The 72,089-nt window shown below is 42.8% G+C and overlaps 2 protein-coding genes and 2 long non-coding RNA genes across 4 annotated transcripts; all 4 read right to left on the bottom strand.

Annotated features, from left to right (window-relative positions):
• Positions 1-640: 640 nt before the first annotated feature.
• LOC136485350 (uncharacterized) lies at positions 641-4,470 on the bottom strand. The gene is made up of 3 exons (XR_010766425.1): positions 4,237-4,470; positions 1,969-4,115; positions 641-1,422 (listed from the first exon to the last, which is right to left on the bottom strand). It is a non-coding gene; the product is annotated as an uncharacterized lncRNA (long non-coding RNA).
• A 1,935-nt stretch (positions 4,471-6,405) lies between these two features.
• LOC136485349 (uncharacterized) lies at positions 6,406-10,306 on the bottom strand. The gene is made up of 3 exons (XR_010766424.1): positions 10,028-10,306; positions 7,711-9,876; positions 6,406-6,963 (listed from the first exon to the last, which is right to left on the bottom strand). It is a non-coding gene; the product is annotated as an uncharacterized lncRNA (long non-coding RNA).
• A 37,887-nt stretch (positions 10,307-48,193) lies between these two features.
• Positions 48,194-59,288, bottom strand: LOC136489311 (uncharacterized). The gene is made up of 2 exons (XM_066485993.1): positions 58,798-59,288; positions 48,194-49,097 (listed from the first exon to the last, which is right to left on the bottom strand). Exons 1-2 carry the CDS (start codon positions 59,286-59,288, stop codon positions 48,194-48,196), a joined length of 1,395 nt encoding a protein of 464 aa, XP_066342090.1.
• Positions 59,289-60,939: 1,651 nt separating this feature from the next.
• Positions 60,940-65,270, bottom strand: LOC136485348 (HVA22-like protein a). Its single transcript, XM_066482263.1, has 6 exons — positions 64,945-65,270; positions 63,281-63,307; positions 63,072-63,194; positions 62,327-62,570; positions 61,438-61,928; positions 60,940-61,356 (listed from the first exon to the last, which is right to left on the bottom strand). The coding sequence occupies exons 1-6, from the start codon at positions 64,998-65,000 to the stop codon at positions 61,353-61,355; spliced, it is 945 nt and encodes a 314-aa protein (XP_066338360.1). The 5' UTR covers positions 65,001-65,270; the 3' UTR covers positions 60,940-61,352.
• Between the last annotated feature and the right edge of the window lie 6,819 nt (positions 65,271-72,089).

Here is a 72,089-nt window from a genome sequence, read left to right as displayed (position 1 = left end):
GTTGATCTGTACTTTTGATGGTGAACAAGGAAATAGATGCAGCGTATATTTGGGAATGTGTTTGTTTGTTGTTTTGCTCGATTCAGGCCTACCTATTCCCATCTCTTCTTAAGAACTCCCTACACAGGAAACACTCCGCGATGGAGGAAGAGGATCACCTTCCCAAGATATTCGATCATCTGTCTTTAAGCCGCAGCATCACCCCTTCTCCATGAAACATGCCTCCTCGAGTGAAACAAGAACACACTTTCAGCATCGATGATGATACAGCATATGTCACAGAGATAGAAATTAAGAATATCCAAACCTAGAACTGTCTCATGTAAGATATATATGTACTATTTCGACACCTCGCATCCCAGTTTAGAAATTCAGCTTTGTGTTTCATGTAATATACATGTAGTATTTGAACAACTTGCATCCAGTTTAGAAATCCGGTTTTCTGTTCGGCGCGCATGGGCGCACGCAAATCACTAGTAAGATTTAACACACTGTTACTATCTCAATTCTCCTAACTAACAAGGATCAATGAAAGCAAGCGTGGGCATGGCACCAATCATGAGGCCGTGAAAAACAGGAGGCAACACAGATGATGGGAGCAGTAATTTGTGTAATGCTCTTGTTAAGATGATACCAAAGTGGCAGACATGAATGCATCACTGGTGTCTGAACCTGAAGTCAACCTGCCAATATTTATCACCATTTTTAACACGACATACTAGCATACTAGACTTGAACTGTACTAAAAAATATATATACAGCATAGTGGAACTACATTCCAACTTCCAAGGAAACTCCAGAGATACCAAAACTTGAGCTAGCGTACACAGCGTGAAATGAACAAAGCCGCCACCTGAATGACGGCCTGCTAAAACTCTGAAACCAAACACAGGCTGTAGATCTGGGCTGGGCTACACCTGCCATTGAACTCTTTAACATCTGAAGACGAGTCGACGGCTATACATTGTTAAACAGAAGTCGCACTTTTTATCTTCTCATTAGTCATTCCTTTCTTCCTCACCACCAGCACAGCCACCGCCCAACTTGCCGATTCTGGTTCTTTCACCCTAACAAGGGGACCGCCACTGAATGTGCTTGCCAATGACAGGTCCATGTGCATCTCAGACTCAGGCCTCACCAAAAGCAAGAGGATGTTGATACTTTTGCCTGCCAATCCAGCACAGTGATCCAAAAGCTACTATTGATGTTCAGAAAAGATACTGACTTGACAATGTAAATGATTAAAGGGCCACCAAGAGTAACATCATTTATGCATTATGGTATCGGTGGGTAAATCTTCCAAACACACATTATTGGAGCTTAGCATCACAAAACAATGTTGCATCAATAAGCTTTCAGGAGACCATCATGAGACATAGTAGGTGTCTTCATCATCTGCCCACTTGACTGCTCCAGTCCAACCTAACAAAATACTAGAATTTATAATCAGCCAGTACAGAGTGTACATACCAGTATATTTAAATAAGGTGATCCTATACCCCTAAACCCTAAACCAAAGAAACTTGCATACATGACATATGACGAGGCTAGAAAGGAAAAGGTCCAAGGAAGAGGCATGTGATGATGCTTGTAGCATAGTTGTCTATGATGTAGACTGATAGATTCACAGTTCAACACTCATCAAATGGAGACAATATATGAACTAGAATGGATACCAAGTATAAGAAAATGGCTGACTGAAAAGCATATGCACACATATACAATGGCCAGCCTAGAAGGGTCAATATGCAGTGCCAAAGTAACCAATATTGTGCAGCTACTACAAAAACAAATCAGAAATGAACAGTTGATTACGATGCTACTGATCAAGATACGGAGCAACATTGCAAAGAATCAAGAGAGAACATGAAGTCTCTGTACAAGAAAAACACCAAGAGAAACACAAATGTGGCTAAGGTGTCGATCATAACAAAAACTTCAGAGTATGATGGATAGAGTTTGGCATACCTGCCTTGAATACAAGAGTCTGAAGATACCTTGACAGGTAGTTCTCTGGAGTAAGAGCAATGGTCACGTCCAGCTTGCTCTGCTCCTCAGCAAGGAGCCCATAGTAGCTCATGCAGCAAAGCAGCACTTCATACTTAATGTGGCAAGGGTTCCTCTCATCAAGAGTAAAGTCAGGTCACTTGCTTTGTACTAAAACCCATAACAGCTCCCTCTTGCACCTCAGTCCATAATGAATTACTCACCATTAGCTTCAGCTCTACATCCAACGCTCCTTGTGACTTTATGCTCCTACTATGGCTTGGAAGCAAGATGCCAATTCCTCATCCTTAACTTGCATGAAAACCTCCCTCTCAATGAATGGAACCAGGCAATCATTCAATAATTGGTCCCCCACTTTATTTGTTAGCTTATTATTAACAAGATCCATTGCAAAAAATACCCTTCCAACGCTAGCAGTTGCTATAGGAAGAACCAGCACCAATTTAAGAAGCTTGTAAACAATAGGATGTTTGAGGCTCTTCTTGGTTTTAACAAGCATAACAGAAAGCTCAACAAAACTTTCCACTTTTCTAAACCTTTCATCCTCACGCATATCAGCAATAAACCGTGTAAGCTGGCTTGGAAGATGCAACAAATCTGTGCTTGAGAAGTCCTCTGGATAAGAGCTAGCAAGTTCAAGTAACCTGTCTTTGTTATATGGGTAAAATGAACAAGCTGGATCAAGTGATGCCACGCCAAGAAGAAAATCTATTTTCATCTCATCAAACCTGTTATTCAACTCTTGAAGTGCTCTATCAACGATGCTTGTGAAAATTTCAACATGGTAATGTTGGAGATTCTTGACTTTTCTCAAGAACCCCTTTGGTTTTAAAACTGGCTCATAAATATCATCCATGCTTGGGACTTTGATGTCATGCTTCGCACAAAAAGTAGTGACATCTTTAAGAAATTTTTCCCATTTATCATCCCCCAGCATTTTTTCTAACTGATGCTTTGTAATATCAATGAGCTTAATGCCATTGATCATAAATCTGTCTCTCATTTGCAAAGATCTATTTAAGGTATATGTGTATCCCAATACATCCATCAACATGTGTGTCATGAAAACAAACTCAAATGACTCAAAATATATCAGTATTTTTCGAGAATTGACAGCCTCTGCACCGTGAGTATGGTCTCCTCCAATCATGATGAGAACACTTCGGATGGTGTGATACAGTATGGAAATTTGTACGCACGTTTTATAATGAAATCCAAGGCCGGGATCATCCCTTTTACTAGAGAACTTCGCTTGATTCAAACCTTCTAGAACCTGTTGAGCTTCAGGTACTTGAAGCATTTGAGCTTTTCTGCAGGATATTTCAAGAAAGCTCACCAAAAAACAAAGTTGCTGAAAGAAATCAGCACAAGCACCATTCTCCTTAAGAGCAGGAACAAGTGCCAAGTGCAGTTCCTGCGCAAAGCAATGGACATAGTGAGCGGAAGGAGATTTATCCATGATTATTTTCTTTAAACCCTTCACGTGAGCCCTCATGTTGCCTGCTCCATCATACCCCTGTCCTCAGACCCTAGACCAACTCAAAGAGTGTTCCCTGAGCAAGGATTCAATTGCAGACTTAATTGTTGCGGCCTTCGGGTTCTCAACATGCACAACCCCAAGGAACCTCTCAACTACCCTCCCTCCCTTGTCAACATACCGCAAGCAAACAACCAGCTGTTCATTATGGCAAGCATCGGTAAATAGACAGGCAAGTATTGCAAAATTTTCCTCCCCAAGGTCTTGCTTGATAAGCCTAGTAGTTTCTCTGGCACAAGCGTTAACCAGAGCTTCGATCATTTTCGGACTGGTCATCTCAGGATCGTTCAGAACATTCTGCAGAACCGCCTTGTTCGCTCCATCCAAATTATCTGCCAGCCATTTCAAGAGCTCAAGAAAATTCCCTTGGTTCAGCGAGTCTTTGATTTCGTCATGCCCCCGAAAAGCCAACCCTTGGAGCAAAATAAACCTCAAGCTCCGAAGCAAAATCGGCGGAGGTTTCGGCACCGAGGTGGAAGCGGTCTTCTGCGCCTTTCCAGACCTTTCCCACAAAGACTTCAAATCCATTGTCTTCTGTTTCTTCGTCATGTCCTAAGTCTTCAACTAATTTCTGCATTTCAACAACCAAAGAAAAAGATGCGTCACTGGTTCCATTCACTGTGGGATCGGTTCCTTGAGCTGAATCAAACGCGCATTTTCTAAGCCTAGTGAGGAATGATTCGGGTACTGACCCTGCTCGGTGTGCTCACCGCCGTCGCCTCGGCCGTATGCCAGCTGCGGAGGGTCGCCACTCCACCGCGTCCCGTCGAGACCGCGGGAGGCGGATGAGTTGGGGGAGGGGAGTGTGAGGTTAGGGTTCCCAGCCTCACAGGCGAGGTGGCCTCACTCCTGCGGCTCGACGACGACGAGGCCGCCGCCCTGGGAGCTCGAGAGCCACCCACGCGGAGATGCCGTTCTGGGCCGGAGATAAGAGGCTTCGGCCCATCACAATATACGGCCCAGTACTCTTGTGCCTAAAAGAAACTATTACACGATTTACCTCTCTCAATTAGAAAATCAGATGTTTCTCAAAAAAAAAAAAAATCAGATTCCCCTAAAAAATAGATAATCGGATTTAGACTCCTCCCGGCTTAATTTGGAAACTCCAATTCCTCCGGCATCCCGGACTTTTCCCTGGGTGGGTAATCCATGGGGATATCATTTTAATTATCATTCTAGTTCTCAGTGGGGGGTTTCCATCCCTGGGTTTTGCTCCCCTTTGCTTCCAAAGGAGCCCTCAATGAAACCATCCGGTTTACCTTCATAAGCGATTTTAAGAGTGGTTTTGGCTGGCGTGGCGTGACATCAGCCGTCCTATGTGACACCAAATCAGCCACGAGGGAGCTATAATTCAGGGTGGCCAATTATACTTTATAAAAAGTTTGTAGAAATATTTTTTCAAGAAAAATATCCAAATATTTGTGCAAATAAGTTTTCAAAAAAATATGAAACATGATTCATATTTTTCCTAAAATCATGCTCCTAAAAATTTGTATAAACAAGTTTTCAAAAAAATATCCAAAATGCCGCTTTGCTAAATCATGCGCTATCCGTGAATGTCCAAACCTACAACGGCGACAACAGAAAAAAAAGGAAGTGGTCATGTCCATTCAGATGTTATCGGCCAAGTCACAGAAGTTGGTTTGGGAGACTAAGAAGTCGCATGTCAACTGCTGCTAATGGTCCAATGAGCCTATACAAGGCATTGTCGTGTGTCCCTTGAAGAAGACAACGTTGCTACAAAGTTAAACCACATGATACATGTTGCTAATATGCAATCAGAGTTTGAATTATATGTTTTGTTTGGATTTCTTGTACATGTGACATTTTGCCGCCAAGAAACTTTTAGTAGTTTACGTGGTGGGTTGCACGGCGCTCCACACTATTTATTTTGGTTTGTATCCTCTGTTTCGTGTTTAGCCTATTCAAATTTTAGGAGACCGTATAAGATTCAAATGATTTTAAGAAAGGAACGAAAAGATATAGCATGATTTTAGAAAGCAACTTCCTGAGTTAAATAAATTTTATAGTATTAAATCAGATTTTAGTATTTGTAAATGTATATTTATTATAGAAAAATATTCAGATAATTTTAAAAAAAATATTTGTATAACTTCTTTTACAAAGTCTAATTGATTTCTAAACTATCATGAAACTCTGATTTATCTCCATCGTGGCTGACTTTGCGCCATATAAGATGGCTGACGCAACGCCACGACAGCTAAAACCACTCTCAAAACAGCTCCGAAAGGTAAACCGGACAATTTTAATAGTTGGATGGGTAAAAAAAAATGATTTTCTAACTAACGGTGGTAAATTGAACTTATACAATAGTTGAGGGAGGCCAAATAACCTTTTTCCTACTCTTGTCTTTTCTTTCTAAAAAAAAAAGTTGGCCTTCCGCGCGTTGCATACGCACTTTGGTTTGGAGGATTTCATTTCCTATAGATTTGGTTGAGAGTGCATATCGTTTTCCTAGAATCTTACAAGAACTATGTCTCATAAATTCGTTAAAACTATTTTCAACAAGATTTCAGGTTCAGATATGGCATTGGTAACGGCAAGTTCGCACGATTTTACGCATCTTTTCAGCACTGTCAGACTTTTATGGCACATTGTAGATACTGGAAAATGCAGCAAGGAGCAGCAAGCAACACATCCAGACACCAAGATTTAACACAATGCTACTATCTCAATTCTCCTAACTAACAAGATAAAATTTAACACAATGCCTATCTCAATTCTCCTAATTAACAAGGATGAATGAAGCTAAGCGTGGGCATGGTACCAATCATGAGGCCGTGAAAAACAGCAGGCAACCAGATGATGGGAACAATAATTTGTGTAATGCTTTTGTTAAGATGATATCAAAGTGGCAGCATGGATGCATCACTGGTGTGTGAACCTCAAGTCAACCTGCCAATATTTATCACCACTTTTAACACGATATAGCATACTAGACTAGAGCTGTACCCCAAAAAAAAATTATACAGCATAGTGCAACTACATTCCAACTTCCAAAGAACAGCTCCAGAGATACCAAAACTTGAGCTAGCGTCGTAGCCTACACAGCGTGAAACAAACAAAGCATCCATCTGAATGAGGGCCTGCTGACACTTCCCAACACACAGGCTGCAGATCTTGGGCTAGGCTACACCTGCCACTCAAATCTTTAACATCTGAAGACGAGTAGACGGCTACACACAGCGTTAAACATCTAGTAGTCACGCTCTTTATCTTATCATTAGTCCTTCCTCATCTTCTTCCTCACCACCGGCACAGCTACCGCCCAATTTGCCCACTTCGGCTTGTTTCACCCTAACAGGGGGACCGCCACTGAATGGGCTGGCCAATGACAGGTCAATGTGCTTCTCAGATGTGACCATCACCATAAACAAGAGGATGTCGACAATTTTAGCCTGCCAAATCAGCACCATGATCCAAAAGCTACTATCAACGTTCAGAAAAGATAGTGACTTGACAATGCGAATGATTAAAGAACCACCAAGAGTAGCATCATTTCTGCATTATGGTATCAGTGGGTAAATCTTCCAAACAGGAATTATTGGAGCTTAGCATCAGAAAACAATTTTGCATCAATAAGCTTTCAGGAGACCATCATGAGACATCATAGATGTTTTCATCATCTGCCCACTTGACTACTCCAGTCCAACCTAATAAAATACTATAATTTATAATCAGACAGCACGGAGTGTACAGACCAGTATGTGTTAAAGTTTAAATACGGTGATCCTATAGCCCTAAACGAAAGAAACTTGCATACATGGCAAGGCTAGAAAGGAAACACTGTTCAACACTCATCAAATGGAGATAATATAAACTAGAATTGATACCAAGTATAACAAAATGGCTGACTGAGAAGCATATGCACATATATACAACGGCCAGCCTAGAAGGGCCAATATGCACTGCCAAACTAACCAACAACTGCTAGAGATCATTTATTGTGCAGCTACTACAATAATAGATCAGAAATAAGCAGTTGACTACGATTCTACTGATCAAGACACGGAGCAACATTGCAAAGAATTAAGAGAGAAATGTGCAGTCTCTGTACCAGAAAAACACCAAGATTATACACAAATGTGACTAAGGTGTCGATCATAACAAAAACTTCAGAGTATGGTGGATAGAGTTTGGCATACCTGCTTTCGATACAAGAGTCTGAAGATACCTTGACAGGTAGTTCTCTGGAGTAAGAGCAATGGGCACATCCAGCTTGCTCTGATCCTCGGCAAGGAGCCCATAGTAATTCATGCAGCAAAACAGCATGTCATGCATAATGCGGCAAGGGTTCCTCTCATCAAGAGTAGGCAGAGTCAGGTCACATGTTTTGTTACGGACTTGGCTTCAAGCATACTAAAACCCATAACAGCTCCCTCTTGCACCTCAGTCCATAATGAATTACTCACCATTAGCTTCAGCTCTACAGCCAGCGCTCCTTGTGGCTTTATGCTCCTACTATGGTTTGGAAGCAAGATGCCAAGGCCTCATCCTTAACTTGCATGAAAACCTCCCTCTCAATGAATGTAACCAGGCAATCATTCAATAATTGTTCCCCCACTCTATTTGTCAGCTTATTCTTAACAAGATCCATTGCAGAAAATACCCTTTCAACGCTAGCAGTTGCTATGGGAAGAGGCAGCACCAATTTAAGAAGCTTGTAAACAAGAGGATGTTTGAGGCTCTTCTTGGTTTTGACAAGCATAACAGAAAGCTCAACAAAACTTTTCACTTTTCTAAACCTTTCATCCTCACGCATATCAGCAATAAACCGTGTAAGATGGCTTGGAAGATGCAACAAATCTGTGCTTGAGAAGGCCTCTGGATAAGACCTAGCAAGTTTAAGTAACTTGTCCTTGTTATACGGGTAAAATGATTTTGCTGGATCTAGTGATGCCACACTAAGAAGAAAATCTGTGTTCATCTCATCAAACCTGTCATTTAACTCTTGGAGTGCTCTATCAAGGATGCTTGTCAAAATTTCGACAACGTAATGTTGGAGATTCTTGACTTTTCTCAAGAACCCCTTTGGTTTTAAAACTGGCTCATAAATATCATCCATGCTAGGGACTTTGATGTCATGCTTCGCACAAAAAGTAGTGTTAAGAAATTTTACCCATTCATCATCCCCTCACATTACTTCTAACTGATGCATTGTATTATCAATGAGTCTAATGCCATTGACCATGAAACTGCCTCTCATTTGCAAACTTCTATTTAAGGTATATGTGCAGCCAATACATTCATCAACATGTGTCATGAAAACAAACTCAAATGACTCAAAATATATCAACATTTTTCAAGCATTGACAGCCTCTGCACCGTGAGTATGGTCTCCTCCAATCATGATGAGAACACTTCGAATGATGGGATACAGTATGTAAATTTGTAAGCAAGTTTTATAATGAAATCCCCAACCAGGATCATACCATTTACTAAAGCACTTCTCATGATTCAAACCTTCAAGAACCTGTTGAGCTTCAGGTACTTGAAGCATTTGAGCTTTTCTGCAGGATATTTCAAGCAAGCTCACCAAAAATCCAAGTTGCTCAATGAAATCAGCACAAGCACCATTCTCCTTAAGAGCAGGAACAAATGCCAAGTGCAGTTCCTGCGCAAAGCAATGGACATAGTGAGCGGAAGGAAACTCATCCATGATTATTTTCTTTAGACCCTTCACGGGAGCCCTAATGTTGCCTGCTCCATCATACCCCTGTCCTCAGACCCTAGACCAGCTCAAAGAGTGATCCCTGAGCAAGGATTCAATTGCAGCTTTAATTGTTGCGGCCTCCGGGTTCTCAACATGCACAACCCCAAGAAACCTCTCAACTACCCTCCCTTTCTTGTCAGACATACCGCAAGCAAACAACCAGCTGTTCATTATGGCAAGCATCGGTAAATAGACAAGCAAGTACTGCAAATTTTTCCTCCCCAAGGTCTTGCCTGATAAGCCTAGTAGTTTCTCTGGCACAAGCGTTAACGAGACCTTCCATCATTTTCAGACCGGTCATCTCCGGATCGTTCAGAGCATTCAGCAGAACCGCCTTGTTCGCTCCATCCAAAAATTGTCTGCCAGCCATTTCAAGAGCTCATGAAAATTCCCTTGGTTCAGCGAGTCTTTGATTTCGTCATGCCCACGAAAAGCCAAACCTTGGCGCAAAATAAACCTCAAGCTCTGAATCAAAATCAACGGAGGTTTCGGCACCGATGTGGAAGCGGTCTTATGCGCCTTCCCAGACCTTTCCCACAAAGACTTCAAATCCATTGTCTTCTGTTTCTTCGTCATGTCCTAAGTCTTCAACTAATTGCTGCATTTCAACAACCAAAAAAAAAAAAAAAAAGATGCGTCACTGGTTCCATTCACTGTCGGATCGGACATCAACATTTTGGACCCTTGAGTTGAATGAAACGCGCTTTTTCCAAGCATAATGAGGAAAGATTCAGGGGCTGAGTACTGACCTGCTGCCCAGCTCGGTGCTTGCTCTGCTCGCCGCTGCCGCCGCTCTGACTCCTTGCCTCCGCCGTATGCCGGCTGCGGCGGGTCGCCACTCCACCGCGTCCCGTCGAGACCGCGGGAAACGGATGAGATGGGGAGGGGAGTGGATTGGGGAATGGGAGGTTAGGGTTCCCAGGCGAGGTGGCCTCACTCCGCACTGCTGCTCGACGACGACGAGGCCGCCGCCCTGGGACTGGGAGCTCGAGAGCCACCCGCGCGGAGATGCCGTTCTGGACCGGAGAAAAGAGCCTTCGGCCCATCATCCTATATGGCCTGCAATGCCCCGTCTCGGTTTATAGCCCAATACGCACTTCGGTCATCATATCTTTTTTTTTCTTCCTCTCCTTTTTTTTTCGAATTGGTCAACATATCCTTTTGATTGCAGGATTTTTTAACTTGTGTTTTTTTTCTGTAAAATTAATCTGATTCATGTGAATTTCTATAGGAATCCTATTGTCACACCCGATTTTAAGGATAAAATGAGATGCATAATATTATGTGTATCCAGAGATCAGTCACACACATAAGCCAATAAATTATAGATAATATCATCACAAATGTTTATTACATCACGTATAATAAGGCAGAGTCTTCATATAAATATAGCGGAAGTATAAAGAAAAATCTCTCGCGGAAGCTCCATATCACAGGGATATCAACTGGTTGACCACAAGTCTAGTAATCCTCAGGAAAGCCGTCATTACCATAGACATCTGTTACCCATCCGGGATTTTTATCCAAATAACGAAAAATAAACAAGCGTAAGTACGTGTCGTACTCAACAAGGGTAACATGGAGTTCATGGGGTTCAAAAGGCTTGACACAGGTTTAACAACATTCACCTTTTAATTATCACAATTTTGGCATAAGAGTAGCAACAAGTTGTTTTAATCCCATAGTAAACACATGATTAATGTAACATGAATAATGAATAGCATAAACGAATAATTAATAGTGATCATCTATTCCATAAGGGTTTTAAGGCCACTCGTGACCGTGAGCATGGCTGATATACCAATTTTACACTCTGCAGATGTTGTACACTTTCACTGTGAGTCGTGATACCCATATGTCCGGGTTAATTACTCCCAAAACACTTCTAAGGTGAGCAGGCAGGGTTCACTATGAAGCCTTTCAAAGGTTCGTCTAACAAGTTAGGGCCATTAGATCCACTCGGCAAACAGATATAGGAATCCCCTGTCGAATGGCACAATTCCATCATGGCTATACACATAAGAGTAGAGGTTGTCATATACCCGATTCGGCAAGCTATTCTTACGCCATAAATGTAACCTCTAACAAGCTAGAAAATGTTCACATACTGAGCTAAAGCTAGAGCCATATGGCCCTCACAGCTGTACTGTAAGTCCCTGATGATCACTTACAGATAAATCCTTAGGGAGATGAATCTGAAGCATTTAGAAAGTAGCTAAACACTCCAGCCCCCTGTTTTCAAGTTGCTAAAAAGTCATGTTTTAATGTTTATTGCATATACCATTAGTCAAGTTACAAGATCATGGTTTAATTGAGCACTAGCAAAGCTACCCAATGCATATCCTATAGGAGACAAGGTATAAGTTCAATTTTAGGGAATCCCTATCAAGGTGACACATGTAATATGAATTAAATGTATTAAAATTGATAGGAAACAAGAATGATCCCATCCTATACTTGCCTTGAACAAAGTGTTCCTACTGATCCTACTCGTCAAAGTAGTACTCTTGATCACCCATGAATTGCTCACCGTCTATACTCGATAATCACAATATACAAGCATCTAGAAGCAAACATGCATAACAAACAATGACTATAGATTAGAACAGTACACCAACAGCATAAAATCAAGATAAAAAGTTTGTAAAATGAATCTACGTCTCGCTATGAACAAACAGACGCGAAGATCACAAAAATCGTAGCTAAAACGAAAAAGTTATGAATTAAATAAGATTTTCTTTATTAAAATAATAGATTAAATCTAACCTCAAATTTTAAAAGTTGAAAACATGTCTAACAGTAGGATGAACATGTAGATTACTCAATTATAAATCTAATGCAACTTGAACGGATCAAATCAGAGTTAAAACGAAGATTTTATGGCTAAAACAAGATTAGTGACAAAGCTGTAAATAGATAAAAATGAATTTTACATCTAACTGACAAAACTACGTTATCAAATGAAGAAAACGTATTTTAGGAATACGCTTTGGACCATGGGTTAACACATAGAAAACTTTATGTGTTCTTTTGCAAATAGGTCGGGCGAATCGGTATGGCGAGATAACGGTCGCCGGATCAAGATCGGACAGCCCAAAATAGATCGGGAGGGGATGACCGCCGGCGGCGAGCAAAGCAGTGGCGACGCCATGACCGATCATGAAAAACTCAGCGACGATCTTGAAGAAGGGCCCACGGGCCACAAAATAGCAAACCAAGGGCACTGGGAGATAGAGGAAGAAACGGCGAGCCCGATGAGGTAGCTTACCGAGGCACAGACCGACGGAGGGCGGTGCACGGCGCGGCGGTGAATCGGGCGGTGATGGCGGCTAGAGTTTGGCGGATGTGGCGACTCGACGAAGACAGCTGCGACTCTGAAGATTGGGATAGGGCGGCATGAGCGTAGGCAGCTGGTATTTAAGGCCTAGGGAGCCTTAGCCTACACGGCAAGGATCAAGGCATAGGCGGAGCGGACTCTAGGACGGCGGCGGTCATGTCCGAGGCAGAGACACGTAGGGAAGAAGAATAGTGTTGCTGATGCATGGGGCCGGCTGGCATCGGCGCAAGGCGCGGGAGAGGGGAACGGCGCGGGCGTGACTATGCTAGGCCACTATGGACTGCTGGACCGCTGCGGAGACAAGGGCCGAAGCGGCCTACGACGTGGAAAAAACTAGGCCAGCGGGGAAAACGGCCATGCAGGAAGCCAAGCTGAGCTAGGTTGCTGAAAGCTCTAGTTTGGTTTTGGTGAATTGATGAAACTCTAAGTGCTAACCTAGTTTATCAAGTGATCATGACATAGGTAGCACACTCCAAGTGGCGAAGCAAATGAAGATCATGACATGATGATGGCGATGCCATGGTGATGATCAAGCGCTTGGACTTGAAAAGAAGAAAGAGAAAAACAAAAGGCTCAAGGCAAAGGTATAAATGGTAGGAGCCATTTTATTTTGGTAATCGAGACACTTAGTGAGTGTGATCACATTTAGGATCGATAGCCGTACTATTAAGAGGGGTGAAACTCGTATCGAAATACGGTTATCAAAGTGCCACTAGATGCTCTAACTCATTGCATATGCATTTAGGATCTAGTGGAGTGCTAACACCCTTGAAAATATTTGTGAAAATATGCTAACACATGTGCACAAGGTGATACACTTGGTGGTTGGCACATTTGAGCAAGGGTTAGGAACTTCACCAGCGGAATGTCCGACGGTGCCACCGATGCCCTATATAGAAAATACGGAGGTCACTGGAAGTGACCGGACATTGGCCTCGGTTGGACCGGCGCATCCGATCAGTGGAAGCCACGAAGATGCTAGCGTCGGTCTCTGATCAGACGCTAGGTCACTTAGTGATCAGACGCTAGAAGGTTGTGTTCGGTCCTACTGATGTGGCAGCGCACTGGGGAGTCGTCGTGTGACCGGACGTTGGGTGTGTCCGGTCGTGAAAAGTCATCTCTGGATGCTTACTAGAAACGATCGGATGCTGGGGTTCAGCGTCCGATCACTTTGAGCTGCTGTGTTCGGTCATCACTTGACCATTGAGATCGAGCGATCAACATTTGAAGAGAGGGGACACATGGCACGCATCGCGTGATTGAACACTGAGGTCCAGTGTCCGGTCGATATGACCGGAGCGTCGGTCACCCCGTGTTGTGTCTAGTGAAGGGGTACAACGGCTCTATTTTGTGGGTGCTTCTATTTAAGCCCCATGGCCAGCTCAAGGTCACCCACTTGGTCATTTGCATTGACATAGCTACCTTGTGAGTTTAGCCAAATCCCTCCCACTCGTCTCCATCATTAATTCACCATCTTTGTGAAATTAGGAGAGAATCCAAGTGCATTGCTTGAGTGATTGCATTTAGAGGCACTTGGTGTTCGTGTTTCACTGTGGGATTCGCTTGTTACTCTTGGTGGTTGCCGCCACCTAGACGGCTTGGAGCAGTGAGGATCGTCGAGCGGAGGTTGGTGATAGTCTCCAGCTCCGATTGTGGTGATTGTGAGGGTTTCTTGATCTTTCCCTGGTGGAGAGCCAAAATGTACTTTAGTAAATTGCTCGTAGCCTGTGTGATCCTTATCTTTGTGTTGGTTGTGCGGCACCCTATTGAGGGTTTGGCGTGTGATGCCAATTAGCACGTGAACCTCCAAGTGAGTGAATCGCCACAACGAGGACTAGCTTACCGGTAAGCAAGTGAACCTTGGTAAAAAATCATTGTGTCATCATTTGATTCTGAGGTGATTGGTCTTCATTGGTATTCATTCTTGTGATTGATTGGCTCCTTCCTCGACACAGCGGTATAAACAAATTGTTCACTCTCTTTATATTACCGTAAACTAGTTGTCAAGCTCTTTAGTGTAGCTAATTGTGAGAGCTTGTTAGTTTGGTTAGTGTGGCTCTTTAGTTAGCCTTTGAGAGCACACTAACTTAGTGTAGTGACATAGCTATTGTGTGGATAGAAACTATACAAACTAGAATTGTGGTAAGTGGCTTGCTATTTTAGTAGGCTAGCGCAACACTTGCTTCGCCTCATATTTGTCTAACTGGTTTGTTAAGTGTTGTTGTAGAATTTTTAATAGGCTATTCACCCCCCTCTAGTCATTAGAACCTTTCAAGTGGTATCAGAGCAGAGGTCACCATGATTTGAGGCTTAACAACCTTCAGTGTAAAAATAGCTCAAATCAACAACACCAAGAAGCCACCCCAATTTGATGGCACAAATTATCCATATTGGAAATAAAAAAATGACCACACATATCAAGTCAATCAATAGAAAAGTATGGAAGGTGCTAGAAACCAAAATTGAGATTGGTGATCCAGAGAATCCCACCGCGGCCGAAGAAGTGCTTCTCCAAAACAATGACATTGCTCTAAGTGCCATTCATGATGCAATTGATGAGAGAACATTTGAGCAAATCAAGAATATTGATATGACTCATGAGGCTTGGAAGAAGTTGAAAGAATCATTTGAAGGCACTCAAGCCGTGAAGGGTGCAAAGGCATATATTCTTAAAGAGAAGTTTGTAAGCTTCAAGATGAAGGAGGATGAGAGTGTGCCGGAGATGTTCCATAGGTTTCAAGTGCTTGTCAATGATCTCAAAGCACTTGGAGAAGAGGTAAAGGACAAGGACTTCTCCCACAAGTTCTTGAGATATTTGCATTCAAGATTTGGCACATTGGTCACTATTCTAGTGAGGAGTGGTTTGGACACCATGACACCAAACCAAGTGTTGGAAGATATAATGACAAATGATATATATAGAGATGATGATGAGAAGGAAGAAAAGAAGGAAAAGAAAGATGAGAAGAAGGATGAGAAAAAGAAGAGCGTGGCATTCAAGGCCACATCATCCCATGACACCAAACCAAGTGTTGGAAGATATAATGACAAATGATATATATAGAGATGATGATGAGAAGGAAGAAAAGAAGGAAAAGAAAGATGAGAAGAAGGATGAGAAAAAGAAGAGCGTGGCATTCAAGGCCACATCATCCAAGGGCAAGGCAAAGCAAGATACATCAAGTGAAGATGATGGCTCATGGGATGATGATGATGATGATGAGAAGATGTCTCTCTTTGTCAAGAAATTTGGTAAGTTCATGATGAAGAAAGGGTACCGTGCTAGAAGAAAGAAATCTTCATCCAAGAACAAGAAAGAGTCAAGAAGGTGCTTCAAATGTGGAAACAAAGATCATCTTGTTGCTCAATGTCCATACAATAGCGACAATGATGATGACAACAAGAAGAACAAGAAGAAGGACAAGAAGGAAAAGAAAGAGAAGAAGGACAAGATGACCTTCAAGAAGAAGGGTGGTTCATATGTGGTCACTTGGGATAGTGATGCTTCCTCAAGTGATGATGATGATAGTGATAATGACAAGACCACCAAGAAGAAGGCACTTGCAAGCATTGCTATCAATGAGAAGCCTTCTCTCTTCGACACTCCATCATGCTTCATGGCTAAGGCCACTAAGGTACAAATTTGTGATGATGGAAGTGATGATGAACATGATAATGAAAATGATAGTGATAGTGATGATGATGAACCTACTAAAGATAAATTATATGACATGCTAGAAGATGCTAAAGAACACTTTGACATTAAGAGAAGGGAATGCAAGAGCTTGAATAAGGAGGTAAAAGCCCTTAAGCAAGCCCTTAATGAGCTCAAAGCAACTCATGAGAGGCTAGAGGAAGCCCATGAGAAGCTTGGCAAGGCTCACAAAAGCTAGAAAAGGCTCATTCCTCTTTGCTTGATGAGCAAAATGAAAAGAAGCATGTTGAAACTTGCAATGTAGGCTTAACTTATGATATATTTGATGAATCATTATCTATGCCTATCATTGTTCCTCTCGCTAACCCTTCTTGTAGTACTTCTACTTCCATCTCATCTAGTAGTGATGGTTTCACTTGTGATATCTCACTAATGGTTGAGAATAAGAACCTAAAAAAGGAGGTCAATAAGCTCACTAACACCTTGGCTAAGGCCTATGGTGGTGAGGACCGCTTGCTTATGTGCTTTGATAGCCAAAGAGCTTCTCTCTACAAAGGGGGATTGGGCTATACCCCCAAGAAAGGCAAGGCGGCTTTTGCCCCTCACAAGACTAGTTTTATGAAGAACAATGGTCGATTTTGCACTAGTTACAAGTAAGTTGGTCATAAGAGCATGAGTGTAAGAACAAGAGTAAAAATGCTAATGTATCCTCAATTAAGATTAATTCTTTCTATGTGCTTACTAAGGGTACAAATGGTGTGAAGGCTAAGTTCATTGGTAAACCATGGATGGGCTCAAAGAAGAAAGTCATTTGGGTACCAAAGAGCTTAGTGACTAACCTTCAAGGACCCAAGCAAGTTTGGGTACCTAAAAAGAATGGATCTTCTTTTGTAGGTCAATTACAAAGCCAGAGGAAGGCATTAGGTTCTTGATAGTGGCTGCACTCAACACATGATCGGTGATGCAAGAATGTTCAACTCAATCAACACCAATGGCAAAGATGGTTATGATAGTATCACATTTGGTGATAATGGTAAAGGCAAGATCAAAGGGCTTGGTAAGATTGCAATATCCAATGACATGAGCATGTCCAATGTGTTGCTAGTAGAGAGCTTGAACTTCAATTTGCTATCCGTGGCTCAATTGTGTGATCTTGGATTCAAATGCATATTTAGGGTAGATGATGTAGAGATCATAAGTATAGATGGCTCTAACTTGATCTTGAAAGGCTTTAGATATGAGAATCTATACTTAGTTGATTTCAATGCTAGTGAAGCTAAATTATCTACATGCTTATTCACTAAGTCTATCATGGGTTGGTTATGACATAGAAGGCTTGGTCATGTTGGAATGAAACAATTGAATAGATTGATTAAGCATGACTTGGTTAGAGGCTTGAAAGATGTGTTTGAAAAGGATAAGCTTTGTAGCTCTTGTCAAGCCAAAAAACAAGTTGGAAACATCTATCCTAAGAAAAGCATGATGAGCACTAGTAAAGCATTTGAGTTATTGCACATGGACTTGTTTGGGCCAACTCAATACACTAGCATTGGTGGTAATAAATATGGCTTTATGATAATGGATGATTATACTAGATACACTTGGGTATTCTTTCTAGTGGACAAAAGTGAAGTGTTTGCAACATTTAAATCATTTGTCAAGGGCATTCACAATGAGTTTGAAACAACCCTCAAGAGAGTTAGAAGTGACAATGGTAGTGAGTTTAAGAGCACTAGAATTGATGAGTTGTGTGATGAATTTAGAATTAGACATCAATTCTCGGCCAAATACACTCCTCAATCAAATGACCTTGTTGAGAGGAAGAATAGAACACTCATTGTTATGGCAAGATCTATGCTTAGTGAGTACAATGTGAGTCAATTTTTTTGGGCCGAAGTTATCAACATGGCTTGCTATTGTAGCAACCGCCTCTATTGTCACCCATTGAAAGAGAAGACACCATATGAGCTCTTGAATGGTAGAAAGCCCAATATTGCATATTTTTGGGTCTTGCAAATGTTATATCTTAAAGAAAGGCACTAGATTGGGTAAGTTTGACAAGAAATGTAATGAAGGATTCCTACTTGGATACTCAACCACTAGCAAAGCATATAGAGTTTGAAATTTAGAAAGTGGTACTCTTGAGGAAGTTCATGATGTTGAATTTGATAAAACCAAGGGTTCACAAGTAGAGAATAAGAAATTGGAAGATGTTAGAGGCATTCAACTTTCAAATGCCATGAAGAATATGGATGTTGGTGAATTAAGGCCTAGGCAAGTGAATGATGAAGAAGATGATCAAGTGCAAGTGCTCTCTAACTCAAATGTGCAAGATGATACAAATTAAGCTAGTACAAGTGGCTCTCATGATAATGAATAAGATCAAGTGGCTAGTACATCATCTCAACCCAATGATCAAGCAAGTGCAAGCAATCAAGTTTCAATCCTCTAACCAACTAATATTGTAAGGGATCATCCATTGAACACTATCATTGGTGATATGTCTAGAGGTGTACAAACAAGATCAAGATTGGCTTCATTTTGTGAGTATTTCTCATTTGTGTCATCCATTGAACCAAAGAAGATAGATAACGCATTGAAGGATGTTGATTGGGTGAATGCTATGCATGAAGAATTGAATAACTTCACAAGAAATCAAGTATGGGAATTAACAGAGAGACCAAAAGGACACAATATGATTGGAACTAAATGGGTCTTTAGAAACAAGCAAGATCAAGATGGGATAGTAGTAAGGAACAAAGCAAGATTAGTAGCACAAGGCTATACACAAGTTGATGGTCTTGACTTTGGAGAAACATATGCCCCGGTTGCTAGATTGGAAGCAATTAGAATCTTGCTAGCCTATGCTTGTGCCCACAACATTAAGCTCTATCAAATGGATGTCAAGAGTGCATTTCTCAATGGTTACATAAATGAAGAAGTATATGTTGAGCAACCTCTTGGTTTTGAAGATGACAAGAAGCCCGATCATGTGTACAAGTTGAAGAAGGAATTGTATGATTTGAAGCAAGCACCTAGAGCATGGTATGAGAGATTAAGGGACTTCCTACTCTCTAAAGGGTTCATGATGGGCAAGGTTGACACCACTCTTTTCATCAAGAAGATTGGAAAAGATTTATTTGTATTGCAAATCTATGTTGATGACATCATATTTGGATCAACCAATCAAGACTTTTGTGATGAGTTTGGAAAGATGATAGCTAGTGAGTTTGAGATATCCATGATTGGAGAGTTAAGTTACTTCCTTGGTCTTCAAATCAAGCAATTGAAGAATGATACATTTTGTGAGTCAAGGCAAGTATATCAAGGACATAATCAAGAAGTTTGGCATGAGTGATAGTAAAGTCATTAGCACACCAATGGGAACAAATGGCAACTTGGATAGTGATGCAAGTGGCAATATGGTGGATAAAAAATAGTATCGATCTATGATTGGTAGCCTACTCTATGTGACCGCATCAAGGCTAGATGTCATGTTTAGTGTATGCATGTGTGCAAGATTTCAAGCCTCACCAAGAGAAAGTCATTTGAAGGCTACAAAGAGAATATTGAGGTACTTGAAGCATACACCAAATGTTGGTTTGTGGTATCCCATAGGAGTAAAGTTTGAGCTAGTTGGTTACTCCGACTCAGATTATACGGGATGCAAGGTTGAAAGGAAGAGCACCTCAGGCACATGTCAATTATTGGGAAGATCACTTGTTTCATGGTCATCAAAGAAGCAAAATAGTGTTGCATTATTAACCGCCGAAGCCGAATACATATCCGCTGGTAGTTGTTGTGCACAAATACTTTGGATGAAGGCCACTTTGAATGATTTTGGAATCAAGTTCAAGAAAGTGTCATTGCTATGTGACAATGAGAGTGCAATCATGTTGACCAACAATCTGGTTCAACATGCAAGAACAAAGCATATTGATGTCCGTCACCATTTCATAAGAGATCACCAACAAAAAGGGACATTTGCATTGAGAGTGTAGGCACTGAAGATCAACTTACCGATATATTCACCAAGCCATTGGATGAGAATAGATTTTGCAAGCTAAGGAATGAGTTGAACATATTGGATTTCTCAAATATGTGTTGATGCACCCTCCACTTATATGACATGCCTCTCCTTCGAACAATTTAAGGTAAAAGTTGATTGGCATGGCATACATCCTTACTAAGGACATATTTAGTGCATCTAGACATCTTTCACATTTAATAGGCCCATTCATGAAAATCAAAAAAATTTGATGATTATATGGTACCACTATTTCTTCTATGCTTATTTTGATCTAGTGGTAGCATATGACGTGTTTGTGGGCTTGTAAACCTAGTGTTTGATCTAGTAAATGAGCTCTAAGTGTTTAATTCAACATGGTACAAGATAACCCTTATTTGGAGGTATAATGGTGCACTTCAATTGGTATCACGCTTCAAAGGTCCATCTCTTATACCTTAGCATCATTTGGTAGACATTGTCCCCTATATTTCCTATCTAAGCATATGTGCAAGCTATAATCCAAACTCTTAGCACATATGTAGAGGGAGCAATTGCTACCATTTGGAGTTCATGAAACTTGTCCATATCCTTTACACATGGTAAATATGTTTAGGCAAGCAACATGGATTCGATTGAATTTCAATTCATATCTTTGTGAAAGGGTTGTCATCAATTACCAAAAAGAGGGAGATTGAAAGCTCTAGTTTGGTTTTGGTGAATTGATGAAACCCTAAGTGCTAACCTAGTTTATCAAGTGATCATGACATAGGTAGCACACTCCAAGTGGCGAAGCAAATGAAGATCATGACATGATGATGGCGATGCCTTGGTGATGATCAAGCGCTTGGACTTGAAAAGAAGAAAGAGAAAAACAAAAGGCTCAAGGCAAAGGTATAAATGGTAGGAGCTATTTTGTTTTGGTGATCGAGACACTTAGTGAGTGTGATCACATTTAGGATCGATAGCCATACTATTAAGAGGGGTGAAACTCGTATCGAAATGCGGTTATCAAAGTGCCACTAGATGCTCTAACTCATTGCATATGCATTTAGGATCTAGTGGAGTGCTAACACCCTTGAAAAGATGGAGGTCGCTGGATCCGACTCATTGATATGCATTTAGGATCCGACGGTGCCACCAGCGCCCTATACAGAAAAGATGGAGGTCACTGGAAGTGACCGGACGTTGGCCTCGGATGGACCGGCGCGTCCGATCAGTGGAAGCCACGAAGACGCTGGCGTCGGTCTCTGACCGGATGCTGGGTCACTTAGTGATCGGATGCTGGAAGGTTGCGTCCGATCCTGCTGACGTGGCAGCGCACTAGGGAGTCATCGTGTGACCGGACTCTGGGTGTGTCCGGTCGAGCATGAAAAGTTGTCTCTAGATGCTTACTAGAAACGACCGGACGCTGGGGTTCAGCATCCGGTCACTTTGAGCTGCTGTGTCCGGTCATCACTTGACCGTTGAGATCGAGCGATCAACATTTGAAGAGAGGGGACATGTGGCATGCATCGCGTGACCGGACGCTGAGGTCCAGCGTCCGGTCGATATGACCGGAGCGTCCGGTCACCCTGTGTTGTGTCCAGTGAAGGGGTACAACGGCTCTATTTCGTGGGGGCTTCTATTTAAGCCCTATGGCTGGCTCAAGGTCACCCACTTGGCCATTTGCATTGACATAGCTACCTTGTGAGCTTAGCGAAAGCCCTCCCACTCATCTCCATCATTAATTCATCATCTTTGTGAGATTGGGAGAGAATCCAAGTGCATTGCTTGAGTGATTGCATCTAGAGGCATTTGGTGTTCGTGTTTCGCTACGGGATTTGCTTGTTACTCTTGGTGGTTGCTGCCACCTAGATGGCTTGGAGCAGCGAGGATCATCGAGCGGAGGTTGGTGATAGTCTCCAGCTCCGATCGTGGTGATTGTGAGGGTTTCTTGATCTTTCCCCAGCGAAGAGCCAAAATGTACTCTAGTAAATTACTCATAGCTTGTGTGATCCTCATCTTTGTGTTGGTTGTGTGGCACCCGATTGAGGGTTTGGCGTGTGATGCCAATTAGCACATGAACCTCCAAGTGAGTGAATCTCCATAACGAGGACTAGCCTGCCGACAAGCAAGTGAACCTTGGTAAAAAATCATTGTGTCATCATTTGATTCTGAGGTGATTGGTCTTCATTGGTATTCATTCTTGTGATTGATTGGCTCCTTCCTCGACACGGTGGTATAAACAAATTGCTCACTCTCTTTACATTACCACAAACTAGTTGTCAAGCTCTTTAGTGTAGCTAGTTGTGAGAGCTTGTTAGTTTGGTTAGTGTGGCTCTTTAGTTAGCCTTTGAGAGCACACTAACTTAGTGTAGTGACATAGCTATTGTGTGGATAGAAACTATACAAACTAGAATTGTGGAAGGTGGCTTGCTATTTTAGTAGGCTAACGCAACACTTGCTTCGCCCCATATTTGTCTAACCGGTTTGTTAAGTGTTGTTGTAGAATTTTTAATAGGCTATTCACCCCCCTCTAGCCATTAGAACCTTTCAAGTGGTATCGGAGTAGAGATCACCGTGATTTAATTTTAATTTTAACAAAGTTATTATTTTTCTAAATTTAATGCTCACAAAATGCATAATTAAATCAAAATCACCTATTTTAAAATGATGAAATTTTTGGGGTGTTACAATTCTACCCCCCTTAAAATGAATCTCGGCCTTGAGATTCGAACGATGCTTACTTAAAAAGCTGCGGGTTTGTTTTTCTCAGATCCTCTTCTTTTTCCCAAGTAGCCTCATCTTCTGTATACCGATTCCACTGAACCTTACACATCTTTATAATTCGGCTCCTTGTAACCCTTTCTGATGTCTCCAAAATCTTTACCGAAAATTCCTCGTAGGTGAGATCTTCCTTAACTGTAAGCTCCTCTAACGGTATCTACTCCTCAGGTACATGCGAACACTTCTTTAATTGAGACACATGGAACACGTCATGTACACCTGACAAACTCTCAGATAATTCCAACCGATAAGCTACTTCACCACATCTCTCTAAAATCTTGAAAGGCCCAATATACCTTGGTGCTAACTTTCCTTTCATGTTAAACCTTCTCACACTTCTCATTGGTGATACTTTGAGGTAAACATAATCCCCTATTTCGAAAACCAATTCTCTTCTCTGAGTGTCATCATAACTCTTCTGTCGAGATTATGCTACTATCAAGTTATCTCTAATCATCCTTACTTGCTCTTCTGTGTCTCTTAAAACATCTAGTCCGAACACTTGAGTTTCTCCCATTTGATTCCAAAACAATGGGGTTCTACACTTTCGTCCATACAAATCTTCGAAAGGTGCCATATCGAGACTCTTCTGATAACTGTTGTTATACGAGAACTCTACATAAGACAAACTCTTGTCCCAACTTGTACCGTACTGCAACGCACAAGCTCTCAACTTGTCCTCTAAAATCTGATTAGTTCTCTCAGTTTGTCCATCTGTCTAAGGGTGATATGTTGTACTAAAATTCAACTTTGTTCCCAATGAACTATGTACTTGTTGCAAAAAATGAGACGTAAATTGAGTACCCCGATCAGACACAATTTTCTTGGGAACTCCATGTCGACACACTATCTTCTCCATATATAATTGGGCCAACTTTGATCCATTATAAGTAGTCTTGACCGGTATAAAGTGAGCAACTTTAGTTAACCGATCCACTATCACCCATATTAAATCATAACCTCCCTAAGTGTGTGATAACCCAACAATAAAATCCATACCAACTTCTTCCCACTTCCACTCATGTATGTTCATTGTTTGCAATAATCTTGTAGGTGTTTGATATTCAGCTTTGACTCTCTGACATGTATCACATATAGCAACATATTCAACCACATACCTCTTAAGTCCATACCACCAATACTTCTCTTTTAGATCCAAATACATCTTGGTACTCACAAGATGAATAGAATAAGCAGACTCATGTGCCTCACAAAGAATTGCATCTCATATAGCCTTATTCTTAGGCACACATAGTCTTTTCCCAAACCACAGAGTTCCATTATCATCCATATGGAAACCTGGTGCCTTACCAATCACTATGTTCTCCACGATTTCCTTTAACCTCTTATCCTATAACTGACCCTTGCGTATTTCTAGCTCAAATGTAGGCTCTATCACTAACTCTACTGCATTAGTGATGAAACCCAAATTTAGTTGCTTAAGTTCAGCACATAACTCACTTGACATAGATGTCCCTTGCATCTCATTGGCATAACTCTTCCTGCTAAGAGCATCGACAACAACATTCGCCTTTCCAGGATGATAGTGCACTACCAGATCGTAATCCTTAATCAACTCCAACCATCGATGTTGTCTCAAGTTTAGATCTATCTAAGTGAAAATGTACTTCAGACTCTTGTGATCAGTATAGATATCACTCTTATGTCTCATAAGATAGTGCCTCTATATTTTCAGAGCATGAACCACTGCTGCTAACTCCAAATCATGAGTAGGATAGTTTAGCTCATGCTTTCTCAACTATCGGGATGCATAGGCCACTACTCTTCCTTCTTGCATAAGAACACATCCGAGACCTTGAGGAGATGCATCACAATAGATAGAAAAGTTCTTGCTCAAATCTAGCAAAACCAATACTGGGACGGTAGTCAACCTCTTCTTCAATTCTTCAAAGTTAGCCTGGCACTTTTCAGACCACACAAACTTAGCATTCTTCTCCAATAGAGCTGTCATAGGCTTGGCAAGTTTAGAAAACCCTTCTATGAACCTTCTGTAGTATCCAGCCAATCCCAAGAAACTTCGAATCTCTCCCACATCGGTTGGTGGTTTTCAATTCAACACATCTCTCACCTTGCTTGGATCTACTACTATTCCACCATTAGAGATAATATGGCCTAGGAAAGAAACTTCCTTCAACCAAAACTCACACTTGCTTCGCTTAGCATACAACTTGTGTTCCCTGAGCTTCTGCAAGACCAACCTTAGATGTTTAGTGTGCTCTTCTTCTGTTTTGGAGGATACCAATATATCATCGATAAATACCACCACAAACTTATCCAAAAACTCCATGAACACCTTATTCATCAAGTACATAAAGTATGTAGGTGCATTGGTCAAACCAAAGGACATAATGGTGTACTCATACAATCCATACCTCGTAGTAAAACCTGTCTTGGGTATGTCAGTTGCACGAATCTTCAACTGATGATAACCAGAACAAAGATCAATCTTAGAGAAAATACAAGCACCTCTCAACTGATCAAATAAGTCATCAATTCTAGGTAGAGGGTACTTGTTCTTGATAGTAACCTCATTTAGTGACCGATAATCAACACACATCCTCTGGGTACCATCCTTCTTGTCAACAAATATAACCGGTGCTCCCCAAGGTGATGAACTAGGACGAATGAAACCTTTCTCCTATGACTCCTTTATTTGTTTCTTAAGTTCCTCTAGTTCATTACCCCCATTCTATATGGACGCTTAGCTATAGGTGCAGTTTTAGGTAATAATTCAATAATAAACTTAATATCATGGTCAGGTGGCATACCTGGCAAGTCATTGGGGAACACATCCAAAAACTCATCCACTACTGGGTCCACCTTGTTGACGCGATCATCAAGCTGGTTCACTGTGGCTGTCGGCTGCTTCTACACTACAACATCGACACTGATTTTGTCCCCATTTGGTGTGGTCACAACAACTACCTTCTCCTAACACTGAATTACTGCCCGGTTTTACTTCATCCAATCCATACCTAGAATCACATCAATGCTAGATGTTCTCAACACAATGGGGCTCACTTTGAACTCTACCCCCTTAAGGATAGACTAGTTGGGAGACAACGATAAGAAGCTTGCATACTACCTCCTGGTGAGTTTACTAGTATATGATTTTTCATGGCACATAAGGGTATGCTATGCGTTCTAACAAATGCATGTGATATAAAAGAACGTGAAGCTCCAGAATAAAAAAGAACAGTGGTAGGAGTGGAATTAACATCAAACGTACTGAGCATGACTTCTAGTTCCGCAAGCGCCCTCTCTATAGACACATGATTCACCTTTCCCGTGTTGGGCACGGGCTTCTGAGGCATTCCCTTCTAATTACTATGCTAACCCTGGGGTGTTAGCTGATTCTACTATCTAGGGCAATGGTTGGCATGCCCAACTTCTCCACAACGATAGCATACGTTGAGGGTGCTAGGTGCACTGGTCTTCATGGGAGTGTTATTAGGCGCTCCCTATCATGGTGTCTGTTGGCCACTATGCTGCTGGGGGTGTTGATTGCCATTCTGCTGTTGGTACGATGGACGCTGCTGGTTCGGGTTGCGATTCCACTGATTAGGTGGTCCTTGGTACCTCTGCTGGAAGCCTTGCTGAGGGTTGGTGCATGGACAAGTATTACTCCTAGAGGCCTATCCCTGAAGCCTCCTCTTCTTAGCTTCCATCTCTTTGCGCTTATTGTCAATAACAATAGCGTGATTCACCAGCGTCTAGAAATTGGGGTATGTATTGGACATAAGCTGGAGTTACAGACCATCATACAAATCCTTGAGAAAGTGACATTGCTTATCAACATCATCATCCACCTCATTTAGAGCGTAACATGACAACTAAGCAAATTTGTCACGATACTCAGCTACAGACAAAGATCCCTATTTCAGAGCCCTAAATTTCTCCTACTTCAGCTCTATCAATCCTTCAGGTATGTGGTAGGATCTAAAATTCTCTCTAAATTCCTATCAGGTGATAGGAGGAGCATTAGTGGGACGTCCATACTCAAATGGCTCCCACCAGTCTTGAGTTTCTCCCTAGAGTTGTCCTGGCATGTATAACACTTTCTGCTGGTCGTCGCACTACACTATGTTGAGTTGCTTTTCCACTGCATGAAGCCAATCATCTGCTTCTAGTGGATCAGTGGCATGTGAAAACACCGAGGGACGGCCCTTTAAGAATTCACCATGCTTATCACGCAGTGCCCCACCAATTGGATGATTTTGCTGATTCTGTACCAGAGCTTGCATAAGTTGTGTCTGCACTGCCAGAAGCTGCTCAATAGTAGGTGGCGGCGGTGGTGGTGGATGTGGGGGAACACCTCCATGACCTTGTCCTCTTCCTCTTCTAGATATCTGACATCCAACATAAATATTCAAAATTTAAAGATTTCCAAGTAATAGACACTTATAGAGATATATAATACATTCTGAATTTTTTTTACGAGCTCCAACATCAGCAGCTCGATAAAACAGTCATATCTCGAGTTCTAGATATCTAAAAGAGGCGTTCTTTACATGGTTGGAAATCTTAAGAATTATGTACAACTTTTATTCAGATCACATGCCCAGATTCTATCGTTAGGTTCGTAAAAAATAGGACACAACCGAAACTGTTCTAGATTCCAGACTATGTAAAAACTTCAGCTTAAAACAGCTATATCTCTCAAACCAGATCAGATATAGGGGTGATTCTAAAGAAATTAGATAGATACTTAAGTCTAGTTATTCTCATCAAAATTTCATAATTTTTGGTCAAGTAGATTTAGATTGGCAATGAGATAAGGGCATACTGCTCCAAAAAATAGATCCGAGAGAACAAGATGTACCAAACCCAACTTATTTATTGACTCAAACTTTAATATTCTTAATTATGGAACTTGCGGACATGCCCACAAAGTTTCAGCACTCATTACAAAAATCCAACTCACACATAAATATAATAATAGATCAACTAGGCACACCAAAGTTCGCACCACACTACTAGACTAGACTTGACTTAACTTGATCCGTGCTACTAACGCCTTATTACATAGAAAGGAACTCCAACACCTATGGGCGAGGTTTATGGGGAAGCTTCTCATAAATCCTTGGTAGGCTAAGGCACTCCCTTTGGTCATCTATCACTCGTTGGTACCTCTTAAGAGTCTCCTGTTGTATCTTTAACTGATCTTCCAGTCGCCGAATCTTCCCTACTAACTCACAGCCAAAGTGTACCATCACTTGAGTAGTTGGATCCATGCCCTGAGGGTCCATCATTGCCCATTCCAATTTAGGGTGTTGGTGAGGGAGGAGTAGATATTGGTCCTCCTTCATATCCTTAAAACGGCGGCCGTGGAGACCCATGCAGGCTTCAGCAACTGCATCTTCTATGCCATCTTCCATGGTGGCACGACGAGCATGATGTGAATAGCTCACGTCCAGCTGGTATGCTTCCTTCTCTTCATTCCTGATAGAGATGTACGCCCTAGTCTTTCAATAAGTGTCCTCTAGAGGGTGCGTATGTTCTTCGCAGACATACTCCACAGCTGTGTCCCAATCAGTGTAGTAGGTCTAAAGAATCCCCATAAGTCAGTGGTGCAAAACGGAGGATTCACACCCCAGCTTGTACCAGATCTTTGTAGTCCATCCCATGGCAGGGGTAGGCTGATCTTCTTGAACGGCCTCCTCCTCATCATCATCATCAGACAATACAACGACCTCCACTTCTTTGGGTTCTTCTTCTTCAGCTCTTCCTGAAATGGCTCAGCTGTAGGTGCATGTGCTGGCGAGTCAACTTCTTGCTCCTAGGGTTCCTCCTCCTCACGTGGCTCCATGGACTCATACAAGCCACGAGATGGATAGTAGCCTCCGGTGCTGATGCGAGCGGTCTTATTGGCATGAGGCATCTACAGAATTAGATTTAGTTAGATTAAAAGTAATAATTTTTATAACAGAATGAGACAAAAGAAGCATAAAATTCAGAAAATAACAAGAGTGAGATGGGAAGCATGAAATGAGTGAAGCAAAAGAGGCTAAAATGACCATTACTAACTAGGCTTGCGTCCTACAGTCAACACGGCTCTGATACCAATCTGTCACACCCGATTTTAAATATAAAATGGGATGCATAATCTTATGTATGTCCAAAGATCAGTCACACACATAAGACGACAAATTATAGATAGTATCATCACAAGTATTTATTACATCATGTATAATAAGATAGAGTCTTCACATAAATATAGCAGAAGTATAAAGAAAAATCTCTCGCGGAAGCTCCATATCACAGGGACATCAATTGGTTGACCACAAGTCTAGTAATCCTCATAAAAGCCATCATTACCATAGCCATCTGTTACCCATCCAGGATTTTTATCCAAATAATGAAAAATAAACAAGCGTAAGTACGTGTCGTACTCAACAAGCGTAACATGGGGTTCATGGGGCTCAAAAGGCTTGGCATAGGTTTAACAGCATTCAGCTTTTAATTGTCATAATTTTAGCATAAGAGTAGCAACAAGTTGTTTTAATCCCATAGTAAACACATGATCAATGTAACAGGAATAATAAATAGCATAAATGAATAATTAATAGTGATCATCTATTCCATAAGGGTTACAAGGCCGCTCATGACCGTGAGCACGGCTGATATACCAGGTTTACACTCTGCAGAGGTTGTACACTTTCACTATAAGTCATGATACCCATATACCCGGGTTAAATACTCTCAAAACACTTCCAAGGTGAGCAGGCAGGGTTCACTATGAAGCCTTTCAAAGGTTCGTCTAACAAGTTAGGGCCATTAGATTCATTCGGCAAACAGATATAGGAACCCCCTGTCGAATGGCACAATTCCATCATGGCTATACACATAAGAGTAGAGGATGTCCTATACCCGATTCGGCAAACCATTCTTACACCATAAAGGTAACCTCTAACAATCTAGAAAAGATTCACATACTGAGCTAAAGCTTGAGTCATATGGCCCTCACAGCTGTACTGTAAGTCCCTGATGATCACTTATAGATAAGTCCTTAGGGAGATGAATCTGAAGCATTTAGAAAGTAGCTAAACACTCCAGCCCCCTGTTTCCAAGTTGCTCTAAAGTTATGTTTTAATGTTTATTGCATATACCATTAGTCAAGTTACAAGATCATGGTTTAATTGAGCACTAGCAAAGCTACCCAATGCATATCCCATAGGAGACAAGGTATAAGTTTAATTCTAGGGAATCCCTTTCAAGGTGACACATGTAATATGAATTAAATGTATTAAAATTGATAGGAAACAAGGATGATCCCATGCTATACTTGCCTTGAACAAAGTGTTCCTACTGATCCTGCTCGTCAAAGTAGTACTCTTGATCATCCACGAATTGCTCACCATCTATACTCGATAATCATAGCAACATACAAGCATCCAGAAGCAAACATTCATAGCAAACAATGACTATAGATTAGAACAGTACACCAACAACATAAAATCAAGATGAAAAGTTTGTAAAACGAATCTATGTCTCGCTATGAACACACAGACATGAAGATCACGAAAATCGTAGCTAAAACGAAAAAGTTATGAATTAAACAAGATTTCCTTTATTAAAATAATAGATTAAATCTAACCTCAAATTTTAAAAGTTGAAAACGTAAATTGGAGTTAAAACGAAGATTTCATGGCTAAAACAACATTAGTGACAAAACTGTAAATAGATGAAAATGAATTTTAGATCTAACCGACAAAACTACGTTATCAAGTGAAGAAAACGTATTTTAGGAATATGCTTTGGACCGCGGGTTAACACATAGAAAACTTTAGGGGTTCTTTTGCAAATAGCCTGGGCGAATCGGTATGGCGAGATAACGACCGTCGGATCAAGATCGGACGGCCCAAAACAGATCGGGAGGGGATGACCGCCGGCAGCGAGCAAAGTGGCGGCGACGCCATGACCGGTCATGAAAAACTCATTGGTGATCTTGAAGAAGGGCCCAAGGGCCACGTGAAAGGTCCTAATGGCTAGAGGGGGGGTGAATAGCCTATTAAAAATTTCTACAACAACACTTAGCAAACCGGTTAGACAAATATGAGGCGAAACAAGTGTTGCGCTAGCCTACTAAAATACAAGCCACCTACCACAATTCTAGTTTATATAATCTCTATCCACACAATGGGTATGTCACTACACTAAGTTAGTGTGCTCTCAAAGGCTAACTAAAGAGCCACACTAACCAAACTAACAAGCTCTCACGACTAGCTATACTAAAGAGCTTGACAACTAATTTGCGGTAATGTAAAGAGAGAGAGCAAGATGGTTATACTGCGGAGTCGAGGAATGAACCAATCAATCACAAGAATGAATGAATACCAATAAAGACCAATCACCTCAGAATCAAATGATGACACAATAACTTTTTATCGAGGGTCACTTGCTTACCGACAAGCCAGTCCTCGTTGTGGTGATTCACTCACTTAGAGGTTCACGCGCTAATTGGCATCACATGCCAAACCCTCAATAGGGTGCCGCACAACCAACATAAGATGAGGATCACACAAGCCATGAGCAATCTACTAGAGTGCCTTTTGGCTCTCCGTTGGGGAAAGGTCAAGAACCCCTCATAATCACCACGATCGGAGCCGGAGACAATCACCAACCTCCGCTCAATGATCCTTGCTGCTCCAAGCCATCTAGGTGGCAGCAATCACCAAGAGTAACAAGCAAACCCCACAGCAAAACACAAACACCAAGTGCCTCTAGATGCAAACACTCAAGCAATACACTTGGATTCATTCCCAATCTCACAAAGATGATGAATCAATGATGGAGATGAGTGGGAGGCCTTTGGCTAAGCTCACAAGGTTGCTATATCAACGCAAAATGGCCAAAAAAGTGAGCTAGAGCCAGCCACGTGCCTTAAGTAAAGACCCCAACAAAATAGAGCCGTTGGCTCCTCTGTCCAATGAAACACGGGTTAACCGAACGCGCCGATCAGGTTGACCGGACGCTAGACCTCTTTGTACGGTCGCCTGATGCTTGCCACATGTCATCAGCCTCAAATGCTGATCGCCCAATCTAAATGGCTAGTCTGCTTCGTGCCACATGTTAAGTTGTGACCGTACATGCTACCCAAAGTGACCGGATGCTCCATCACTGGAGTCTGGTCGTTTCCAGTAAGGTTCTAGAGGCGGTTTTTCGCGACTAGACGTGTCCGATCATTGGCGACCGGATGCGGACTAGAGTCCGGTCCTTACTGGCCTGTTCAGATGCTTTTGTCAGCATATGTCATCTCTTGACCGGACGCACCCCCTGCGTGTCTGGTCCCTCTTTCTCTTCAGCATTCAATCAAGGGACCGAGGGTGGCCTTCACTGCGTGCCACTGACTGGACGTGGCGTTAGAGTCTGGTCACTGCCCAAGGCAGAGCCCAGTCAATACGATTTTTTTCCTTTTGACCACGAAACTTCACCACCCTTGATCAAATGTGCCAACCATCAAGTGTATCACCTTGTGCACATGTGTTAGCATATTTTCACAAATGTTTTCAAGGGTGTTAGCACTCCACTAGATCCTAAATGCATATGCAATAACTTAGAGCATCTAGTGGCACTTTGATAACCGCATGTTGATACGAGTTTCACCCCTCTTAATAGTATGGCTATCGATCCTAAATGTGATCACACTCGCTAAGTGTCTTGATCACTAAACCGAAAAGCTCCTATCAATTTCACCTTTGCCTTGAGCTTTTTGTTTTTCTCTTTCTTCTTTTTCCAAGTCCTAGCACTTGATCATCACCATGGCATCACCGTCATCATGTCATGATCTTTATTTGCTTCACCACTTGGAGTAGTGCTACCTATCTCATAATCACTTTGATAAACTAGGTTAGCACTTAGGGTTTCATCAATTCACCAAAACCAAACTAGAGCTTTCAATCTTTCCCTTTTTGGTAATTGATGACAACCCTTACACAAAGATATGAATTGAAATTTAATTGAATCCATGTTGCTTGCCAAGCATATTTACCATGTGTAAAAGAATATGGACAAGTTTCATGAATCCCATATGGTAGCAATTGCTCCCCCTACATATGTGCTAAGAGTTCAGATTGAAGCTTGCACATATGTTTAGATAGGAAATGTAGGAGACAATGTCTACCAAATGATGCTAAAGTATAAAAGATGGACCTTTGAAGCGTGATACCAATCTGAGTGCACCAATATACCATCCTTAGCACCATTAGTAACTAGACATACACAAAAACTAGAATACCCATGAGATCAATAATAGAAGCAAGGGTCTAATTTCCATAAAATGAACATAAGTCTAGTTTCTTAACATATGCATGCTAGTTTTTCATTTCATCATTCAATCCTACAACTAGCATATACCACACAAGCATAGATATTGAAATTTAAAACTTGTGCCATGCAAGCAAACATATGAAATGCACATTCAAATGCATCCACCAAGTTTATGAGCTTGCTCCCCCTACTTGTGTGCTCAAAATTTTAATTGATCCCATTACTTTGTCATATCTCTCCCCCTATGTTATCTTTTCATTATCTTTACTTTGTCATATCTCTCCCCCTATGTTATCTTTTCACTATCTTTGTACACTATTTCTCCCCCTTTATCATCAATGACCACAAAGGTTCAAAATGCAGATAGGTTGAGATTATCAATGTTAATCAATGAGGTGAGGATCCCAAATTTAGTTCATTCTAGAACATTTGCCAAAGATATTTAACTCAGTTTGATCCAAGGACAAGCTTCTTCACACCTTCAAATAAGGGTTATCTTGTACCATGTTGAGTTAAACACTTATAGCTCATTTTCTAGATCAAACACTAGGTTTACAAGCCCACAAACATGTTATATGCTACCACTAGACCAAATTAAGCATAGAAGCAATAGTGGTACCATACAAACATCAAAATCATTTGATTATCACGAATGAGCATATTAAATGTGGTACCATGCAACACTATTTTGCTTCTTTGATGACCATGAAACAAGTGATCTTCCCAACAATTGACATGTGCCTGAGGTGCTCTTCCTTTCAACCTTCCATCCCGCATAATCCGAGTAGGAATAACCAACTAGTTCAAACTTTGCTCCTTTGGGATACCACAAACTAACATTTTGTGTATGCTTCAAGTACCTTAATATTCTCTTTGTAGCCTTCAAATGACTTTCTCTTGGTAAGGCTTGAAATCTTACACACATGCATACACTAAACATAATATCTGGCCTTGATGCGGTCACATAGAGTAGGCTTCCAATCATAGATCGATATAATTTTTGATCCACCATATTACCACTTGCATCACTATCTAAGTTGCCATTTGTTCCCATTGGTGTACTAATAGTTTTGCTATCACTCATGCCAAACTTCTTGAGCATGTCTTTGATGTACTTGCCTTGACTCACAAATGTATCATTCTTCAATTGCTTGATTTAAAGACCAAGGAAGTAACTTAACTCTCCAATCATGGATATTTCAAACTCATTAGCCATCATCTTTTCAAACTCTTCACAAAAGTCTTGATTAGTTGATCCAAATATGATGTCATCAACATAGATTTGCAACACAAATAAGTCTTTGCCAATCTTCTTGGTGAAAAGAGTGGTGTCAACCTTACCCATCATGAACTCTTTAGAGAGTAGAAAGTCCCTCAATCTCTCATACCATGCTCTAGGTGCTTGCTACAAGCCATACAATGCCTTCTTCAACTTGTACACATGGTCAGGCTTCTTATCATCTTCAAAACCAGAAGGTTGTTCAACATATACTTCTTCATTGCTGTAACCATTGAGAAATGCACTCTTAACATTCATTTGATAGAGTTTGATGTTGTGGGCATAAGCATAGGCTAGTAAGATTCTAACTGCTTCCAATCTAGCAACCGGAGCATATGTTTCTCCAAAGTCAAGACCTTCAACTTGTGTATATCCTTGTGCTACCAATCTTGCTTTGTTCCTTGCTACTATCCCATCTTGATCTTGCTTGTTTCTAAAAACCCATTTGGTTCCAATCACATTGTGTCCCTTTGGTCTCTCTACCAATTCCCTTGATTTCTTGTGAAGTTATTCAATTCTTCATGCATATCATTTACCCAATCAACATCCTTCAATGCTTCATATATCCTTTTTGGTTCAATGGATGACACAAATAAGAAATGCTCACAAAATGAAGTCAATCTTGATCTAGTTTGCACACCTCTTGAAATATCACCAATGATAGTGTTCAATGGATGATCTCTTGCAATATTGGTTTATTAGAATATTGAAACTTGATTACTTGCACTTGCTTGATTATTGGGTTGAGATGATGTACTAGTCACTTGATTTTGTTCATTGTTATGAGAGCCATTTGTACTAGCTTGATTTGTATCATCTTGCACATTTGAGTTAGAGAGCACTTATACTTGATCATCTTCATCATCATTCACTTGCCTAGGCCTCAATTCACCAACATCCATGTTCTTCATGGCATTTGAAAGTTGAATGCCTCTAACATCTTTCAAGTTCTCATTCTCTTCTTGTGAACCCTTGGTTTCATCAAATTCAACATCATAAACTTCCTCAAGATTACCACTATCCAAATTCTAAACTCTATATGCTTTGCTTGTAGTAGAATAACCAAGTAGGAATCCTTCATCACATTTCTTGTCAAACTTGGTCAATCTAGTGTCTTTCTTCAAGATATAGCATTTGCAACCAAAGACCCAAAAATATGCAATGTTGGGCTTTCTACCATTCAAGAGCTCATATGGTGTCTTCTCTTTTAATGGGTGACAATAGAGGCGATTGCTATAATAGCAAGCTGTGTTGATAGCTTCGGCCCAAAAAGATTAACTCACATTGTACTCACTAAGCATAGACCTTGCCATATTAATGAGTGTTCTATTCTTCCTCTCAACAAGGCCATTTGATTGTGGAGTGTACTTGGCTGAGAATTGATGTCTAATTCTAAATTCATCACACAACTCATCAATTCTAGTGTTCTTGAACTCACTACCATTGTCACTTCTAACTCTCTTGATGGTTGTTTTAAACTCATTGTGAATGCCCTTGTCAAATGATTTGAATGTTACAAACACATCACTTTTGTCCATTAGAAAGAATACCCAAGTGTATCTAGTATAATCATTCACTATCACAAAGCCATATTTATTACCACCAATGTTAATGTATTGTGTTGGCCCAAATAAATCCATGTGCAATAATTCAAATGCTTTACTAGTGCTCATCATGCTTTTCTTAGGATAGGTGTTTCCAACTTGTTTGCTGGCTTGACAAGAGCTACAAAACTTATCCTTCTCAAACACAACATCTTTTAAGCCTCTAACCAAGTCATGCTTAACCAATCTATTCAATTATTTCATTCCAACATGACCAAGCCTTCTATGCCATAACCAACACATACTAGACTTAGTGAACAAACATGTTGCCAATTGAGCTTCACTAGCATTGAAATCAACCAAGTATAGATTATCATACCTAAAGCCTTTGAAGATCAAGTTAGAGCCATCTACATTTATGATCTCTACATCATCTAACCCAAATATGTATTTAAATCCAAAATCACACAATTGAGCCACGAATAGCAAATTGAAGTTCAAGCTCTCAACAAGCAACACATTGGAAATGCTCATGTCATTGGATATTGCAATCTTACTAAGCCATTTGACCTTGACTTTGTCATTGTCACCAAATGTAATACTATCATAACCATCATTACCATTGATGTTGATTGAGTTGAATATTCTTGCATCACCGGTCATGTGTTGAGTGAATCCACTATCAAGAACCTAATGCCTTCCTCCGACTTTGTAATTGACCTACAAAGTAAGATCAATTCTTTTTAGGTACCCAAACTTGCTTGGGTCCTTGAAGGTTAGTGACAAGCTCTTTGTCACCCAAATGACTTTCTTCTTTGAGCCCATCCATGGTGTACCAATGAACTTAGCTTTCACACCATTTATACCCTTGGTAAGCACATAGAAAGAATTAATCTTAATTCAGGATACATTAGCATTCTTGCTCTTGTTCTTGCACTCATGCTCTTTATGACCAACTTGCTTGCAACTAGTGTAAAACCGACCATTGTTCTTCACAAAACTAGTGTTGTGAGAAGCAAAGGCCGCCTTGCCTTTCTTGGGGGTATAGTCCAATCTCTCTTTGTAGAGAGAAACTCTTTGGCTACCCAAGCATATAAGCAAGAGGTCCTCACCGCCATAGGTCTTAGCCAAGGTGTGAGTGAGCTCATGGACCTCCTTCTTGAGGGTCTCATTCTGAACCATTAGTGAGGCATCACAAGTGAAACCATCACTACTAGATGAGGTAGAAGTAGAAGTGCTATAAGAAAGGTTAGTGGGTGATGTAGCACTGGCCCGATCTTCCGAAAGGTAGTGATAAATTTGATTGGTGGAGACTCGACGTTGACGATCCAGCTTCAAATCAGACCCGATTCGAACCCTGCAACCGCTACACCTCTGCTCTGTTGGTTATCAACCAAACACAACTTGATTAACCTCGCTGAAAAGGCTTTCCCTACAAGCGAATCGAAGAACACAAGCAAGAGAACGGTAAACACGCAATCTGAAATTGCAAATAAGGATGAAGCAAAGATCAATAAGGGGTTCAAGCTCCCGATTCGAATGGACTAATCATCACAGGCGAGGAGAACAAGAACAGGGGCCCTAGATCATTATAAACGGATTTGTCACCATAGTTACAATGAATCAATCTCAGTTTCTCAATGGAAAATTAGAACTAAACAAAACCCAACCCTAATGTGGTGACGACTACTGAATATATGTGGGTTAGGTCATGAAGACCCCCCTGGACGTGCCCCTATGGGCTCCAACATGATACACGGGCCAATGGCCCAAAAGATGGTGGCACAACACCCTGATAGATTCTAGACGTCCACTTGTTTCGATGATTCCCATTGACTCCGATCGAATTTTAAGGTGGGACCGGCGCCATTGGAAGCTCCCTGAAATTATGTTTCCATCCATATAAAGAACGCCCAAAATAGACATTGTATGCAACCTGGACGTCCTTTTTAGTATGTGCTGCTCCTGGACTCCGAGACGGGCTCGAACTTGAGTTGCTTTGGGCTGCCACCTCGGGGACTCGAATCGAATTAGCCTCGGGCCTCCTTCTTGACTTGGACACCCTTGCTGGCCTCCTAACCCTCCATACCATGCACCAAACATGGTCATATGCATAGGTGTCATGTCCTCATCATCCTCCCCTTCTTGACGAAAAGCCGTCCTCGGCGTCGATTGTGCTTGAAACTGATCCTGCACAACACAAAGGAGAACAGGGTTGCAAAGACAAAGGGAACTGAAATAATTGTGAGAAGGAACATGACCATGTTTCCAAGTTTCTAGCATGTCATCTCACATAAAAATTTCAGCAAGCATGTAGACTCCATGATCCAAATGCACACGATGTATGTCAGCACTATCCTACAAAAGATTAGAACTAACCAAAGACAATACATGAATAGATGGTCTAGCAGACATAGGTAGCAACCAACAATGCTCCTCTTCTTGGAAGTGAACTTGTTTCTTTGAGGAACATGAGAAAATATTTGTATTATTATGGCTGCCCTCTAAACGATCATAATCTTGTACAACAAAAGGAAAATTCATATTACTACGAATGTATACTCGATGTATCATATATTATCCCTTGTTGTTATATTTGCCAATAACATGATATATGTGTTTAGAAAACCAAGGCAAATCAGCATATTTAAAAAGGCTCGCCTCCAAACAATCTAGGTTACACAAAACATCAAATTCAATATAACCCAAAGTATGTAAAGAAGACAACAGTTTGAACCCATCAGTTTTTAGTAGCAATATGAATAACATGTTTATTTTCAGCACAAGTGACTGGTTCCAAAACATGTAAAACTGAAGCATCATCAACCAATTCATCTTTATCACAAGGAACTTCAAGCAAATTATCATGGGATAGAGATAAATCAAGAGAGGGTTCCACTAACAATTGCTCTATGATAGTATAGTTTGTGGGAAAATTTAGTACATTAAAACAATTCTTACCTTCTATGAGTGTAGCACCATGGGTATTACCTGTGTTCTCAGTAGGAGTAATAAGTGCATTGTGAAGTGATGGTTCTGAATTTGCATATGAGGTTGTGAGCTTCTCATTTTTTCCATGTCATCCTATCGCTTATGGACATTATCCTACAGAAGGTTAGTCATAGCAAGAGGAATAACAACAAACTCTTCCTCTAAATGGTGCACCTCGGCATATGAAGTCAAAACAAGAGGTGGATTAACAAAGGTTTCTCACATAAGGAGTTTCATATCATTCCAAGTTTGAGGTTTATCAGAAGGATCTAAAGACTCCCACCAAGATAAAGTAGAATGTCATAAAACACTAGCTACATTTTTACCTTCCTCCTTGGACACATAAAACGAGTAGCAAATATGTTATCTATGGCAATTTCCTACTCCATGTACTCATCAACACCTATACCATCATAAGTCGGTGGATACAAACAACCTGTCATTGTTAGAAGATAGCAAAAGACAACACAAAAGTATTATCCCTATCAAATGACTACGTGGTTGCAGTGGTGTCACTTTTCATAATAAGTGGAAGCGTCTTACCAAGCTCTTACAAAGTTCTTACCAATGCAAGCAGTGGGTGGTACAACCGATAGCTGGTTCGTGATACCTGTGAGGCAGTGACACTGAGATTGCAAGGACCTTTTTCTATACTGATCTGAAGTATATATGTGGAGCTTGGGAGGCTTAAAATATGGTAGCAAGGAATAGCAATAATTTAATTCAGAAATTGCAAGATTGAAAAGTAGTCCCAAGCTACTCTATGTCGTCAGTCTAAACTTGTCCTAGACCTAGTTCAAGCAAGCAACAACACAGCTTAGCACGAGGACTTAAAAAGGCAAGCACTTCTAAATTTTTTTATCTCTTTTTTTTTGGTGTGGCTCTTTCCTTCTTCTTCTTCTTTTTGCACCTCTTTGCATTTTCCTTTCCTTTCTCTTTTTTTGTTCTTTTTTTTGTTTGGTGTGGTTTTTTTACACCCCTTTGCCTTTTTTTAATCAGAAGTGTCGCAGGAGTAAATATCACAATATGACACGACTTAAAGCTGTCAGCCAAAATAGAGCACAAGTCGTAAGGAAGTTGTGGCTATTGGCTGAAACTTTATGTGTAGAAAGTTTTGGACAGCAAGATATGTCTCCTGATTTGATATAAAAATATATAATCCAACTAAGGTAGGAGAGTAAATATAGATGTCGTATGCACAACAAGCACTTCAAGTTGGCAATAGAATAAACCAACCAGCTTAGATACGTAGCTATCAAGGTAGGTTATTGGTCGAGATAAAAGACATATCCACGTAGTAGGACACGGCCAAAAAAGATATCCTACGAATAAGGCAATTAAAAAATAACAGATATAAAACTAAATTTGTTGCCTTGCTTGTTGTGTGTAAATTATGGCAAGGTAGCACGTATAATTTGCACTTTTCTTCAATGCGACTAACCAAAATTGCAGTGCACTAGAATCATAGATCGTCTTCTTCTCTCTCTTTTTAGCAAACAGGACCAATACGGTGGGGCTTGACAAAGAAAGACCAAGATCACACAACAAAATCTAGATGCAACCAACATGATGACACGCAAGGGATGACCGTTCAATAAAGCAAACTAAAATTAAAATATTGCAATGGCACAACGGGTGATAGGATAGGGAGAAAACAAAGATTAACACAAATATTTTTGTGGGACAATTTTCTAGATTTATAGGACAAAGATAAAACAAAACTAGGGTAATGATAAATCTGATGGTAATACATGAAGCTCTGATTACCACATAATGGGAACGGGGATTCCGATCTTCTGTCAGGTAGAGGTAACTATCGTTGTGGTGGAGAATGACACACCGATCCAGCTTCAAATCGAAAGATCGAACCCTGCAATCTTAGCACCACAACTCCTCTAGTTATCAACCAAGACACGGATCTGGTTGACCTCACCAAGAAGGCTAATCTTTGCCTGCTCAACGAAGAACACAAGCAAGAACAAGAAAGAAAACAACTAAATTGCAGATGAAAGATTAATCACACGAAGTTGGGGTCTCACAAACCGATGATCGGCGAAACTATTCTTGATAGATTAATCTAAGCAAAACTCAAAACCTAATGATGGTGGCGGCATATGATTATAAAGGTCTTAGGGTCATCGCCTACCCTAGACGTGCCCCCTAATGGGCCCAAACACGATACACGGTCCAACAGACCAAAAGATGGTGTCGCAGCACCCTGGCAGATTTTGGATGCTAACTTGTTTTGATGATTCCTGTTGATTCTGAAGGGATTTTGATGTGAGACCACTTGTATTGGTTTCCTAATCAATTTATCTTTCCAACCATATGTGGATCATCAAAAACGGAGTCCGGATGCATTATGAGTGACCAGTTTAAGGCAGACTGGTCCTAGAGTCCGAGACGGGCTCAAACTTGAGTTGCTTTGGGCCTACACTTTGGGGACTCGAACCGAATTAGCCTTGAGCCTCCTTCTTGACTTAGACACCCTTGCTGGCCTCCTACCTCCGTGACCTACTGTCTGCCACTGTTAGTGGAATTTTTGTCTCGGAATATTACCTGCTGCTGCTAGAGGCTACTTGATCTTTGGAAATATACGTGTTATACCCGCAATGCTACTCTAGGACATTGTCACCTCATATGATTTTCCTTTCGGTGATAAATTTGGTTTTAAATTGCGGACAGTTTAGTCAAGCTAGTGCATAATTTATTGGATATAAATTCAGCTTGCCATCCAAGAAATAATTCAGAGAACAAAATTCAAATTATATTAAGTCTTGGTATTTAAGCACTGTGAAAGATTGGGCTTATTATTGGGCATCGTAGGCGTGTCCTCGTCAGTGGGAGTAACAATGATAGGCTTATAGAATGATTCATCAAATAAGTCACAAGTTAAGCCTACATTACATGTCTCAACATGCTTCTTCTTATTTTGCTCATCAAGCAAAGAGGAATGAGCTTTTTCAAGCTTCTTGTGAGCCTTGCCAAGCTTCTCATGGGCTTCCTCTAGCCTCTCATGAGATGCATTGAGCTCATCAAAGGATTGCTTAAGGGCTTTTAGTTTCTTACGTAAGCTTTTGTATTCCCTTCTTTTTATGTCGAAGTGTTCTTTAGCATCATCTAGCATATCAAGTAGTTCATCCTTAGTTGGTTCATCATTATCACTATCACTTTTATTTTCATTTTCATTTTCATTATCATGTTTCTCATTACTTCCATCATCACAAGTTTGTACCTTAGTAGCCTTAGCCATGAAGCATGATGGAGTGTCGAAGAGAGAAGGCTTCTCATTGATAGCAATGCTTGCAAGTGCCTTCTTTTTTGTGGTCTTGTCATCATCACTATCATCATCATCACTTGAGGAAGCATCACTATCCCAAGTGACCACATATGAACCATCCTTCTTCTTCTTCTTGAAGATCATCTTGTCCTTCTTCTCTTTCTTTTCCTTCTTATCCTTCTTCTTGTTCTTCTTGTTGTCATCATCATTGTCGATATTGTATGGGCATTGAGCAACAAGATGGTCCTTGCTTCCATAATTGAAGCACCTTCTTGACTCTTCCTTGTTCTTGGATGAAGACTTCTTTCTTCTAGCACGGTATCCCTTCTTCATCATGAACTTGCCAAATTTCTTGACAAAGAGAGCCATCTTCACATCATCCATCTCATCAAAGCTCAAGTCTTCATCTTCACTTGATGATTCTTGCTTTGCCTTGCCCTTGGATGATGTGGCCTTGAATGCCACACTCTTCTCTTCTCATCCTTCTCATCTTTCTTCTCCTTCTTTTCTTCCTTCTCATCATCATCTCTATATGTATCATCGGTCATTATATCTCCCAATACTTGGTTTGGTGTCATGGTGTCCAAACCACTCCTCACTAGAATAGTGACCAATGTGCCAAATCTTGAGGGTAAGCATCTCAAGAACTTATGGGAGAAGTCCTTGTCCTCCATCTTCTCACCAATTGCTTTAAGATCATTGACAAGCACTTGTAACCCATGAAACATCTCAGACACACTCTCATCCTCCTTCATCTTAAAACTAGCAAACTTCTTCTTGAGGATATATGCCTTGACACCCTTCACGGCTTGAGTGCCCTCAAATGATTCGTCCAACTTCTTCCATGCTTCATGAGCCATCTCAATGTTCTTGATTTGCTCAAATGTTCTCTCATTAATAGCATCATGAATGGCACTAAGAGCAATGTCATCGTTTTGGAGAAGCACTTCTTCGGTGGCAGTGGGATTCTCTAGATCCTCTATCTCAATCTTGGTCTCCACCATCTTCCAAACTTTCCTATTGATTGACTTGATATATGTTGTCATCTTAGCCTTCCAATAGGGATAGTTTGAGCCATCAAATTGAGGTGGCTTCTTGGTGTTGTTGATTTGAGTTATTTTTTACACCAAAGGTTGTTAATCCTTAAATCACGGTGACCACGGCTCTGATACCACTTGAAAGGTCCTAATGGCTAGAGGGGGGTGAATAGCCTATTAAAAATTTCTACAATAATACTTAGCAAACCGGTTAGACAAATATGAGGCGAAGCGAGTGTTATGCTAGCCTACTAAAATGCAAGCCACCTACCATAATTCTAGTTTATATAATCTCTGTCCACACAATGGGTATGTCACTACACTAAGTTAGTATGCTCTCAAAGGCTAACTAAAGAGCTTGACAACTAATTTGCGGTAATGTAAAGAGATAGAGCAAGATGGTTATACTACCAAGTCGAGGAATGAACCAATCAATCACAAGAATGAATACCAATGAAGACTAATCACCTCGGAATCAAATGATGACACAATGACTTTTTACTGAGGTTCACTTGCTTGTCGGCAAGCTAGTCCTTGTTGTGGCGATTCACTCACTTGGAGGTTCACACGCTAATTGGCATCACTTGTCAAACCCTCGATAGGGTGCCGCACAACCAACACAAGATGAGGATCACACAAGTCACGAGCAATCCACTAGAGTACCTTTTGACTCTCCGCTAGGAAAAGGTCAAGAACCCCTCACAATCACCACGATCGGAGCCGGAGACAATCACCAACCTCCGCTCAACGATCCTTGCTGCTCCAAGCCATCTAGGTGGCAGCAACCACCAAGAGTAATAAGCGAACCCCATAGTGAAACACAAACACCAAGTGCCTCTAGATGCAAACACTCAAGCAATGCACTTGGATTCACTCCCAATCTCACAAAGATGATGAATCAATGATGGAGATGAGTGGGAGGCCTTTGGCTAAGCTCACAAGGTTGCTATGTCAATGCAAAATGGCCAAGAGAGTGAGCTAGAGCCGGCCATGCGCCTTAAATAAAGCCCCCAATGAAATAGAGCCATTGGCTCCTCTGTCCAGCAAAACATGGGCTGACCGGACATGCCGGTCAGGTTGACCGGACGTTGGACCTCTGCGTCCGGTCGCCCGATGCTCACCACGTGTCATCAGCCTCAAATGCTGATCGCCCGATCTCAATGGCTAGTCTGCTTCGTGCCATGTGTTAAGTTGTGACCGAACACGCTGCCCAAAGTGACCGGACGCTCCACCACTAGAGTTCGGTCGTTTCTAGTAAGGTTCCAGAGGTGGTTTTTCATGACCGGACGCGTTTGATCATAGGCGACCGAATGTGGACCAGAGTCCGGTCTTTACTGGCTTGTTCAGATGCTTTTGTCAGCATACGTCATCTCCTGATCGGACGCACCCCCTGTGCGTCCGGTCCCTTTTTCTCTTCAGCATTCGGTCAAGGGACCGAGGGCGGCCTTCACTACGCGCCACAGACCGGACGCGGGGTCAGAGCTCGGACAATATGAAATTTCTCCTTTTGACCCCGAAACTTCACCACCCTTGATCAAATGTGCCAACCATCAAGTGTATTACCTTGTGCACATGTGTTAGCATATTTTCACAATTGTTTTCAAGGGTGTTAGCACCCCACTAGATCCTAAATGCATATGCAATAAGTTAGAGCATCTAGTGGCACTTTGATAACCACATTTCAATACGAGTTTCACCCCTCTTAATAGAACGGCTATCAATCCTAAATATGATCACACTCGCTAAGTGTCTCGATCACTAAACCAAAAAGCTCCTATCAATTTTATCTTTGTCTTAAGCTTTTTGTTTTTCTCTTTCTTCTTTTTCTAAGTCCTAGCACTTGATTATTACCATGGCATCACCATCATCATGTCATGATCTTCATTTGCTTCACCACTTGGAGTAGTGCTACATATCTCATAATCACTTTGATGAACTAGGTTAGCACTTAAAGTTTCATCAATTCATCAAAACCAAACTAGAGCTTTCATCGTGGAATAGCAAACCAAGGGCACTAGGAGATAGAGGAAGAAACGACGAGCCCGATGAGGTAGCTTATCGAGGCGTAGAGCGACGGAGGGTGGTGCGCGGCGTGGTGGCGAAATGGGCGGTGATGGCGGCTAGGGTTTGGTGGATGTGGCGACTCGGCGAAGACGGTTGTAACAGATTTGACCAATTATACGAAATTATGTAAGAAAATCACCCGCCAGAGCAGACAATTTAGCAAACTTAAGCCCGTATAACCCGGTAGTCTATGAAATCACGAAGGATTTCAAACCAACTCACATACCAGCCAAGATCGTAATAAGTTTAGTGGTCACCATCACATATTACATAAAAGTTCGCATCATCGGTACATCAGAGTTTAAACATAGTTATTACAAAACGAGTTCAAATAGAAGTAGCGGAAGCCATTTGTTCAAAACCACACACACTCACACGGAGTTCAAATACAGTGCTGGCTAATGATCATCTCTAACAAAAGCATTAGACGAGACGTAAGGAATGACCATGCCCATGGTCCTAAGCATCACCCATCGCAGGATAAAGGCAGTTGAAACAGTAGCCGTAATACATCTGCCCATCTGCAACAAGTAGGAACAAAACCCTGAGTACGAGAAGGTACTCAGCCAGACTTACCCGACATAACCAAAAATAAAGTGACACCAAGGATTATGAAGGGCTTTATAGTAGGGTAGCTGACTCATTTGCAAAATGGCATTTCTAGCATTTCAAGAACCTTTCCAAAGCATTATTGTCAAGTTAATTATTATTAACCTGTCGACTACATTTGCACCTATACTAGAGCAAGCATGTGATTAAGCAAATAATGATAACCACTGATCATTAACAACTTCCATAATGTCATATTCATTATGACTGTCCAAGTGTTCCATCAACATTACTATGATGAAGTAACTCAAGTCAAGTGTTCACTATCCAGTGAACGATGGCGATTCGAATCGATTATTAACCAGCTGGTAATTTATTCCTTACACAAACCTCACTCACCCGCTAAAGTGAGGTATCAGTCACCGAGTCAACTATCTATGAAAAATCTCGAGTTTGCCAGGAACCACATGTACCCGAGGCCGACCGACTGCCTTTTGGTCTTATCATCGTGCCCCCGTGTCCTACCACACCTGCTCCGGTATAGTGCGCTGCGGGCAATCTACTCGGCCCGAATAATCTCCCAGCTTCATGGTCGAAAGGTACTTTATTCGGCCAGCTAAATGTAAGGCATGCGTTCAACATGATCTGAGGCCCAACAACGGTCGATCCTTAATCGACACAGACGGAAAGCACTACGGTCCAAAACCTTGTAAGTCTCCGTCCGGTCTCAACTTCAAATTAACACTTAGTTATACCTTGACTACATAGTTATCCAAGCAGATCCAGGTAACCACCTATAGCTCACAGGTGACAGGAAATCACCTGACTTCTATCGGTCTAAGCCAGCTAAGCATTGACTTGACTGCGGATACCAGGGTGACAAGGATATAGTATAACAAAGGTAAACAAGGTATAATGCAGCAACGGTTGCAAACAACTCCTGAATGTAATGCATCAATTAACGTAAAGCATTAATTAATAATTGCAAACCGGGGAGAAAATGCTCCGGGCCTTGCCTCTCTCGAAGGAGCTCGGGCGGTGATCGGGGCACTCCAGAAGTTCCTCAACATCCTCCTCGTCTGCTTCGGTCACTTCTTGCGGCTGCTCCTCGGGCTCCTCGGGTATGACGACCGAGCTCTCAGTTTGCGATCCTGTATGATGCTGGTGCGTAAGTGCTCATGCAAAAGGTGCATCGGATGAAATGAACATAATGAATATGCTTGCATGCAAGGTAGTCAACATCATCCAAGAACATGTACTACAAGCACATGTTATCTACTGCATTCTCTTCTACTACTAATATGCTAAGTCAACACATCTCATTAAATGCTTCAAAGATACACCAAAGCTTCACTAATTTCTTAATCATGCATCAAGCAACATTTGATTAAACCCTAATTAATAATAGGTTTGAATAGCAACATCTATTTTTATAGCATAGAAAAATCTTAGAAAATTACCATAGCACAGTACTACCCCAAGTAGTCTACCATCAAATTTTTATGGCATTTTAATAATTGGATTAGCCTACACAAAAATGACAAGCTATGGCATAATTATGATCATGAAAATACTTTGTACTGTGAAAAGTGTCAAACAACAGATGTAATATTTTTTCTATGTTCTACACAGTAAATAGTCATTGCACAAAAATTATCACATGCATGTTTTATACAAATTTTGCTCTCTAGCAAAAATAACAAAAATCAGCCATTAAAGGCACGTGAACTACACCTCATAATTTTTCTATAGGACATGCATGGCATATATTTTTCCTAGAAAGTACATTACACAAGAAGAGTAACAAACTTGGAATCATATTTTCTGATATATATAGGATTTACTAAACATTTTACAAGATATCAGCAATATCAAGAATTAAATAAAGCTCTTCATTAAAGTATCTCAAAAATGACCTGCAATATTTTTATCATGTAGATCTGGTGACAAGGAACACAACAAAATTTGTTTCAACAAATTTGGAGCCATTTTGAGCAAGTTATAAATTCTCAAAGCATTTAAATAGAAATCTGAAAATCATTTCTTAAATTCTTTCTGAAATCCCCGTTCCAAAACTGCTAGATCCACCTAGCTTTCTACCCAGGCGTGCATCCCTACGGCTGACAGTGGTCCCCGCGGGTCAGCCAGGCCCCACCTACCAGCCCCTGAGGCAGAGGAGGCTGCGCTGACCGGCATGAACTCGCCGTCGGCGAGGTGGCCGGCGACGAGGTCACCACCAACGTGACCACCTTGCCAAGGTGGACACGGTAGTGCAAGCGGCAGGGTCGGAGGAGCTCGAGAGCGAGCTGGCCAGCGGCCATGGCGACGCGGTGGTGCGGCTCACCGACGGCCAGCCATCTCCGGCCGAGAAGGGGCGTGAGATGTGGCGTGGGAGCTTCACCGAGCTCGTGCGGTGCTTGTGCGCGTGGAGAGCGAGAAGGAGGATGGAGGGGCGAGGTCCACGGAGCGGAGCACTTCGGCGAGCTCAGCCACGACTCCGGTGAGGGATTCCCGGGGAAGGGGAGCTTCTCATGGCTTACCGAGGCGAGCACGAGGTGCGCGAGGAGGAGGTGATGCTCAGGGCAAGATAGAGATGGCTCAGGTGAACTGGAGCAGTCGGAACGACCAACTCCGGCGAGCTGCTGGTGCGGGCGCTGGCGGAGGCGAGCGCTGCGGCTGCTGCTTGCGCTGGCGGAAGGGAGGAAGCAAATGAGATGGAGGAGGGGAGGCAGACGCAGCTCGGCAGATGTAGGCGCGACAGGAGGGGCGCGGGGTAGGCCGACGGTGCCGCGCGGCGTGCTCGTCGGCGCATGGCGGCCACGCGGCGTGCGCGCTCTGGCGTGGTCAGGCGCGTGTACGGCAGATGGGCGCGGCGCGCGGGAGCTGGAGCGTGGTGCGGTGGCAGGCCAGGTCGGCCTGTGCGGCTGGGCCGAAAGCGAGGCGCGCGGCCCATTCAAGGTGAAAAATGAGATTTTCAAATTATTTTCGATTCCTTTTTCATTCAAACGAATTTTTGAACTATTTCAAAGCAGTTTCAAACTTTGGCCCAAAAATAAAAGTTGCTCAAAAATTTATTCTCTACAACTTTGCTTTTATGACCAAAGTCAAATTCCAATTAGATTTTGAATTACCAAATAAAACTCAATATTAATTCAAAACCCTAATTTTGAATAATTATTTTTAAAAGCAAAATTTGGCAAAAATTCAAATATAAACTTTGCTCCAATTTGTATGCTAAATATTTATAAGCTATCCTAGTGATCAAAACAAGAAATCATGGCATCCAAACATGAGCATGGCATTTCACATTGTTTTAAACATAATGAATTTCAATCAACTTAAGCACCACATGAAATGATACTTCATTTCTTTCGAAATGAAATGCATGAATGATGCTTATGCATGAGGTGATGGTGATTATGCTCATGGGATGAAATGGTAATGCATGCTTAACACCGAGGTGTTACAGCCCTCCCCCCTTATAAAAATCTCGTCCCGAGATTTGGGTTATGAACCATTTGTTATAAAAATCTTCATAAGCTTTTTGTAGATATTCTCCCGTTTCCCAAGTTGCATCTCCCTCATCATGATGATTCCACTGTATCTTGTATGTTTTCACCACACTATTCCGAGTAGCATGTTCTTTAGTGTCTAAAACACGGACCGGTTGCTCACGATACACCAAATCTGATTTGAGTTTGATGCCCCGAGGTTCTATTCTTTCCTCCGGAACACTAAACACTTCTTGAGTTGTGATACATGGAAAACTAGAAAGATGATACTCATTGTCTCAGGTAACTCTATCTTATAAGCTACTGGACCTCTTTTTTCCAAGATCTTGTATGGTCCTACGAATCTAGCAGCAAGCTTTCTTCGGACTCCAAACCGTTTCTTCTTCATTGGCGTGACCTTCAGATAAACATAGTCACCAACTTCAAACACAAGGGGTCTCCTTCTTCTATCTGCATAACTTTTCTAACGTGATTGGGTCGTCTTCATATTTTGTTGAATAATATGAACTTTCTTCTTGGCCTCTTCTATAAAGTTAATACCATAATACCTTCTTTCTCCTGGCTCGACCCAATTCAGTGGTGTTCTACAATTTCTGCCATACAAAGCTTCAAATGGAGCTATCTTGATGCTTTCTTGATAACTATTATTGTAAGAAAACTCAGCTAAAGGTAACCATGACTCCCATGAACCCCTAGAAGACAACACATAGGCTCTTAACATATCCTCTAGAATAGCATTAACTCGTTTAGTTTGACCATCTGTCTGAGGATGATAAGCGGTACTACGAATCAAACTAGTTCCCAAGCCTTTGTGCAAATGTTCCCAAAAGTGAGCCGTGAACTATGGCCCTCTATTAGATACTATAGTCTTTGGTATACCATGCAACCTCACAATTTCTGCAATATACTTCTCGGCATATTGAGGTGGTCGATAATCTGTCTTGATAGGTAAGAAATGAGCGGTCTTGGTAAGACGATCCACAATCACCCAAATCGAATCATGTCCCTTTTGAGTAGTGGGCAAACCCGAGATAAAATCCATACTTATATCATCCCACTTCCAACTAGGTATGGACAAAGGTTGCAACAAACTGGCAGGTTTCATATGAATAGCTTTCACTCTACAACACGTGTCACATCTGGCAACATAGGCTGTAACTTCTTTCTTCATCTTGGTCCACCAATAACGAGGTCTCAGTTCTTGATACATCTTACTACTTCCCAGATGGATAGATAGCTTAGAAAGGTGAGCTTCATCCATGAGTTTATTCTTAAGCTCTCGATCCTTGGGAACCACGAGACGGTCGTCAAACCACAACACGCCCTGTTCATCCACTCTAAAGTGCTTAGACAGCTCTTCTTTTATTTTCTCTTTGATGTGAAATATTCCCTTGTCTGTTTTCTAGCCTTCTATTATCTTACTCTCCAACGAGCAACTAATCTAAATACTATGTAACACAGCAGGATGCATCAGATCGAACCCATCTTCAAGTAATGGCTGCATATTCAAGCAATGTGACTTTCTACTCAAAGCATCTGCCACTACATTGGCCTTTCTAGGATGATACTGCACATTCAAGTTGTAATCTTTGATCAATTCTAACCATCTTCACTGTCTCATGTTCAGCTCTGGTTGGGTAAAGATGTACTTGAGACTCTTGTGATCTGTGAAAATATTGCACACATTACCAAGTAGATAATGTCTCCAAATTTTTAGGGCATGCACAACTACAGCAAGTTCAAGATCATGTGTCGGATAGTTGACCTCGTGCTTTCTCAATTGACGTGAGGCATAAGCAATGACTCTTCCTTCTTGCATAAGAACACAGCCCAATCCAGTTTTCGATGCATCGCAAAACACATCAAATGGTTTCTCAATGTCCGGTTGTGCTAGAATAGGAGCAGTGGTCAACAGTTTCCGCAAGGTGTTGAAAGTTGCTTCACACTCCTCTGTCCACACGAACTTGTGATCTTTCTGTAGCAGACTTGTCATTGGCTTGGCAATCTTCGAGAAGTCCGGTATAAAACGACGATAGTAACCGGCTAATCCTAAGAAACTTCTAACCTCAGGAACTGTGGTCGGTGCCTTCCAATCCATAACCTCTTGCACCTTACTTGGATCGACTGAAACTCCATTTTCTGATAGAATGTGACCAAGGAAAGGAACTTTCTTCAACCAAAATTCACACTTGCTAAACTTAGCATACAGCTTATGATCTCTAAGTCTGGTCAAGACAATTCTCAGATGCTCTTCATGATCCTTCTCGTTCTCGGAGTACACCAGAATGTCATCAATGAACACAACCACAAACTTATCCAATTCTGGCATGAAAACTATATTCATCAAAAACATAAAGTATGCAGGAGCATTTGTCAAGCCAAAGGACATGACAAGATACTCATACAACCCGTATCTAGTGGAAAATGCGGTTTTTGGTATATCTTGTGGCCTAATCTTGATCTAATGGTAACCGGATCTCAAATCTATCTTGGAGAACACTTTAGCCTTGGCTAACTGGTCAAACAGAACATCAATATGAGGCAAGGGATACTTATTCTTGATGGTTACAGCGTTAAGTGGCCTATAATCCACGCACATTCTCAATGTGCCCTCGTTCTTCTTCTTCACAAACAAGGCGGGACATCCCCATTCAGACTTGCTTGACTGGATAAACCCCTTTTTCGATAACTCTTCTAGTTGCTTCTTCAGCTCAACTAATTCATCTGGAGGCATCCGATAGGGTCTCCTTGAAATCGGAGCTATTCCAGGGATTAACTCAATTTCAAACTCAATATCCCTATCTGGCGGAAGACCAGGTAACTCATCTGGAAATACATCTGGAAACTCACACACTACCGGAATCTGATGAATAGGAATAACTTCAGTAGCACATGTCACACTTATAAGGTCTATTCTCCGAGGCAATGGTACTTGGAAAGTACCCTCACCCAGGGGATCCTTAAGGGTAAGTACCTGACTTCCTGTATCTATAACTGCTCCCCAATCCTTCATCCAATTCATCCCTATAATGACATCCAAAACTAGTCCAGGCATAACTATCAAGTTCACTCGAAACTTTCTGCTACCTAATTCAAGGGTTGCCCCTCGAACCATCCGATTGGTCAAAACATCAGCCCCTGCTGAACTTATACGGTAACCATAACCCAATTCTGTGCATAGTTGTTCATGTTTCCATGCAAATGCTTGACTCATAAAAGAATGCGATGATCTAGAATCAAATAGAACAACTACAGGGTGTTGGTTGATAGAAAACTTACCAGCGGTTATGGGCTCTCCCTCAGGAATCTCATCCACAGTCGTACTATGCACCCGAGCAGTATAGGTCTGCTGCTTCTTCTTGGGCGGATAAGGACAAAACCTTGAGAAGTGGCCGGGTTGATCACAATTATAGCAGGGTCCCCTTACTGTAGCAGCAGATCCCACAGCTCCCTTGGAACTGCCCTATACCGCAGTTGCGGCTACCTTGTTGGACTGCACTGCCATCTTGTAAGGCTTCTGTGGTCCCCTGAAATTATGACCTCTCTACTATGGTGGCCTGAACCTAGCGCCAGGTGCAGATGGATGATAGGGAGGGCGACCTCCCGCAGGTGCTCTTGCTTGGGACGGACCACCTTCTAGTGCTCTCTTGCAAGTATTGGCTGTGGTACTAGCATTGTTGTTTTTTTCCTGCTTCCGACAATCACTGATAAAGTCATTGAATCTGGCGCGGGTGTTGGTACCCACATGCTTCATCATCTTTGGATTGAGTCCTCTCTTGAAACTAGCGATTCTCTTAGCATCGGTGTCAACCATGTCAGGAGCATAACGGCACAAGTTGTTGAAAGCATGCAAATATTGTGTCACCGTTTTGGTGCCCTGATTCAACGCCAAGAACTCTCCCAACTTCATCTCGGTTAGCCCGGGTGGAATATAAACTCCACGGAAGGCCTCAGCGAACTCTCTCCACGTAATCTGAGCATTTGGAGGGAAGGTGGTGCGATGGTGCTTCCACCACTTTCCCGCTGTCCCTTGCAACTGATGTGCAGCATACTCAGTTTTCAGTACCTCAGTCATCCTCAACACACAGAATTTATCTTCCATAGTGTTGATCCATTCTTCAGCATCGAGTGGTTCTGTTGCTTCCTTGAATATTGGCGGCCTGGTGTCCATAAAATCCTTGAAGTTGCTATACTAATTCACCCCCATTGCCACCACCTTGATTGTTACCACGCTGAACATTATTGGCAATGGTACGCAGAAAATCCTCCATGTTCTTCTGGGATTGTTCCATGTTGCGCTGACTCCCGAGCAACTATGCGAAGAACACCTCTGGGGTGAGCGGGGGAGGAGGTGGTAAATGCGGTTCATGGGGGGGCTCATTGTTGTTGATGTTGTTTCCACCACTACCACATGTCCCAGCACCATTACCACCAGTCTCGGTGGCCTCATAAGTGGTACGGCGAGTATTTGTCATCTGCATATTTCAGCAACAAGTAATGATTGAGTGAAGCTGTAATAATTGTGAGTGAATGAAAAATTATGCCGTACTAAATTTATTGGAGAGAATAAATTCATACAATAAAATAGAGGCACAATAATCGCATCCCAATTAAAACAACATCACTAATTAAATTACTTCAAAAGCAAACATCGCATCCAATACAACCAAATTGCCAGCATATATACACTGGACTTTTAGGCGTTCAGATATCGCATTACTAGCCAAGTTCCAATCACATGCCAAGTCTCACAAGTTCGAAGCAAGATACATTAGGTTACATGCCGACAAAAGAAAGGTCATCGCGACAGGACCTAAACACTAGCGCAAGGCAACTAGCCTACTCCTCGGGGCCGTCGTCGGGGTTGGAGACGTCACCATCGCCCCCAGGTGAAACTATAGGCTCGTCCTCATCGTCGTCGTCGATGTCCATGCCAGCAGCATTTGGAGGAGCATATGGGCCAACCCCATTGTAGAGCGCGTGAAATTCCTCGTGCAGGTTGACGTTGTACTCCTCTAACTCATCGACCCTCTGTAGCAGAAGGTCCCTCTCGTTCCAGGCTTCATTCCTTTCCTGAACCAACTGTCCAATCATGTGGTCTGCATTGTTGTTGGCCTGAGTCAACGTATGCACCCGCTGCATAGCTCTATCACCTCTCTCTACCGCCTGGTCCTGCTGTAAGCTCATATCAGCCAACTGCTCCTGCAAACTAGCTATAGCACGTGCCTGCTTCTTCTTCTACTTTCTTACCTTGAGCTTATCATCACCACGTAAGCCAGTCAAAGTCCAGTAGGTACACTCAAGACCCTGATACGCTCTGATAGCGGCAAACATAGCACTCATAGCATGGTTGTCGCTAGCCTGTCCCTCAGCTGGACCTCTGACCAAAGCACTTCCCTGAGGCTGAACCCAAATAGCATCACGAGGATCATCCCTAGGAAAGGTGCTAGCTAGAGCTGCTGCAAACTTACTGGGAAATCTGCTCATGATGTCCCTGATGACATGGAAAGCTACACCCTCAACAGGAGTGCAACCCTCAAACTCCAAGTGCCAACCATCCCATTCTAGAGCATCACCAAGAGCAGGAACTGTGATCTCTACCACTGCAAGTCCATCTTCTGCTAACTGGCTCTCATTCCAAGAGTATACTGGCTCTTGACCCTCTGGGTACCCCACATCATGGAGCACTCTCCAAAGCAAGGTCGGCATGCCAAACTCGCTTAAGAAGGAAAGGTGCTCAAGAAGATTCATTTCAGCCCAATTTCCAATGAATGCATAAAAGCAGTAAATTTTATCTACACGCTCTACACGAATCCCCAGATACGCGTACAATGGTAGTAACTACCCGAACCATCGTCCTATTGACGGCATCGCCTCAATGGACGGAATACCCACACACGAGATACCTTTGTAAAACATACGTAGAACATGTAATTACTCCAGCATTATATAAGCATTCACCCTAGATCGGCGGTGTATCCGATCATGCTCTCACAACTCACACTTACCGAGACGTAGAGGCAAATGATCCATACACTACCACTCAAACAAGTGGCACTCATACAATAGCATGCCATATGAGCAACAAAAGAGAAATATGATGCAAGAACCCCAAGTCAGAACTTAATTAAGCCACCTAGAGTCCTTAACTGGGCATAAAGGATATGACCACTGGCACACTTTTTAGTTTGCAACTCACGTTTTTCAAACGCCTTTTTGTTTTAAATACACTTGTGAACAGTAACACGCTAAACCATGCTCTGATGCCAGCTGTAACAGAACCGACCAATTATACGAAATTACGTAAGAAAATCACCCGCCAGAGCAGACAATTTAGCAAACTTAAGCCCGTATAACCCGGTAGTCTGTGAAATCACAAAGGATTTCAAACCAACTCACATACCAGCCAAGATCGTAATAAGTTTAGTGGTCACCATCACATATTACATAAAAGTTCGCATCATCGGTACATCAGAGTTTAAACATAGTTATTACAAAACGAGTTCAAATAGAAGTAGCGGAAGCCATTTGTTCAAAACCACACACACTCACACGGAGTTCAAATACAGTGCCGGCTAATGATCATCTCTAACAAAAGCATTAGACGAGACATAAGGAATGACCATGCCCATGGTCCTAAGCATCACCCATCGCAGGATAAAGGCAGTTGAAACAGTAGCCGTAATACATCTGCCCATCTGCAACAAGTGGGAACAAAACCCTGAGTACAAGAAGGTACTCAGCCAGACTTACCCGACATAACCGAAAATAAAGTGACACCAAGGATTATGAAGGGCTTTATAGTAGGGTAGCTGACTCATTTGCAAAATGGCATTTCTAGCATTTCAAGAACCTTTCCAAAGCATTATTGTCAAGTTAATTATTATTAACCTGTCGACTACATTTGCACCTATACTAGAGCAAGCATGTGATTAAGCAAATAATGATAACCACTGATCATTAACAACTTCCATAATGTCATATTCATTATGACTGTCCAAGTGTTCCATCAACATTACTATGATGAAGTAACTCAAGTCAAGTGTTCACTATCCAGTGAACGATGGCGATTCGAATCGATTATTAACCAGCTGGTAATTTATTCCTTACACAAACCTCACTCACCCGCTAAAGTGAGGTATCGGTCACCGAGTCAACTATCCAGGAAAAATCTCGAGTTTGCCAGGAACCACATGTACCCGGGGGCCGACCGACTGCCTTTCGGTCTTATCATCGCGCCCCCGTGTCCTACCACACCTGCTCTGGTACAGTGCGCTACGGGCAATCTACTCGGCCCGAATAATCTCCCAGCTTCACGGTCGAAAGGTACTTTATTCGGCCAGCTAAATGTAAGGCATGCGTTCAACATGACCTGAGGCCCAACAACGGTCGGTCCTTAATCGACACAGATGGAAAGCACTACAGTCCAAAACCCTGTAAGTCTCCGTCCGGTCTCAACTTCAATTTAACACTTAGTTATACCATGACTACATAGTTATCCAAGCAGATCCAGGTAACCACCTCTAGCTCGCAGGTGATAGGAAATCACCCGACTTCTACCGGTCTAAGCCAACTAAGCATTGACTCGACTGCGGATACCAGGGTAACAAGGATATAGTATAACAAAGGTAAACAAGGTATAATGCAGCAACGGTTGCAAACAACTCCTAAACGTAATGCATCAATTAACGTAAAGCATTAATTAATAATCGCAAACCGGGGAGAAAATGCTCCGGGGCTTGCCTCTCTCGAAGGAGCTCGGGCGGTGATCGGGGCACTCCAGAAGTTCCTCAACATCCTCCTCGTCTGCTTCGGTCACTTCTTGCGGCTGCTCCTCGGGCTCCTCGGGTATGACGACCGAGCTCTCGGTTTGCGATCCTGTATGATGCTGGTGCGTAAGTGCTCATGCAAAAGGTGCATCGGATGAAATGAACACAATGAATATGCTTGCATGCAAGGTAGTCAACATCATCCAAGAACATGTACTACAAGCACATGTTATCTACTGCATTCTCTTCTACTACTAATATGCTAAGTCAACACATCTCATTAAATGCTTCAAAGATACACCAAAGCTTCACTAATTTCTTAATCATGCATCAAGCAACATTTGATTAAACCCTAATTAATAATAGGTTTGAATAGCAACATCTATTTTTATAGCATAGAAAAATCTTAGAAAATTACCATAGCACAGTACTACCCCAAGTAGTCTACCATCAAATTTTTATGGCATTTTAATAATTGGATTAGCCTACACAAAAATGACAAGCTATGGCATAATTATGATCATGAAAATACTTTGTACTGTGAAAAGTGTCAAACAATAGATGTAATATTTTTTCTATGTTCTACACAGTAAATAGTCATTGCACAAAAATTATCACATGCATGTTTTATACAAATTTTGCTCTCTAGCAAAAATAACAAAAATCAGCCATTAAAGGCACTTGAACTACACCTCATAATTTTTCTATAGGACATGCATGGCATATATTTTTCCTAGAAAGTACATTACACAAGAAGAGTAACAAACTTGGAATCATATTTTCTGATATATATAGGATTTACTAAACATTTTACAAGATATCAGCAATATCAAGAATTAAATAAAGCTCTTCATTAAAGTATCTCAAAAATGACCTGCAATATTTTTATCATGTAGATCTGGTGACAAGGAACACAACAAAATTTGTTTCAACAAATTTGGAGCCATTTTGAGCAAGTTATAAATTCTCAAAGCATTTAAATAGAAATCTGAAAATCATTTCTTAAATTCTTTCTGAAATCCCCGTTCCAAAACTGCTAGATCCACCTGGCTTTCTACCCAGGCGTGCATCCCTACGGCTGACAGTGGTCCCCGTGGGTCAGCCGGGCCCCACCTGCCAGCCCCTGAGGCAGAGGAGGCTGCGCTGACCGGCGTGAGCTCGCCGTCGGCGAGGTGGCCGGCGACGAGGTCACCACCAACGTGACCACCTTGCCAAGGCGGACACGGTAGTGCAAGCGGCAGGGTCGGAGGAGCTCGAGAGCGAGCTGGCCAGCGGCCATGGCGACGCGGTGGTGCGGCTCACCGACGGCCGGCCATCTCCGGCCGAGAAGGGGCGTGAGATGTGGCGTGGGAGCTTAACTGAGCTCGTGCGGTGCTTGTACGCGTGAAGGGAGAGCGAGAAGGAGGATGGAGGGGCGAGGTCCACGGAGCGGAGCACTTTGGCGAGCTCGGCCACGACTCCGGTGAGGGATTCCCGGGGAAGGGGAGCTTCTCATGGCTTATCGAGGCGAGCACGAGGTGCGCGAGGAGGAGGCGATGCTTAGGGCAAGATAGAGATGGCTCAGGTGAACTGGAGCAGCCGGAACGACCAACTCCGGTGAGCTGCTGGTGCGGGCGGTGGCGGAGGCGAGCGCTGCGGCTGCTGCTTGCGCTGGCGGAAGGGAGGAAGCAAATGAGATGGAGGAGGGGAGGCAAACGCAGCTCAGCAGATGTAGGCGCGACAGGAGGGGCGCGGGGCAGGCCGGCGGTGCCACGCGGCGTGCTCGCCGGCGCATGGCGGCCATGCGGCGTGCGCGCTCTGGCGTGGTCGGGCGCGTGCGCGGCGGACGGGCGAGGCGGACGGGCGCGGCGCGCGGGAGCAGGAGCGCGGCGTGGAGGCAGGGCGGGCCGGCCTATGCGGCTGGGCCGAAAGCGAGGCGCGCGGCCCATTCAAGGTGAAAATGAGATTTTCAAATTATTTTCGATTCCTTTTTCATTCAAACGAATTTTTGAACTATTTGAAAGGAGTTTCAAACTTTGGCCCAAAAATAAAGTTGCTCAAAAATTTATTCTCTACAACTTTGCTTTTATGACCAAAGTCAAATTCCAATTAGATTTTGAATTACCAAATAAAACTCAATGTTAATTCAAAACCCTAATTTTGAATAATTATTTTTAAAAGCAAAATTTGGCAAAAATTCAAATATAAACTTTGCTCCAATTTGTATCCTAAATATTTATAAGCTATCCTAGTGATCAAAACAAGAAATCATGGCATCCAAACATGAGCATGGCATTTCACATTGTTTTAAACATAATGAATTTCAATCAACTTAAGCACCACATGAAATGATACTTCATTTCTTTCGAAATGAAATGCATGAATGATGCTTATGCATGAGGTGATGGTGATTATGCTCATGGGATGAAATGGTAATGCATGCTTAACACCGAGGTGTTACAACGGTTGCGGCTCCAAGGCTTTGGATAGGGCGGCACGAGCGCGAGCAGCTGGTATTTAAGGCCCGGGGAGCCTTGGGCTACACGGCAAGGATCAAGGCGTCGGCGGAGCGGACTCCGAGGCGGCGATGGTCGTGTCCGAGGCGGAGACACGCGGGGAAGAAGAATAGTGTCGCTGACGCGTGGGGCCAGCTGGCGGCGGCACAAGGCGCGGGAGAGGGGAACGGCGCGGGCGCGGCGATGCTGGGCCGCTGCGGACTACTGGACCGCTGCGGAGACATGGGCCGAAGCGGCCTACGACGGGGAAAAAACTGGGCCGGCGGGGGAAAACTGTCGCGCAGGAAGCCAAGCCAAGCTGGGCTGCTCGGACCAAATTCAAGAGAGGGAGAAGAAAAAAAATAAGACTCCTTTTCTATTTTCTTAAACACCATTTCAAATCCAATTTGAATTCAACCTTAAATCCTTTTGCAAATTTTGACCAAATCAAAGCACCACAAATAAAATATGCAGCAGCATGTATGCACATACATGTATGTAGACCTTATATTTGATTTTAATTCTAACGAAGTTGTTATTTTTCTAAATTTAAATGCTCACAAAATACATAATTAAATTAAATTCATCTATTTTAAAATGATGCAATTTTTTGGGTGTTACCCTATGAACCCTGCGTTGCAACAGGATCCTTAGTTCAAAACGCAAATACGTTTTCCTAGAAGACTAGAATCATACAATAACTAGTCTAAACTTGTTTCATAAATTCCTTATAAAATTGTGCTTAGTTATCTTCAATAAGATTTCATGTTTAAATATGGCACTGGTAACAGCAAGTTAGCATGATTTTAGGGATCTTTTCAGCAATGTCAGACTTTTGTAGCACATTGTAGCGAAATAAATTGTATGGACTCTGAATCCATTAGACTATCTCCAACAACCACGGCCCAAAATACAGGACTCATTTGTCCTTTGAGTAATGTTACAGGCAAAGGGTTCGATACTTATTTTTAGCCTTCTCCAATAATAAGACCCAAAAGACAACCCTTTCTACAAATGGATCTTCAGAAAATAGGATACTCAGATTTAGAATAGGATACTCAGATTTATGTTATGCTTCTTCTGATAACCAAAATAAATCTTCCATATATATACTCTATTGGAGGCTATAAATATTGTGTTGGAGATCTATTTTGGTTTTGGGTCCACAATGGATTTCCTGTTGGAGACAGCCTTAGATAATGGAAACGGAGCAGTAAGCAACACATCCAGACACCAGATAAGATTTAACACACTGCTACTATCTCAATTCTCCTGACTAGCAAGGTTCGCCGGCTCAAACACAACATCACCGGTTCACCATCCACACTGCATAATTCTACACTGCAACCTACAGGTATATTTGTCGGACATATGTTACATGACAGAGCCAGAGGGAACGGCAGGCGCAACTCGCAGGTCGCCACAATGCGAGTGAGACCCCATTTCCTCAGCTGAAGATGAACTGGGCCCTTTCACTGCTAACGGACCAAAAAAATGTCCACCTCGATACATTTGATCTCAGCTACACAAAAAAAGGCAGATGATCGTCATAAACATTCGTAATGTAAGACTGTAAAATGATTCAGATGAGTTAAGTGCTTACCAGTCTAGGTGACCTCGGTTCCAGTAACTGTTTTCGTCCTCGAAGATCATGAAGCTGCTAGCCCATGAGTTCTGCTCAGGGTACGCGCCGTGGAAATCGGAGGAAGGGTGCCAGTCACTGTTCGAGGCCTTGAGCTCCTTCTCGGGCTCCACTTCGGCGAACGTCACACGCTTGCCGGCCTTCTTTGCCGTATGTTCCTTTGGGTCTTCCACTGATTCCTGTTCTTTCGAGTCCTTCAGCGCTTTCTTCAGTTCTTTAGAATCCTTCAGTGCTTTCTTTGGATCTTTCAGCGCCGCCTTCTTCTGTTCTTTGGAATCCTTTGGTGACTTTGGCTCCTTCGAATCTTTTGATGTCTTGGATTGCTTTGCATCTTTTGATGGCTTCAGTTCTTTGGAATCCTTTGATGATTTTGTTTCTTTCGACTCCTTGGATGATTTTGACTCTTTCGAATCTTTAGATGATTTCCCAGACTGTTTAAATGACTTGCCAGCCTGCAATACAGATCGCAAGACGTCAGAATAACAATAGCCTGATTGTGATTTGGAACAAAAGAAGCATATTCTCAGCTTGGTTTTCTCAAAATAAATAATCACACGGTCCACATGAGCCAACAAAACAACTAGCTTCACTATTACAGCTGAACTAGCATGACAGATATCAATGAGTTAGCGCTGAGGGAGTACATGATATAACCATCAAACTTTAGACTAAAGACAAGGTATGCATCACATATCAAAATGATGTCACCATAAACATAGTGATGATTATCATCACCAAAGGATCACAGTCAACTGGGAACAAGCATGAACAACTACCTCAAATTCAAAGTAAGCATTCGGCAATGTTGTTAAGTGCACAAAGTGGGGACAACTATAGAAGGTTCCTGTACCTTATTCGCCAGTTTCTTCAGCGCATCAGTCCCATTTTCTTCAACAAACTTATCAAGTGCTGTGAGGAAGTCATCAGATTTCCCAAAAAGACCTTTCTTCTGAGGGACATACCAAATGTTGACCATCTGGTTCTTTATGAAGGCAGGTCTCACATAATTCTGGTACACATAGGCTGAGCCATTGAAGTATGGCAAGACAAGCCAGCAAATAAAGATCAATTTCATTGAAGGCCAGAAAGGAAGCCTGTCAAAATCAAGCATGGGAAAGCCATGGAATTTAGTGACCAATGTGCCATTATGATCTTTAAAACATATGTTCGAGTTCCAATTAAAAATCCTGTGATCAGATGCAAAACCCCATGCAACTACAACTACAAAATCGCAAACTCCTAGAATTTAAACCAGAGGTGGTAAACCTTGCAACTTCCATCACACATCATGGATGTTTTGACACCCAAGAAACAAAATCATATCACCAGACAGTCTTTTGTCATTTGGTTCGAAACTAAAAATAAATATGAAGATTCGTGACAACCCAGTCTATCTTAGCTCAAATAGAACAGTCTGTAGTCTGACATTATTTTAGAAAAAAAAAGATTAGAAGAGTAAGATGTACAAGGGCTTGACAGTGTAAATGACTTAATGCTTGTCCGAAAGTCCTAAGATATATCAACAACTAACAGGCCCCAACTTTCACACAGAATAGTAAACTGACACTGAAAACAATATAACAAACACTACTTACCACTGAATAATTGATGCAAATGTGAGTTCAAACAATGTTATTAGTGAGTACAGCACCCAATATGTGAGCCATTGCTGATCATCCACAGGAGATTTGGTTTCTATTGCCTTAACGGAAGCATACCTGTAAGTTGTAATAACACTTAAACTTGTGTTTTACTCATAAAAGTTGAGTTTCTAGCAGTAAATTACAAGTCATGAGCAACTTACAGAGGATAAGCCAGTGCCACCAAAGGCCTGCAGAGGAAAACAAACAAACTCAAGTTTTTTTTATTTTATTTTTGCGAACAAAACAAACTCAAGTTAAAGCGTGCATTTTCGATTCATAATGATAGCTTATGAGCCAGAAGAGAGAAACTTTCAGAAAGAGGAAACGGTAAATTCAGAAATGAGTGGCACTAGTCCTAGTGTGATACCATAGATTGTTGAGTAGTAGCAGCAAACCACCAGTACACTCCAATAGGGGGGCAAATGAATAACTGACAAGAAACTTATTCACCACCTGTGATACATCTATCATAGATTGTTTGCTTAGATAAGTTTTTACATTTTACAGCACAGTAACATGAAGAGTCGTTAAAACATGCTGGTCCAAACATAGCAACATTTATCACAGTATCAGTACTGAACGTGACACTAGCTAGCTTCGTGAATAAATGAAGCTGGATCACCAAGTTTCTAGTGAATAGTATTCATATTTATAGCTCCAAATCAATTTATTATAAAAATACATTTCATAATTAATCTAATAATATTTATTTGATATCATAAATATTGAAATTTTTTATCTATAATTGATTAAACTTAAAATACTAAAACGTGACACCGTGCTAGAATCGCATGTTTTTGTGGAGAGAGTACAACACACATGGATTCATGCTAAGGTAAGGTTTAAATCCTGGTTCCAGAACCGTGCACCCATTTTTTAATGATATGTCAGAGTCACTACGAGACATAACCCACGATCCAGTAAACTATAAGAAACAGGACCAGATTGTGCCGAGCCACTCTTCACCATGCGACCTAACTTGCTGCGTGGAAAGGAATGTGAAACAGCCAAAAAGATAGTGAGACTGGACAAGGGAATGAATACCAGAAACCATTCTGGAAAGTGGAATTGGCCAACAAACCTACTCCTACAATTGCAGGCACTAGCAAAACTACAAATCTGAAAGCAGGCCCCTTTTATAAAGGACTGAGGTAAAGGTAGGAACTGACAGAACTCAGCAGCTGAATTCAGAATCCAATCTTGGTGATCTACATCAGAGGCAGGCAACTCGTGCATCACGGCCTAACTTTTCGTTCTGTGCAAGGAGGGATTGCATCCAGAAAAGTTGTGAATCGGACAGAAAGAGAAATATGCTGATGCAGGCGAAAATGTAGACCCAGAGAAATGAACACTGCAAAACCCAAACTCGGTACGCATTCCAGAACGGCAGGAGACCCCCTGTAATCAAGTTTTTTTTTCTACCAAAGAAACTCGAAAAGAATAAAAAAACATTTTTTTCTACAAAAAGAAATGCAGGCATTGCTACAGATGGCGATTCACAAGGCTGATTGAGGGGGCGCGAGATTTTACAGGTGAAAACTGAACCATTCCCAGAAGGATTTCTTGTCAGGCGCAAGAGTTCTCGCATCGACAAAAACCGACGCCATTGTGCCGATTCGAAGTCCGGACCGATACGAACTCCCGGTACACATCTCAAGAACAACACGAAGACTACTTCAACAATGCCGAACATCTAAAGCATCCAGAATCGCTCCGCGCCATCAAAAAAACATTCCAGCGATGGATTATTAAAAAAAAGAACTAATAGATGAAGGAAGGGGGAGAAAGGACGGCTGGGGCCTGGGAGAGCAGAGCACTGACTGACCCTGCAAGGACGTCGAAGTTGTTGGCGATGACCTTGAGCAAAGATCCGGAGCCCATCGCCGTCTCCAGCGCCCCCAAATCGGCGCCACTGAAGAGCTGGAGCTGGAAATGGAAATGGGAGGATTAGGATTGGGATAATCTGGCCGAGGGTCGCGGCGTTCTTGAACCCCGCCGCTTTCTTTCTCTCCCTCGTCCTTCCCGCTTTCGGTGCTTTTAGGGTCTCGAGGGGAGCGAAGACAGGGGAGGAGAGAGGAAAGTGCGGTGGAGAGTGGAGCGGACAGTGGAGTGCAGCAGACGAGACGAAGGGAGACCGGCGTGGAGGTGACGAGACCGAGACCAAGGAGAGCACCACACGGATACAGAGGAGGAGGTTATGCATATAGGGCCCTGGAAACTTATTTTATTTGAAGTAACGTGGTAGTGCCGTGGGATTTACTAATTTTCAATTAATTAATTAATTAATTAATTAGTAGAGACAAACACAGCACGAGCACACTTGCAGAGGAGAGGTTTATGCATGCAACCCCTGAAACTTATTTTAATAACCAGTTGCGGTAATTTTATTGGTAACACAACCAACACAGACAAACTACGTCGTGAGGGAACGAGATCCTCGGCTGATCTACGCCGTCAGCTGCGATCCAACGACGAGGAGCGCTCACCAGTCTCCCACAGGCACAACACACGGCCCATCAAAGCCCAAGATGGCTTTGCCTTCGTCTTCCTCGTCGAGGAGCCGGCTCTACGCGTCGCGATGTCCCGCCGCCGGAGGTGGCGAGAGTAGTGGTCGACACGGGGGCTGCGACGAATCGCATAGGAGGCATCCAGCGCTCGGAGCGAGAGAGTGGCCGGCACGGGGCTGCGACGAATCTCACGGGCGACGTCACGACTGCACGTGCGAATGCTACTTGGAGCGGTGCCCCTCTTCTTCATGATTGTGGCTCCGAGCCGAACACGTACGGCTTGAGCGACGGCAGCGGCAGGAGCTCATCGTCGCTACAAAGTAAGACGCGGCGACGGCGGTGGCTGTGTGCCTTGCCGGAGGTGGTGCCGCAAAGCGCGCCAACGGCCGTGCAATCGAGCATGTAGTCCTCTACTGTATTTGCTCGGAGATCAAGGAGTTGGTACTCGTAGAAATGAAGCTGGATGCCAGCAACGATCATGCAATCGAGCAGGTACTTCTCTATTAGATTAGCTCCGGGAGCAACCAAATGGGACCGGAAGAAATAAATCGGCGCTCGACGGCGCAGGGCCGTGGCCTCCTGCACGCGCTGATATGGAGGGCAAGCAGCCGACCAGCTGCATGCGCTCGATGGAGCAGGGCCACCGCGGTGGAGTACTGTGGCAGCGAGTATCTGGCCACGGTGGCGAGCTTGGCCTTGCAGGAGAGACATAGAGGATAGAGGAGTGGCAGCACCAAAAGAGCAGATCGACCCTACAACACTAAAAGAGTAGATCGCGGCAATGGCGACGACGAAGGCTGCGAGCGGCGGTGCGGGGAAGGACCCGACTCGCATATGGCAATCTCGTGTACCTCCAGTGCTGTGGGCTTAGATGGGCCACCGTAACCTACCCGTATGGCCTCTTAGATGAGTTTTGCGAGCTTAGTTTGGTTTTGGTGAATGGATAAGACTCTAAAGACTAATCTAGTTTATCAAACTGATTATGAGATAGGTGGCACATTCTAAGTGGTAAAGCAAATAAAAATCATGACTTGATGATGGTGATGTTATGATGATGTTCAAGTGCTTGTACTTGGAAAAGAAGAAAGAGAAAAACAAAAGGCTCAAGGCAAAGGTATAAGTGATAGGAGCCATTTCATTTCGGTGATTTAGACACTTAGCGAGTGTGATCATATTTATGTTCGATAGTTGTACTATTAAGAGAGGTGAAACTCGTATCGAAATACGGTTATCAAAGTGTCACTAGATGCTCTAACTCATTGCATATGCATTTAGGATCTAGTGGAGTGCTAACACCGTTGAAAATATTTGTGAAAATATGCTAACACACATACACAAATGTGATACACATTGTGTTTAGCACTTGGGAGCAAGGGGTCGAAACTTCAACGGTGGAGTGTCCACCCATAGAGTGCGGACAGTCCGACGGTACCACCGGCGCCCTGTATATAAAAGACAGGGTTTCACAGAGTACACCGGACACTGGTCACGCAGTGACCGGACTCTAACCTATGTTCGGTCAGTAACAGCAGTGAGCGCACGGTCTCGATCTCATGACCGGACGCTGGCGCAAAGAGTGACCGGACTCTTAGGGCATGTGTCCGATAAGTGCTGACGTATGTTGATGTGGTAGCGTGAGGAACAGTTGTGACGCGTGGCAGTTGGAGAATGGCCGGACTCAGGTGCTGTGTCCGGTCGTATAGGAGCGGACGCGTCCGGTCGCAAAACAGAGGATCGGGGAGCTCTTTGGAAATGACCGGACTCAGGCTGGTCTACGTTCGGTCGCTTATAATCGGACGCGTCTGGTCACAACTGGAACCTTACTAGAAATGACCAGACGCTAGAGCCTGCGTCCAGTCTTGGCACTGTGCTGTGTCCGGTCGTGACTTAACCGTTGAGATCGGGCGCTCAGTATTTGAAGCGAGGGATGACTGTAACATCCCGGCCCAGGGCTTAACAGGATTAATAGGATACTCATACCAATAAGTTGTAACTTCTTTTCTGGAAGCCCATCTACAAATAACTCCGAGGTTAAGCGTGCTTGGCCTAGAGCGATGGGTGACCGACCGGGAAGTTCTTCCCGGGTGTGCACGAGTGAGGACAAAGTGCGCAGAAAAGACCTGTGTTGGTCTGTGAGAGCAGTCTATATCCTAGAGAAGCTGTCAGATGTAAGCGGGCCCGTCCTCGGAGAGGCGGGACGTTACAGAATGGTATCAGAGCCGACTCTCGCGGTTTCACGGGCGCGTGTGTCGCAGTTACACAGGCATGGTGCGCATGGCTGGTGTGGATCCAACGTGGTCACACAGCATGGCACATGTGCTGGCTCTGGACACACGGACGTGGCCAAGAGAGGACGCTCCTGGCTTGGGATTGATCGACGAGGACGCCGATCTCTTAAGGGGGTGAGGATGTAACATCCCGGCCCAGGGCTTAATAGGATTAATAGAATACTCATACCAATAAGTTGTAACTTTTTTTCTGGAAGCCCATCTACAAATAACTCCGAGGTTAAGCGTGCTTGGTCTGGAGCGATGGGTGACCGACCAGGAAGTTCTTCCCGGGTGTGCACGAGTGAGGACAAAGTGCGCAGAAAAGACCTGTGTTGGTCTGTGAGGGCAGTCTATATCCTAGAGAAGCTGTCAGATGTAAGCGGGCCTGGCCTCGGAGAGGCAGGACGTTACACCCTCACAATCACCATGATCAGAGCCGGAGACAATCATCAACCTTCGCTCGATGATCCTCGCTGCTCCAAGCCGTCTAGGTGACGGTAACCACCAAAAGTAACAAGCGAATCCCACAGTGAAACACGAACACCAAGTACCTCTAGATGCAAACACTCAAGCAATGCACTTGGATTCTCTTCCAATCTCACAAAGATGATGAATCAATGATGGAGATGAGTGGGAGGGCTTTGGCTAAGCTCACAAGGTTGCTATGTCAATGCAAATGGCCAAGAGAGTGAGCTTGAGCCGGCCATGGGGCTTAAATAGAAGCCCCCATGAAATAGAGCCGTTGTACCCCTTCACTGGACACAATACGGGGTGACCGGACACTCCGGTCATATCGACCGGACATTGGACCTCAGCGTCCGGTCACGCGATGCGTGCCATGTGTCCTCTCTCTTTAAATACTGAGCGCTCGATCTCAACGGTCAAGTGATGACCGGACGCTGAAGGGTTGAGATGGCGACTAGAGGGGGGGTGAATAGTCCTTTTTAAAACTTAATCGCGTCGGCTAACCGATATAAATGCGGAATTAAACAATCGGTCTAGCCAAGACTATATCCCTCTATATATGTTCACTAGCACCTTGCAAAGATACTAATTATGCAACTAAAGTCCCGGGCTAGCTAGAGCTCTCCTAAACAATTCTAATAGCAAGGTTATACAAACCTATGCCACTAGTACTTTAAGTACCAAGGGAGCTCCTACACATGCTAGTAAGTAAAAGCACAAAGCTAACTAAGCTCACTAGCAATGCTCAATAACAAGGCAACCAATACCTAATTAGAGAGCGTAAATGCTTAGCTACACAAACTAAGCAATATGACTAACAAGGTTACTAAAACCAAATTAGCCACGCAAGGGAGCTACTTCTATGCTACACAAGTAAGAAGGTAATTAGCAAGCTACACAAGCTATCTAATTACAAGAGCAACTACATAAGCTTAATATGTATAAAAGTAATTGCAAGCTTGTGTAATGGGGATGCAAACCAACAGAAAGAACAATGTTGACACGATGATTTTTCTCCCGAGGTTCATGTGTTTGCCAACACGCTAGTCACCGTTGTGTCGACCGCTCACTTGGTGGTTCGGCGGCTAATTAGCATCACCCGCTAAGCCCGCACGTCGGGCGCCGCAAGAACCTACCCCTTGAGTGAGGGTAGCTCAATGACACGCTTTACTAAAGTTGCTCTTCGCGGCTCCCACGGGGCGAGCACAATGCTCCTCACAAGCACTTCTCCGGAGCGCCGCACAAGCTTCTTACGGGCTTCGACGGAGACCACCACCAAGCCATCTAGGAGGTGGCAACCTCCAAGAGTAACAAGCACCACCGGCTTGCAACTCGATCACCTAGTGCCACTCGATACAACCTCACGATGCAATCGCACTAGAATCACTCACTCACACAATCGGATGATCACTATCAAGTATGTGTGAGATGGAGGGCTCCCAAGTACTAGTACACAAGCCACCAAGGCTCTAGTGTGCTCAGCTGCCGGCCCAAGGCCGACCATGGCTTCTATTTATAACCCCACGGGCAAATAGAGCCGTTACTTCTTCACTGGGCAAAACTCGGGACGACCGGATGCTCCGGTTAGATTGACTGGACGCTGGACCTCGGCGTCCGATCGTGCGATGCACGCCACGTGTCCCCTCCTTCAAATGTTGTTCGCTGGATCTCAATGGTCATCTATCGACCGGACGCTCTAGCAACAACTGACCAGACGCATCCGATCGGACGCGATCGGACGCAGCACCAGCGTCCGGTCATACATAGCTTCTCCTCTCTGCCTGCGTCACCATACGTCACTCTGACCGGACGCTCACGCCCAGCGTCCGGTCACTTCTAGAGCCAGCGTTCGGTCGATGACCGACGCTGCATGCTGTCTGCTGCTACTGACCGGACGTAGGACCCCAGCGTCCGGTCACCACCTGATCAGCGTCCGGTGCTCTCTGTAAGACCCTGTCTTTTCTGTGTAGGGCGCCGGTGGCACCGTCGGACTGTCCGCACTCTACGGGCGGACACTCCACCGGTGGAGTTTCTTCACCAAGTTGATCCACATCAACTCCAACTTCTTCTCCTTTGTAAATGTGTCAACACCACCAAGTGTACACCACCATGTGTATGTGTGTTAACATTTTCACAATTATTTCCCAAAGGATGTTAGCCACTCAACTTGCCATGCCACTCGATCCTAGCGACGATGCAAAGTTAGATCACTCGAGTGGCACTAGATGACCGATATGCAAACAAGTTTGCCCCTCTTAATAGTACGGCCATCTATCCTAAACCCGGTCATAAACTTCTCTACATACCTATGACCGGTGAAATGAAATGCCCTAGGTTATATCTTTGCCTTGCGCATTTCCATTCCATCTCCTTCAATGTCGATGCAACACATGCACCAACACGATCAACAATGATATGATCCACTTCATATCATCACGTGATCATATTGGTTTATCGATCTTGACTTTACTTGCTCTTCACCGTTGCCATCGTCCATCGGCACCAAGTCTTGCTCAAGCTTCACCGCCACACGGTCCATCACTCCAAAGCCTTCGACTTGCCCTTCACGCTTGCAACCGGTCCATCAAGCAAAGTCTTGTCTTGATCTTCTCCACCTTGATCACATGACTCTATGTTATGTCTCATGTGCATTTAAGCTCCTTCATCATCACATGTGTGAGCTTTGCAACATCTCCAAGCCATTTTTACCTTCATGGCATATGTTGCTCACACACATATACCTGTGGACTAATCACCTGTGTATCTCACATAAACACAATTAGTCCACCTAAGTTGTCACTCAATTACCAAAACCAAACAAGGACCTTTCAGACGCGCTGCTGTGAAGTGACCGGACGCTAGACCTCAGCATCCGGTCTTTTTCAGTAAGCATCCAGAAATAATTTTTCATGACTGGACGCGTCCGGTCATGCTCGACCGGACTCACCCAGCGTCCGGTCACTCGGCGTCTCCTCTGTGCACTTCCACGTTAGTAGGACCGGACGCAACCCTCTAGCGTCCGGTCACTAAGTGACCCAGTGTTCGGTCAGAGACCGACGCTAACGTCTTTGCTGCTTCATCTGACCGGACGTGCCGATCCTTTTGAGACAAGCGTCCGATCACTCACAGTGACCTTTGTCTTTTCTGTATAGGGCGCCGGTGGCACCATCGGACTGTTCGCACTCTACGGACGGACACTCCGCCGGTGAAGTTCCTAACCCTTGCTCAAATGTGCTAACCACCAAGAGTATCACCTTGTGCACATGTGTTAGCATATTTTCACAAACATTTTCAAGGGTGTTAGCACTCCACTAGATCCTAAATGCATATGCAATGAGTTAGAGCATCTAGTGGCACTTTGATAACCGCATTCCGATACGAGTTTCAGTCCTCTTAATAGTATGGCTATCGAACCTAAATATGATCACACTCTCTAAGTGTCATCACAAAAAAATAGCTTATACCATTTATACCTTTGCCTTGAGCCTTTTGTTTTTCTCTTTCTTCTTTTCAAGTCCAAGCGCTTGATCATTACCATGGCATCACCATCATCATGTCATGGTCTTTATTTGCTTCATCGCTTGTAATGTACTACCCATCTCATGATCACTTGATAAACTAGGTTAGCACTTAGGATTTCATCAATTCATCAAAATCAAACTAGAGCTTTCAACGATGACTGCAGAGAAGAGTTGATGTGCACGACCACAGAGGATCTCGGTCCCATT

Source organism: Miscanthus floridulus, chromosome 10, assembly GCF_019320115.1.
Source record: "Miscanthus floridulus cultivar M001 chromosome 10, ASM1932011v1, whole genome shotgun sequence".
NCBI classification, from domain to species: domain Eukaryota; kingdom Viridiplantae; phylum Streptophyta; class Magnoliopsida; order Poales; family Poaceae; genus Miscanthus; species Miscanthus floridulus.
Note: the sequence above shows the minus strand (reverse complement) of the source record. Positions and strands in the feature narration are given on the sequence as shown.

Bases quoted from the DNA above. Each gene is read 5' to 3' on its own strand.
- LOC136489311 (XM_066485993.1), bottom strand. From the start codon at position 59,288: ATGGGCCGCGCGCCTCGCTTTCGGCCCAGCCGCATAGGCCGGCCCGCC. The intron at 49,098-58,797 runs GTGCTCCGCTCC...GCTTTGAAATAG, and splicing joins TCGTGGCCGAGCTCGCCAAA to TTCAAAAATTCGTTTGAATG.
- LOC136485348 (XM_066482263.1), bottom strand. From the start codon at position 65,000: ATGGGCTCCGGATCTTTGCTCAAGGTCATCGCCAACAACTTCGACGTC. The intron at 63,308-64,944 runs GTCAGTCAGTGC...TTTCCTCTGCAG, and splicing joins AACTTCGACGTCCTTGCAGG to GCCTTTGGTGGCACTGGCTT. The intron at 62,571-63,071 runs GTAAGTAGTGTT...TGATTTTGACAG, and splicing joins TTTGCATCAATTATTCAGTG to GCTTCCTTTCTGGCCTTCAA.